At 41.0% G+C, this 72,089-nt stretch overlaps 1 long non-coding RNA gene across 5 annotated transcripts; it reads right to left on the bottom strand.

The window, feature by feature from the left end:
- Positions 1–9,484: 9,484 nt before the first annotated feature.
- LOC119540954 lies at positions 9,485–41,090 on the bottom strand. 5 transcript variants are annotated; one of them, XR_005218134.1, is made up of 5 exons: positions 41,006–41,090; positions 36,211–36,283; positions 28,294–28,912; positions 27,952–28,043; positions 9,485–11,762 (listed from the first exon to the last, which is right to left on the bottom strand). It is a non-coding gene; the product is annotated as an uncharacterized LOC119540954 (long non-coding RNA). The 5 variants fall into 5 exon arrangements; XR_005218135.1 differs by lacking the exon at positions 9,485–11,762 and adding an exon at positions 16,778–17,924; XR_005218137.1 differs by lacking the exon at positions 9,485–11,762 and adding an exon at positions 26,942–27,768 and having other exon boundaries at positions 28,357–28,912.
- Positions 41,091–72,089: the final 30,999 nt, after the last annotated feature.

Consider the following 72,089-nt stretch of genomic DNA (forward strand, 5'->3'; position numbering starts at 1 on the left):
CAACATACATAACACACCCAACAACCACAACATGCAATAGCCCACCAGAGTTTCCTACATCTGCAAGAATGAGCAACTTGTGACAGGACTAAGGAAGTTTACAGGCCACTAAGGGTGGAAAAAACAATCTTTTCTTTCATCTATTTTTGTCAAGGTAGCAGAAGCTATAAACATCTTTGCTTTCCTGAGTTGATAATTTTATCCCTGGTGACCTGTCTTTAGCCCCAGAGAAGGAAGTCATTTAATTCGAGCTATGGAGATGGACAGGCACTTGCAGCCTCTCACATTCTCCTTGTTAGCACGCAGCCCCCTCTGTTGCCTGTCTTCTCCCACCTGCTTCTGGCCTTCATCTTGCCAATCAGCAGCAAGAGAAAACGGAAGAATTAGCTGTTGGAGCCCTGGCCCGACACAATGGACTGACCCAGGGGTCTGGGAGCAGTTTATTTGTTTGACATCGTTTCCTCAGTGCTGACCAGGCCCTTCCTTCTGAAACCACTCTGAGGCCACCAACATACTCGGAAACTGAGTGTACACAGCTGGGAGGATGCCAGATTCGCCCTTCATCCTCACGACGTGTTGCCTAGCAACAGGCCAAAGGTGGTGTAGGTGCTTTATGTCCTGGCAGGGGAACCTCACAGCCTCACCAAGAGGCTGACATTGCTGCAGGGAGGAAGATAGAGAAGAAAGCACTAAGCACGTGAAAGGTCAGGACACGGACCTCCTCCAGGAGCCAGGAAACCAGCGAAGGAGTAATACGTGGAAACCCCGGGTGTCCTTGGGGTTACAAACACACACACTTGTTCAGGTCTACACAGGGAAGAGTTTGCTCTTTGTAACCGCATCCTGTGCCGCTTGAAAACCTGAGGTATGATGTACAATGTCACCTTTCAGTCAAAGTAGTGTTCAGTGTTTTCTATTTTCAAGAACTGATTTCCCAGGGGATCATTTCCCTTTCTACAGCAAGTCAAATATCATGCGAGGGGCAGGCACAGTTACTTGCCTTGAGAGAAATGGTTGTTTACCTTTGCATCTTTGGCATCAAATATAGAGATTTCTCTAAAGAAGCATTCCCCTAATGCTCTTTGATCGTGGGTGAGCCCAGTAAGTGGGAACGTAACCTGTTGCCCACCTGATGGAGGCCTACTCCTGAGTGACAGGCAGAGGCTGAGAGTGCTGGTGCAAAGTTATCACAATATAGCGTGACACATCCTAGACAGAGCTAAGCCAAGGTATGTAGGGAGCACAGAGGGTGAGTACCTAACCTGGATGCAGAGGATCACATCAGCATTCCTGGAGGAAGGGGCATGGGCTAAGTCCCATCACATACAGATGGACTCAGATAACTCCAGTCTAAATGAAACAACTTCATTTGCTCCACATCCTCTTTTAGCTGTGGACCCCATTTCTCTGATCTTCTGAACATTTCAAGAAAGCATGCTTCACCCATGGGTCCATACCATGATACATACCTATGGTACATTTTACCCTCCCTCACCTCCTATTTACTTTCCCACTTCCTTCTACCTGTCTTTTGTGCTAAGCAATCTCCTGACTCCACTCTGGCAAAAGTCACTGCTAACTCTGTGGTGTTAAATCCAATGGACACTGTTTTGGCTTCATCCAACTCAACTTTTCAAGAGCATGTGACACGGTTGGCACTTCCCCTTTTTGAAGCACTCCTCTCTAGGATTCAGAGTGTCTTAGTTTCCTAGCTGCTAAAACAAGTACCATACAATGGGTTGGCTTCACAAGACTTTATTGGTTCACAGTTTCAGAGCTGGAAGGCTTACTTCCTCTCAGGGTCGGTATCTTCTAGCTGGCTGGCAATCTTTGGGGTTTCCTGGCTTTTCTGTCATATGGCAATGCACATGGCAGCTGCTTCTCCTTTGTCTTCCATGTTCTGTTGACTTCTAGCTTCTGGCTGCTCCCCATGGATTCTAACTCTGTGTCTGAATTCCTTTGCTTATAAGGACCTCAGCCATATTGGATTAAGGCCCACCCTCATTCAGTCTGGGCACATCTTAACTAATAATATCTTTAAAGACCCTATTTACAAGTGGGTTCACACCCATAAGACCAGAGTTGGAACCTGAAAATGCCTTTTGTGGGGGACACAATTCCATCCCAACACAGGACCAGTCCCCTTTACTAGTTTTCCCTCTATCTCACTGCTGCTTCTCTCTCTGTCTCTGCGTTTGGTGGTTTCTCTTGTGCCTGAACCCTACATTGAAGAGTTCTCCAGAACTCTACCTTGGGCCCTTTCTTTCCCTCTTTAGATGATTCTACCCATTCTTATGACTTTTAATACCATCCAAATGTTAACAACTCCAGAATTTATTCATCCTTGTCCTCAGCTTTCCTCTGATCTCAGCTGGTTTATACAAATTCTTACCTGACATCATCTATTAGTTATCCATTGGGAAACTCAAATTTATATGGCCAAAATGGAACTCTTGAATCTTCCTCTTCACCCTGCGTCCACTACCATATCTGGACCACCTCCAGTTGCCCACATTGGAGTGACTGAACTAGAGCCATGACACCAGGCCCTCCAAAAAAGTCTGCCTGCAGAGGAAGTGAGGGGCCCTGGAACCCAACCTGCACTTCCCCTAACAGACTATATGTTCTGGAATGGGGCTGCATCTGCCTGGAGGCAGGAGGGCTTGTTTCCCCATAAGACATCAAGGCGTCTGTTCACCAACCTGGACACCCAAGAAAATGTGTCTGCCCAGAGCAAGCATCATTTTTAATCCCCACAATGGTCCTGTTTAGGTGAGCTATAGTCCTCCTATCACTGATTACCAACGGGGGAAACCCAGGATCATTTTTGGTACCTGCAACTTTCACTAGCAAGTCCTATTGATTCCACCTCATCTCCACGGCCACTGCCCTAGTCCAAGCCAGCATCCTGTCATGCAGTCTACCACACAGACCTCCATCAGATCCCCCCCCCCTTTTATACGTGTCCCCTCTGATCTATTCTTTACAAAAGTAGCCAAATATCTTGTTGAAAACAAAATCAGATGTTATAAAACAGCTCCCTTCTGCCCTACATAAAACCTTGTAAAATTCCCCACTGCCCTTAGAATTGAATTCAGTTACCATGACCTACAAGGCCCTGCATGGCTGGACCCTCCTCACCTTTCCAAACTCTTCCCCTCGTGCTCCTCACCTGCACCCTTGCTCATCGGGCACCAGCAACAACAGCCTTTTGTCAGTTCCCAGAACGGGCCAAGCCTCTCTCTCACTTCAGGGTTTTAGTACTTGCTTTCTCCTCTGACTGGAATGCTCTCCCCTTGCCCTCCACAGGGCTAGTCCTTTTCACTCTTGAAGCTTCAACTTAAATATCATCTCTCTGAAATGGGTCATTCCTTTAATGCTCCATTCTACCACCTTGTTTATTTATTTCATAGAACTAAAGACAGTCTCTAGTTAGTACATTCATTTGTTTATTTTCTGCTTTCTACTCTAGACTGTAAGTTCTCAAGAGCAGATCCCTTGCCCAACTTGTGTTCCTTCTTATCTTCTGGGCTCCACACTTTCTGGATCATAACAGGCACTTAGCATGCATTTGTTGAATGAACAAATGAATTAATCTGAATTTTGAAAGATAATGAAGTTATCCAAGTGAGACACTTCAGAGGCAGTTTCCAAGTGAAAGAAGCAAGTGTAAAGAGAAAGAGAAAGAGCTCACAGCTGTTTGAGGAAGATCACTGGTCTGTAGGAGAAGGTAAGTAAGTGGGATTGGAATGTAAATTGGAGGAGGAGAGTGACCTAAAATAGGCTAGGCAGGGCTGTTGTGTCTCAGTCTAAGCTGGAGAGAGAATTAAATTCTGGAAGAGATCTAAGACAACGGTCTTCCCAAAGAACAGAGCTAAGTGGCTTTTGAAAGCCATACATAACTGAGACCTTCTGATCATACTATTAAATGGTCTTTGATACGATTTCAAAACAGGAAATTTCATGATAATAATTGCATAGTTGGAGCATTCAAGTCACTTATTTTGATGTGAAACTTCCAAGTGAATATTTCTCTTGGATTTAAATATTGGTTGAGAGAACCTTTGCAAAGTTAATGTCAGGTCCGTTATTGGATTCTGGAGTCCATTTGCCTGTCTTGCTACTTACCAGCTTTGCATCTTGAGCAAGGCAATTAGCCTCTCTGAGTTGTGGTCACCTTGTTTGTAGGTGGACAGGGAGGAGTTAATGAGGGTACCTCAGAGATGCTATGAGTAGCCAGATCTCTACATATATCTAAGTTATCCAAACAAGATGAATATTCTGTAGAGTATGCACCATTGTGCCATTGTGTATAAAAAAAGGAGGCAGGGATAAATATAAGTATTTTCTTATATTGGTATAGAATTCCTCTGGAAACTAATGACAGTAATTCCTCCATGGTGGGGATCTGGATGGCTGCACACAGGCTGGTGAAAGAATTTTCATGGTGTGTCTTTTCTTTTGTACTTCCCACTCTTCCCCCTTCTCTTCCTCCATCCATCACAGTCTTTCCCATTGCCAGTGACAGCTATTTTTAAATGTATCTCTCTTCTCCATGACTCCCCTCCTATATCTCAGAACTGTGCTTTCTAATTCACAGAAAATATAGAGATCATCTTCAGAGAAGTTCCTCAGTTTTATGAGCATATTCTTACCTGCTTTGACACTAGATTTAAGTTCCATTTCTCCCATTTCAGGGGCTGAGGTCCCTTTCTTTCTCTCCTTCTCTCTCTCTCCCCAGCCACCCCTCATCTCAATCTCTATCGTTACCTCTATCATCTCTACTCTGTCTCTGTCTCCCTTCTCTATCTCCCTTTGCACTTTGTTGGCAGGACTGAATTGTCCTCATTTGCTTCCTATCCTCAAAAATGTCTCTCCAAACCCTGGACCTCTTCAGCTGCCATTTTCCTCTTTTCCCTCTTTAAGACAAATTTCTTAAAGAGTGTTCTATATTTTCACTCTCTAACTTCAATATTAACCATTCATACCCCATCCCATGGCTCCAGGTCCTCCACGCCCATGAATTAGTGTTCTCCAAGCTCAGAAAAGACTTCCTTTGTTAATTACCCCCAATGACTATGTTTCTATCTTATCTTATTTGACCTCTCTCTGATGTATTGTCACTGTCGTCTACTTCTTCCTTTCCAAATATTTTTCTTTGATGGCTTCCGCAACATCATCTTCCTCGTGTTTTCATCTAGGTAGGTATAACATTTTCATTCTCCTTTATAAGCTGCTTTTCCACTGCCCTCTTTTAAAAGTTGATATTCCTCAGTCTCTCTGATTTAACTTGTGTCTTTCTCTCTCTGAAGTGAGTCCACATTCAGATTCAGTCCCACACTCCACAAAGTAATTCCTGCTACTTCTTCCCTCAAATCTTCTGCTGTGATTCCATGAAACTATTTTGTTCTAGGGCAAATCGTGGTTTCTGTCATTCTTCTCTATTACCATCCTCTCTGGAAATATACTTCCTAGATGGTTTTCACCTGGTTAACTCCCAGTGAATCCTCAAGACTCTAGACATTATTCCCTCTGGGAAGTAATAGGAACTCTTCTTCCTTTCCCTGATCCTCCTTGTCTGAGTAGCTTGTCCTAATTTTTCTCATAGAAATCTATGTATACCTCTATTATGTGAGTGTCTGTGGACATGAGTATCTTCTCTGTTAGACTGTGCCATTTTGGTCCTTTGAATCCTCAGGGCCTAAGGAAGTGTCTACAACATAATATCTGCTTAAGCAATAAATATTGGTCTATGGAATGTTGAATAAATGAGATAATTTTCTTCTGTAACTTTAGTTTTAATATTAATTATGCTGGGAATTGCGATTGCCTTGCAATATCTGCTATTCTCCTTTCTTTTGTAACAGAAACTTGAATGTGTCCAGCTGAAAATTAACATTTTCCAAGCTTCCTGTGTGTCCATGTTTTAGTTTTCCAGGGCTGCTATGACAAATACCACAGACGCATTGACTTAAAAAACATGAATTCATTGTCTCACAGTTTTGAAGGTTAGAAGTCCAACATCAAGGTGTCAGCCGAGTCACGCTTTCTCCAAAATCTGTAGTGGCCTGGTGGTGGCTTCCCAGCAATCTGTAACTGAATCTCTGCCTCCATTACATGGCCATCTTGCTCCTTCTGTCTCCTCCTCACTTCTCCTGCCAGGTCCAAATTTCCTTTGCTTATAAGGACCACAGCCATATTGGATGAAGGCCCACCCTTCTTCAGTTTGTCCTTGTCTTAATAGGATCCTCAAAGCTTATTTACAAATGAGTTCACATCCACAGGGCCAGGGATTAGGATTTGAAAATGTCTTTGTGGAGATCATGATTCAATCCATAGCACCATGTGAAGTCCAGGGTAATAGGACAAAGGCAGATATACTGTGTAGTACCTCCAAGAGGCTCTTGAGGAGGGAAGGGCACCCCTTCTCTCTTTGTTGTTTTCTCAAATGTGAACTAAATGGCTGGAGCTCCATCAGCCCTCTTGTGACACTGAGAACAGATAGCAGAACAGCAAGAGATGAGTAGGGTCCCTGATACCCTTACAGGCAAACACAACAGCCCTGTACCAGTATCTCTGGACTTCCTTATGTAAGATAATAGATCCTTGAATTGTTTAATTTACTCTAGAAGGATTTCTGTTACTAATAGCTGAACTTAATCCTAAATTACACACATTCTAAAATTAAAAATATTTAACATAAGTTAGCACACCTGAGTACTGGAGAGGTTGACCCTTTGGTTTTCTAATTCGCTTACTCCATAGGGAAGATGAAGGGTAACAGTTTAAATTTAGGGAAAACACAGAAGCCAGAAGATCGGTAACACGTTTGATGCCCATGGCTTAATGGCTTTGTCCAGTGCAGTGGGTTCCTGCGGAGCAAGAGTGGGAGCTAAAGCAGTAATGGGAGATTGGACCCAACATGGCAGCCAATTTTAAAAGGGGAAAGTGACTGGATCAAATCTTCACCATATTTTCCAAAAACATAAGGGGAAAGGGATGGGTTAAATAGGCTGGTTAATTCAGTCCAAGTAGTTCTCTTCTTTAAAATAAGTTTTAAATTGGAGTTTATGCAAGTAGATAATTCCAAGACCAAATAGAAATTCAGTCATACAATGGGACATTTCACACCACAGGAGCAGGTCACTAGGGTCCAAGGAGTATATTTTTTATAATTATGGGAGCTAAAAATAATGTCAAGAGAAAGCACCCTGGATCAAAATCTCATGGGCCATAGCAGTCCAGGTGGGAACTAAAGTTTTTATGTCTTGGAAAGGCATGCAATTGATTTATCCTTGAGAACATTCAAAATATTCAGTGGCCATAATCTTAAAATAGATTTTGAAATAATTTGAATACCTGAATGTATGTGAAAGAGTCCAGACTTATGCTTTCACCCTGGAAACTTTGATAAGCTGAAGTTTTTTCCCATATAGGCATGCAATTGATTTAACTATAAGCTTGACCCATGGAATTCCCTTGTAAACTGACAGCATGAGAAAACCCACTCCTGCTGTGGAGCGCTCCTCCTGAAAATAAAGCAGACACTTCTTGCCCTTTCTCACAGTCCTCTTGGCTGCAGAGAAACAAGAATGCTCTTTGTCAAGGCATACCCAAGAGGAGCATTTTGGAGCTCAATTTTCTCATGGTACATTAAAAAAAAAAAAAAGAATGAAGATAATTCAATTTGAAATATGTCCAAGTGCTTCTAGTAACATCCTTGTGCTATGGCATGTTTCTGAAGTGAATAAGATAGTACAGAATCAAATATGGAGAAACTGAATGTTTAATGTCCTGAAAATGGCCATTGATAGACTGCTTCTAGGGCTTGCCATGGCATTTCTTTTAACCCTCCTTTTCTGATATAAAATGTTTGATAATTTGGTCTCCTGCGTTAAAGGTGTTTTAATCTTTAATTAAAGATTAATTCTGTTAACCATCTCTGTTTAGATGGTTCCCAGAAATGGTTATTATATCCATCACCTCAACATACTTCGGCATATAAAGTAGCTGTTTCTTCAATAGTCCTGCTTCTTAACTTCCTTCCAGACACAGAAAATGAGTCCAAGGAGAGTCTCAGCTGGAGAAAGGGGACCTGGCCAAGGCTTCATCATCTGCATTGGACTCTATTAAGTAAGGCTGCTCGGTGTCCTGAGGTTGCCCCATCCGCATCCAGGAGCCTTGGTACAAGGTGGTGCCTGCTCAGAACTTAGCTTAGTAACTTACCACTAGTTCTTGGCCTTGGACCAATGTGTAACTGTAGTTGGGGTCAACACATAGTAGGCACTTGGTTACGATGAAATATTGAAGGGTGTGCAAAGTTGTAAGTACTCTCTCTATTATTAGATGATCTGGGTAAAATCCTTTATAAGTTCACTTTTCACTTTGCAGTTGGACAATCAACCCATATATTCACCAGTTAAGGTCTCCACAACCATTACTGATTCAGTGCTAATGAGTGAAAACTATTTTTACATAAGCTCATGAAGTGTTTTAAAATTTGCTTCATGTGATTTCCATCTTGCTCACTTATCATGAAGGATATGGGAACAGACTCTGGAGCCAGGCTGCCTAGGACTGGGTCCTAGAAATACACTTACTAGTCGTGAGATCTTGGAAGGTTCTTTTACCTCTCTGTAATTGTTTCCTCATATGTAATAAGTAGATATAATAATGCTGGCATATAACGATATACAGCAAGCACTCTACTCAATACGCTTGATTATGTATAGTGGAAGGCATCAAAATGCAGTACGAAAATTCAACTGCCATATACATGGGAAAAAAATCCAACATAACCATTAATGTCTGTGAATGAGGCTTGGGTTTTGGAGTCAGTCTGATTCAGTCTTGCACAACCATATAGGACTCTCTGATGTCTTTAACTGGATGGCAGCAAACAGCCTGGTAATTCATTTGGCCTGCCACAGTGACTTTCCAGATGTGATTAGAATGTAGCGAGATGTATTAATAAAGAAAAAAACTCCTGTGCCAAAATGTACACATCAAAAGGATGGTTGACCTTCAAAGCTGCCACCTTGAGATTTTCTATACACTTATGCTAATTCAGCTGTCGTTCCTGAAAATGTTATTGGTTCTTCTGTTTGGGAAAGGCCCTCAGAGACAGATTATAGGCGACGGCAAAAATTAATCTAATTCATTCTACTCCTCCATCACATCTGACAGTGATTTGTGACTCTTTCCCCAAATCATATTTACCCTTAAAAAGAATTTTGAGCACCAATAGAAGTCCAAAGCATGAATAACTGGCCCTGAAATCAATGAATGAATGTATTCCTCATTCAGCCAGTCAGCCAGTCATATTTATTTCAATGCAATACTAAAGGTGCTTTCATAATAACATCCCCACCAGCTTAAGTGAATTATTTCCTCAAGTGACTGTTTTGATGGGAACATGTATAAATTCTAACATATATTTAATTAAATAAAAACTATTCAAGTTAGTTTACCAATATACCTCAGACTTGAGAAGTCCCACTGCTGAGAATGCCACAAGAAAATCATAAGAATTTTGATAGATGTGAGGATTTAATGTCAATGAAATAGACAACATTTGCATTTATTATTACTTAGTATTATTTTAAAGATACCTTTAATGGTCCATTTTTACGTATCAACTTGGCTAGGCCATAGCCCCCAGTTAATCAATCAAACAGTAATCTAGGTGTTGCTGTGAAGGGATTTTGTAGATATGATTAAAATCTCTAATCAGTTTATATTAAGTAAGGAAGATTATCCTAGATAATTTGGGTAGGCCTGATTCAATCAGTTGACAGATATTAGGAACACAGTTGAGGCTTCCCTGAAGAAGAAAATTCAGTCTGTGTATGGCAGCGTTAGCTTGTGTCCAAGAATTCCAGTCTGTCCTTCCCGATGGCCTGCCCTGTGGTTTTCGGACATGTCTCACCATCCCCCACAAGTGCATAAACCGGTTCCTTGCAATAAATCTCTAAATAGAGAGAGACACAGATCCTAATGGTCTGTTTCTCTGGTAGAACCCTGACTGATACAATACCTGTAAGAGTAGCACATCTCTTGAACCCAACATTTGCTTATTCAGAAATCATTTGCCGAGCATCTGTACTACCTCCTGCAGTAAAGTACAGGGGCTAAGTATGTGGGCCTTGGAGTTAGGCTGCCTGGGGTCACAGCCTGGCTCCCCTCTGATCGGCAAGTAACGTATGTTCTTCATGCCTCAGTTTTCTCATCTTTAGGAGGGGGAATAATAATAGTAGTACCACTTCATAGAATAACTACACTTTTAAATACTTAAAGCAGTTAATACTAGTTAATACTTACAACCAGGGATGTGCTAGAGCCAGATCATGCTGGCTCAGGGTTTTTTGTTTGTGCGTGTTTTAAGAGCTCCTTTACCAGCACATCTCTGCCTAAAACAGCGTCTGATACCAAGTTATCTCTCTGTAAATCACAGCTGTTATAACAGGTAAAATGCAATAGGAAAAAAGAGTGGATAAAATTCATTCCTTACCCTGAAAAACAGTGATTCCTGCTCATCCATTTGGGGCCTTTGTGCAAAAGAGAAAAAGGCACTTTTCCTTCAAGACACTTCATAGACATACGCAGGATATCATCATAGTAAAGATAAATACATAGTAAGAATGGACATGCCTAGAGTTAAGCAATGCAGAACCTAAACAGTTAACTACACATGTCCCTTCAAGAAACGCTACCCATAGTCACTCTTTCATTTTCCATCCTTGCTTTAAAATTAATTTTTCCCACTCAGTAAGCTTATATGGTGTTGTCTTATTTCATTGTATCCTCAAATAGAATTTAACTCATGAAGAAACTGAAAACTTATTGAAAATATGGTTATTTCTTAAATAAAATGAAACATTTTCTATTCCAGAATAATTTGAAAGATCTTTTTGGTGGAGAAAAGCACCTCAGCAAGAGGATCAGAAAGATAGATTAACAGTGGCTGGAAAACAGCAGAGCTGAAGGGATGGGACAGGCGCACGTATTCATGAAGCATCTTGACCAGAGCTGGAGACTGCACGAGGACAGCAGCAGCTGCAGCCGCGACAACAGGGACTTCCACAGTGAGGGGCTTCGAGAACGCCGGGAGAACGAACCCTCCCCGGCTAAGGCCCCCCACTTGGCGTCACGGTGCCCAGCAGTCTGCCCTCCAGCCGCTGAGCCAGTTTGGCTGCACGTTTTCATAGGCCCACGGTGGCCGCCCTGGAGGGGTACCGCGACCACAGCCGCCCCTGGGATCCGCCCAGCGCACTCCCAGGGTCTGCTGCTTCCCAAGACTAAATTTAAGATGTGAAATAAAACCTCCAGGGCTACTTTAACAAGGGCCCAAAACACTGGGAGCCAAAGGCCTGGCTGTGATGGCGGAAGCATCCTGGATTCCCACGAGAAACCCTCTGGTACTAGTTCCTGGAGGTCACAGCAGACTGCAAACGGGAGGCCCCGGGAGATTAAAAATACTGTGACTGCTGGAGATTCCCCTGGCCATATTTAGTTCAGCATCTCACAGTAATAGGCAAGAGCTGGAAAGAGGCAAAGGGAGATGGAGGCCGAGAAAGAAGCAAGGGGAGCGGCTGCCGGCCTCGGGACCCAGGACGCACTCCTCCCGCCCCCGGCCCTCAGGGCTCTCCAGAGCGCTTGTTTTCTCCCCAAGCAGCCTGGGCTACTCCTCCGCCATCCCTGGACATCTGCTCGCTTGTCTATTTTCTGCCACAGGCAGAGGACAGGAAGGAAGAGTTTGTTTCCTGTAAATAGAGGGAGAGAAAATGACAGCTATTATTGTTTCGACAGCGGAAGCCCTCCCCGAAGCTCGCACCCGGGTTCGTTCCTCAGGGACAGCGCGTCTGAGAAGCCGGCTCTCTGCAGAAGTTCCTCCCAAGGGGTCCCGGGAGAGCTGAAAGCCTTGATGGCTCTGCATTAGACGTCTAATGGCATAAAGATGTAATTCACTCTTCATATTGGGCTGTGGAAATGGAAGGCCTCCTGTGTTTTGATGAATGTTTTGATGCAAGCTTTTGCCACTGCCTTTGAGCAATGCTGGACCCTGATCCTAAACCCACTCACCAGTTTATGCAAACACATACCCCAAAGCTGAAAACTCCTTGATGATGCAAATTATTTATATTTACATTTTAAATCTCTTCTCCTGTTCCCTGCTCTCCCAAACTTCATTTCTTCAGATGATTTCTTAGCTATTTAAACACATGGATACATACATGCTCAATGAAAAGCTATAACATTACCATACCAACTACCTACTGGGTAGCCTGTCTCTTAGTTTCACCATTTGTGTCCACATGTTGTGGGGATATTTGGCCTGGATCCTCAGAAATAAATTTGTTATTTTTAGATGTTTTAAATTTATCTTTGACCTGATCTGCCTTTGAAATATAAAAAGGGAGGGGGTAAGGAGCCAAACCACTACTGTTGGGTTGGGAGCCTGTGCCAGTTTGAATGTATTGTGTCCCCCAAATGCCATTATCTTTGATGTAGTCTTGTGGGGCAGATGTTTTGGTGCTGATTAGATTTGCTTGGAATGTGCCCCACCCAGCTGTGGGTGACGACTCTGATGAGATATTCTCATGGAGGCATGGCCCCACCCATTCAGGGTGGGCCTTGATCAGTGGAGCCATATAAATGAACTGACTCAAAGAGAAGGAACTCAGTGCAGCTGTGAGTGATGTTTTGAAGAGGAGCAAGCTTGCTAGAGAGGAACGTCCTGGGAGAAAGCCATTTTGAAACCAGAACTTTGGAGCAGACACCAGCCACGTGCCTTCCCAGCTAACAGAGGTTTTCCGGACACCATTTGCCATCCTCCAGTGAAGGTACTTAATTACTGATGTGTTACCTTGGATACTTTATGGCCTTAAGACTGTAACTGTGTAGCCAAATAAACCCCCCTTTTATAAAAGCCAATCCATCTCTGGCGTTTTGCATTCTGCAGCATTAGCAAAATAGAACAGAGCCAGATGAAAATCTACTGCTCTGTCCACTTATTGATGAGAACAAGATTTGTTACTCAAAGGGAGTGATTATTGCCTATTGGTATGAGAAATAAACTTAATTTTGACAGTTGAAGAAGGATTCGTGTCTTTGTCAACTATATCGTGAAGGGTCATTTGGATTTCTTTACTGAAGTTGCAACAGTAAGAGAACATCCTAAGCAAAATTCAGTTAATGAGATATTTTATTCCTTGTTATCTTGCTATCACACCCTTCAGACTGTCCTCTTTCATTGGCTGCTTCTTTTTAGTATTCTTTGCTGGCCTCTTCTCTGCTCCACCTCCAGATGATATTACATCCCAAATCTCAGTCCTGGTCCCTCTTCATTTCTCCATTTAGGCCTACAACTTTAAATAACTTCTATATACTGATGATTTACAAATTTATGACACTAGTCCTTACCTGTCACCTTAATTCCAGATTCTTACAAGCCGCAGCCTCCCTGACACATCTACTTGGCTGTCTAGTATATCTCCCAAACTTCACATGTCCCAAACAGAACTCCCCATCTCTAAATCTGCTCCCTCTCTCCTTCCCCACTTCCATATCTCAATAACTGCTACCACTATTCACCTAGCTGCTCAATCAGGAAATTGTCTCAGATTCTTCTTTTTCCCTTGTGCTCTACATCCAATCCGCCGGCAATTTCTTTCAGCTCTACTTCCCACATACACCCTCTATTTGTCTTTAGTTCTCCAACCTCCATTGCTACAGTCCTAGTCCATGCCACTGTCCTTTTCCACCTGAACTTCTGCAATATCCCCCATCTGTTAGCTCTTGCACACCTAAAATCCTTCTACACTCAGCAACCAGAGTGATCTTTGGAAGATGTCATTGGAGCACATCATTTCTTCATTTAAAGTCTTCTAGTGCTTCCTATTACATTTAGAAGAAAATGCAAACACCTTACCTTGACCTGCATAATCCTGCCCCTGGTTATCTCTCTTACTTCATGTAATCCCCTTCACTCATGCCACTCTGGCCATCTTCCTCTTCTCTAAAGCCATCCCTTCTACCTGCCCTAGAGCTCCACTTGGATGTTCTTGCCATGGAATTTCATACCCATGGCTCCTTCTTGACTGTCAGGGCTAAGCTCAGAGGACAGCTTCTCAGAGAAGTCTAATGATCACTTGATTCTATTTCTGGCATTGAACTTATATACCTGGTGACTTCTTGTTCATTTACTTGTTTATTATTTCTCTCCCTCAATTACATTAAAAGCTCATTTGAGTATAAGCCTTGTCAGTCAGGTCCAATGATGTAACCCTTCAAGCCTAAATGAGCAGCTGGCATGTGGTGATGCGCAACACTGGTTGGATGAATCAGGGAATCGATAAACATATACCCAGGGACCCTGACCGCTTCTGGAATATCAAGAAGGTCTTTCCTGAAGAAGCATTGCTTGAGCCAAATCATGAATGAGTGGTAATTAACTGGAAAAATTTGAGGAGAAGGAGAAGGAAAGAGGGGGAGCAAAGCATTCTAGACAGAAGAAATAATAGTTTCCAGAACCTAGAGGTGGGAGGAACATAGCTCATTTGTTATACCATAAGAAGGCACCAGGTTTGGATGCAGAGGAAGGAGAATAGTGTGAGCTGAGACTTAGGGAAGTATGCAGGACTCCTAGACAAGTTTAGGATTCCAGGCTTCACTCTGAGGACTTTGGAAAACCATGTTTTATTTTTAAGCAGCAGATGGCATCATCAGATTTGCTTTCTAAAAATATCCCTTTGACTGTATGTATAGACGAGCCTGGGGTGCAGGCAGTGTGGTCACTGCCCTTAGGAGGTGCTGCAGTGGTCTACAGGAAAGATCCTGGTAGTGTGGTCAAATGAGTGCTGGAAGAGATGGAGAAGTTGGGAAAGATGCCAGAGATATTTGGGAGGCAAAATAAATAATGATGCTTAATGAGATAGAGGTGGAGTGATGGAGAGATGGAGATGTGAAGTCTGAAATGCAGAGTTTTGACTTTCATGCCTTTTTAGATGGATGGTGGCACCACTCATGGAGAAAGGGAACATGAAAGAAAATGAGTGAAAAAAAATACCAAAAATTTGGTTTTGTGTATGTTGAGTATGAATGCCTTTAAGATACCCAAGTGGAGATGTGGAAGTAGATAGTAGGATTCAGGAGTAGGCAGCTCAAAGAAAAAGTATGTGAGACAGGCAATATAAATTGGGGAACACTGGCATACAGCCTATGGACATTTTGATGACAAGGACCACTTTGTATTATTTATACTTGCCAAAGAGTCTAATACAAATGTGAGCTACCATGACCAAAACAAATAGCAAATATATGTGAGGGCAAATCATAGATACAGGTTTTGTTAAAATTCAGTTTTACTGAGATATATTCACATACCATACAATCATCCACAGTGTACAATCAACAATACAGATTATTTTAAAGAAACAAAGTTTTTATTTAAAACATAGTCATTTCAGAAATTAGAAATAGGTTGCCAGGGCATGGGACAGAGGGAATGGGGAGTAATGCAAAATGAGTATAGAGTTTCTGTTTGGGGAGTTGGGAAAGTTTTAGCAATGGAAAATGGTGAGGGTACTGCAACATAGTGAGTGATTAATCCCACTGAATTCTATACTTGGGAGTGATTGAGATGGGAAAGTTTATGTTGTATATATGTTTACACAGTAGTAGTAGTAGTGATAATAATAATAAAGAGCAACTAAGGAGATGATGACAATTAAATGCACACATGACCCTGGACAGGAGCTAGCAAGGGAGAAGAGAAAGCTCAAAAGGACACTATTGGGACAGATGAAAAACTGGAATATAGACTGTGAGCTTAATACCAATGCTAAATTTCTTGAACTTGATATATGCACTTAAGGTGGATACATAAGTGAATATCCTTGTTCTTAGGAAAGGTGGATGGCAGTATTAAGTGTTCACGGAGCATGATGCATACAACCTACATTCAAGTGTCCAGGAGATGGATTGTTAAATAGATAGACAAACAGGCAGATGGATAGATAGTTGATGGACAGAACCATATGGCAAATGTGGGAAAATGTTAAAATTGGTGGATCTGGTATCTGGGATTAGAGGTGTGTTGGAATTCTCTGTATGGAGTTGGTGTTAGTTTTGTAACTGTCCTGTAATTTGAAAGGATTTAAAAATTAAAAAGTTTAGAACTAAAATTAAATTAAAAACCCTTATAGTCAGTGTGCCTGTTTGAATGTATTATATCTCCCCAAACACCATTATCTTTGATGTAATCTTGTGTGGTCAGATGTATTAGTGTTGATTAGATTGTAATTCTTTGATTGTTTCCATGGAGATGCACCCCACCCAACAGTAGGTAAAAATTCTGATTAGATAATTTCCATGGAGGTGTGGCCCTGCCCATTCAGTGTGAGGCCTTGATTAGTTTATTAGGGCACTATATAAGCTCAGATGGAAGAAGCGAGCTTACTACAGCCAAGAGGGACACTTTGAAGAACACACAGGAGCTGGGAGAGGAGCTGCAGATGAGAGATGGTTTGAAGATGGCCACTGAAAGTAGACTCTTGCTCTGGAGAAGCTAAGAGAGGACAAATACCCCAAGAGCAACTGAGAATGACATTTTGAGGAGGAGCTGTGGCCTAAAGAGGAATGCCCTGGGAGAAAGCCATTTTGAAACCAGAACTTGGAGCAGACGCCAGCCACATGCCTTCCCAGCTAACAGAGGTTTTCAGGATGCCATTGGCCATCCTCCAGTGAAGGTACCCAATTGTTGATGCCTTACCTTGGACACTTTATGGCCTTAAGACTGTAACTGTGTAACCAAATAAACTCCCTTTATAAAAGCCAATCCATTTCTGGTATTTTGCAATCTGGCAGCATTGGCAAACTGGAACAGACAGCATGTCAAAAAATGATTCCACTAAAAAATAATAGCCATAAACAATAGTGAATGATAGGAAAATCATATATTTTAAGTTTGCTATGGATATTCACAGCATGTTTTTCTGCCAAAATTACAAATCAACTAAAAATTGCTACACTAAAACTCCCAAAGACTACTTTGCTTATGGACAAGTCTACTGGGTTTCCAAAACTTGGTTAGTGATGGGACAAATATATTCTAAATGAAGAGTTTTGCTGTAATCCTATCTTAACTGTTCTCTGGGTTAGAGAATCGTAGTGAAAGGGGTAGATTTTCCTAAATTCCAAAGCAGTGTGCAAAGTGGTTGCTGCCAACCTTGCAATTCAGACTCATCCTTCATCTTACTGAGAACATGGCAACTGGGCATGAGGAGGGGTGCATGAGCCTGTTGTGTTTCAGTTTCAGTGGTTTTAAGTGAAACAGAAATGTGAGTGTGAAAGTATGCCGGGGCTGTAAGTGTTAGGGTGTCCATTTCATGCAAATGAACCATGTGTGCTGATGGAACTCGGTGTGGGAATGTGCAAGTGTGGGCTGAGTGTATGGGGGGGTGAGTTTTGTGCGAGTGTGTGTATATGCACAAGAACTATAACCTAGTAACCAATTCGTTGATCTCTATTCCACTTCCTGATTCTTGCTTTCCGTGGTTGCTTGGGTAGCTTTTATGCTGTCCCATGACTCCATTCACTATGAGTAATGGATCCTTTCTGGGCTCACACTCCCACTTTTAATGAATACCAATACTAATTAACTGACAGTAACATGTAGCTGCTCTTGGCTGTATGCATCCCTTGCTGAGGTCATTACGGCTGTTGGTAATGTAATTTATTACTCTGTAATGCACACTCTGGGACTCTCAGTGTGAAGACCATTTTTGCAAATGCCAAAGTAGTTCAAGGCAGGCCTTTCTTGGTAAGGTAATATGTTCTGTAGCTCCTGGGCCTTGGCATAATGAGGCATCAAAGTCACAATGGTTCCATTGGAATGCTGTAAAGATTTCCAACCGCAGTACCATCTGTTGGGAGGGACAATAGACTGCTGTTTGAAAAAGTACTACTGCTTATATCCTAAATTCAGAACGACCCCCCTAAATTATCAGAACAGAGCATTGTTGTTGTTTTTGTTGTTGTTGTTGTTATTATTTGCCTTAGAGTTGTTCTGAGCGTTATCAAGGGTGTCTGTTTGCAGGCTGGCAGGTACCCAAGCCCTTGCATGCCCTGTAGTGAGGTAAATCGGGCAGCCTGCTTTAGGATCCAACTCTGTACTACCCATGAACTCTACCAAATTAGCTCTACAAGATGAAGCCGTCTTGTTTGTCTAGAGGATCAAAGTAGCTGGACCCAGTCCCAGTCTTCTATAGATAACCAGGTCACAGGATATGTTTGCACCCTGTCCTGCTCCCAGTACACCATACTGCAGATTCCTCTGTATTTTCCAGTTTGTAGCCATAAAGGGAACTTGGGTTCACATACTTCCTTCTACTATCTGCACTAATCTGGTGACCTGAGATCATTTATGTCCCCTCCACTCTTGTTACAGTGCTTCTGGAACTGCATAACATTTTTTTCTCATGCACAGGGCTACTGTTTCCAACCAAGTCCTTTTATCCTTCTATAATAACTTTTGTAATAGTAACAGCACCTCCTTGTAACACTTAAAATGCTTATCTCACAAGGGTAACATGACAAGGGAAAGTATGTCAATATGATATTTAAATGACATCTGAATAGTCACAAATCACAAGACTATCTGGAGCCAAAGTAATAAATAACAATGACAGTTTAATAATGTATTGACATAATAAATAAAGAATGGAAGAAAATAACTTAAGTTAGAAAGGATTTCAGCTTTTCAAGGGCGGGTGTCCTTGGATGACATGCCATGCTTGACTTCATTCTTTTTTTCTGCTGCTCAATTCACATGTATTTAAGATCACCCTCTAGTGACATCCATTTATGCAAATATATAGTAAATGTGCAGTGAAGTATTGAGATCAACTTTTTAAAATATATCAGAACTTATATATCCAAATTATTGTTTTCCTCAATCCTGGAAGCACATGGTTATTCCAACGCTGCTGAATTCTTGTGAAAGCTTTGTAGAACTGCTCTTTTAGAAGCACCTTTGGATCTAGTTTATTAAAACTGAAAACAAAAAACAGGCTCATTACTTTGTAGTTATGTCTCAAATTTGTCACAAACTGTTTAATCAACTTGGATGCTCATCATTTTCAGAGAGTTGGTTCCAAATGACTTTGGCTTTTCCTCTTTCCAAAAATCAAGCCAGCCCTCTTCGGAGGAACAGTTATTATCATATTTTTAAACTTTATTCGATATGTGTCATAACAAAAGTAAAACACGCTGACTACAACAGGTCAAACAAAGAGATGTATGAGGAGAAAATAATTATCTCCATCCTTCTACTCTCACCTTCATGAACTAATAAAATATGTTACATCTGTACTAAAATACAATAAGCAGCTATGTGTATCAATGGGAGGGATGTCCAAGATATATTTTAAATAAAAAAGAAAGAGAAGGATATATACAGTATGATCCAGTTTTTATTTTTAATTTTGTCTACTCATGTATATATCTATAATATGGATTTTCCATATTTTTTTAGATGCTTGACTATAGATGGTCAATCAAGATATTGGCAATTTGCTACCTCTACAAGCAATGAATGCTCCAAGAGACTTCTTTAATTATGAACTTTTATGTTTAAGTGCCTTTGTTAGATTTCCTAAGGTGATACTGCTGAGTCAAAATATGCCCCATTTTTTCACTGCTCCTGGGAAGAGGAAGAAATACTTAGAATTGGTAAAGCATTACTGAAATTCAATTAAAGGAAAAATTAAGAGCCCAGTCTGCATTTCCTTATGCCCATAGCCAAAGAATACTAACCAGAGTATTGTTTGATATTTGGTGAGAATTTCAGCTCACACGACAAATCCATTATAGTCATGGTCAGCTAAGATTGTCATACTTAAACTCTTTTTTCCAGTGTCTAAAGCCAAGTTTCCAAATGAAAATGGCAGTGGTACAGGCAGAAAAAAACAGTACAAATCTATATTATCGGATATAACCAAATTAAAAGTACCCAGTAGGTCAGATGTGAGTTTGAGGATCTTGTTTTATGACCACAGATACAAAATAATCCAAGTCTAAAATGTAATTAAACCAGTGTGAACTGTGCAACAACTTCACTCATTTCTAACATTTTCTAGAGTCACTCAATAGTAACCACCAAAACACTGTCTGTTTTTCAGGTTGAGTCATTCTTCTAGTCCTATCACCTTCCTAATGTCATCACGGTGACTTGTCAGTGCATAAAGTTACACACTGATGAAAAATGCTGCCTGCCAGTTCCTAAAGAGTACCTCGTACAAAGACCGTCAGAATATTGCATCCACCAATAGATGTGGAATGTTTTCTTCAATCCGCCTATTTTTATTATAATTTAGTATCTCCAACCATTTAGGAGATAGGGCATACTGATCACACTTTATAAAATAATGGGTCCAAGGTCATTACTGAAGAAAAGTTCTGTGTATCCCTAAAAGTATAAGTTTCATTCCATTCAATAAACATTTATCGTGTGCCTCTTCTCTGCCAGGAATAGTCCTAGGCATTAGGGATGTAGAGATGGACAAAATGGTTACCAGCCCTAAAGAGGTAAGGGTCCCATAGGGGAAACAAACCAGTGACCACTTTAACAGCACAGTGTGACAGGAGCCATGGAAGAGATGTGTGTAAGCTGTGCTAGAAATCCAAACATTGGTCACGAGGGTACTCAGGATGGTCTAAAATACTTGCAGAGTCACCACATTGACCAAGGAAGCACACAGAGCTGAATACAGTTTGCTAAATAGTAGTGAAAGCTTATGATTAAGTCAAGTGGCAAGAGACTGGCCAATCTGAACTAACAACAAGTTGAAAATCTACAAGGTTATATTTAAGTTCTTCATTTTGAGTAAGCGAAAGACATACTTGCGTGTATGCCATCATTATAATGCTCATTTGGGGACATGAACAACACAAACTTTCTAACCCATGAAATCAATTAAACAAATGAAATTCTTCTTTGATTCCCATTATATCCACATCCATGGAGTAGAAAGCCATGGTATAATGAGGTTTGACTATATTTCTGCAATCTTAATGAATCAAAGTTATTAAAAACATAAATTTTACCTTTTGATTTAGCTTTTGTTGACATGGATAGAGTTTCATATTACACAGCACTTACAGTTTAAGTCAGCTTCAAAGATGAGCTATAAAATAAAAGAATCCCAGGGAATATATTTTTTTAAGTTCATGATGTGTTAGTTTTAAGAACATCTGCATAATCCACTTAAAAGGAAATAGTAAAAGATGTGGGTGTAAAGAAACACTTCATAAAACATTTCCATCGATGTTTACGTTTAATCTAAAAACATAATAGTCTATAAAAGCAAAATTTTAACCCTTGAACTTTCTTTTGAAAAAATCTGTTTTTCTCAGGGACTTTTCCCCCCATAGAAAGAGAGTTAGTTGCTAGTTTAGCAACTGTTTGTACAACATGAAGAGTTCTTAAGTAGTTTACTTGAGAGAAATATTTTACTCAGTGTTTTCCTGCAAAGGAGTAGAGAAAACAGTCTTAATTTTTTTTCCTAGGGTCATTTTGCAAAGACCCCAGTATATCAGCACCTAGCAATCATCTACATACCAGTAAATGATCATTGATTCCTTCTTCTTTCCCTCTTTTCTACCATTTTTCCCTTCCTCCCTCCCTCCCTCCCTTCCTTCCTTCCTCCTTCCTACCCTGCAATTGACAAACAATAATTACATCCTTATCATGGTGATACTCACATATTTTACAAGAGCAGGCCTAAAAATTAAGCCACAACCATTCCATCAAAGGGTTTTATAAAACAATACAGTATCAGATTGCAAATATGGCTGGTTGTGTTTACTAAAGTTGAACAGTACTGATTCAGCATTTTTAAATAACTTCATCAATAGGATGAATGATAGACTAGAAGCCCAGTTATGATATGTACGGACCAAACCTGTTTTCCTCTGTCTTTGAGGTAGGTTCTAAATTACAAGTGATCATTGAAGATGAGGCTGAATGGAAACTGATTAAAATCAAAAAGTATAATACATGCTAATTTAGAAATGGAAAAACACATTGTACAAATAAAATTGAGAATGATTTCTTATGTGAAAGAATGACAGAAAAGTATCTTTTAGCTTTGGACTCCGGTGGATGTACAAAATGACTTATAGCAGTGTAGAATACTCATTTTTCAAAGCCAGCATGAGAGACTGTAGGGGCCCAAAGGTAATTTTATTTGACATTTGCTCATAGTATTCCCAAAGTAACTAATTAGTTGGAATACACTAAATGAGAGAAACATTGAAGCACTTACTTATAGAAGATTCACAGAAGTGTCTGTATTTGTGATATTAAGTTTATTAAGTCTCTTGGAAAAGACTGTCAAGTGGTCCCTGAGTATATTCATGACATGACCCCAAACCACCTTTCTCTACCTCCATTGAGGATAGACTCAAGGGACATACATGTGGAGGAAAACACAAAGGATGGAGGAGACAGACAGGAAATGAAACCTACCTCTCTAGTTTGAGATCAGACTAGATTCTCATCTTTCTGAGATGTTTGCAGTGTGGTCATTCCTAAATGCAGGGAGCAGCAAAATCCAAAATGCTGACTTTAATGAGCTATTAATAAGTAAGGAACTTCTCAGGAACTCTCTGCAAAAACATAGCTATCTTTCGTTCCTCTTTTGACTAGAGTATATGTGAGTATATGAATTATTTGCATATAGCATAAGGGCCTCTAAAGTATATGAGGGAGAACTTTTAAGTTTTATTTATTCATTTGTTTTATAACATGCCTTGGTTCAGAAAGGATTTAACATGGCTTACAAGGGTTCCAGGAAGATGGCAGTGGCAGGAGCAGAATATTTAAATGTTCTTGAATCCCCTCATAAAAAAACAAATCCTAGAGGAACTGGGATGGCAAACTCAAGAAACCCCACGGGCAATACGTTCAACAACCTAGGTGAGAAGATATCCCCAACAAGCTCCAAAATATGAGTTGCCAAACCCTCCACAGCTGTAAGACCCATGTGGAATCATCCGCAGTGCAGGAGAGCACAGAGTGAAGTCAGCAGGACACCTGGCAGCCCCTAGAAGAGGCAAATCCAGCAGGATCTCCTTGGAAACACTGGCCTTCTGAGGCTTAGGGTGGATGGTTTCACCAAAACTCTTTTTGATGACAAAACCCCATATTGAGGAGAAATTGCTGGAGTAAAATCCATACTGAGCAGGCAGGGACACAGAAATAAAAGAGAATTCCAGGTAAGTGTCATGAAAACAACCAAAGAAGAAATGTGAGAGCCATCAAATTAGAAAAAAAAAAAAAAAAAGCCAGAACCATGCCTCCTTTAAAAAATACTAGAAAACTCATTGTATGGTTTAACCATACAACGGAATATTATCAGCAATAAAAATAAACTAAATAGTGATGCATGTTACAACATGGATATACCTTGGAAACCTTGTGTTAAGTGAAAGAAACTAGTGTCAATGCACCCGTATTTTATGATTCCATTTACACGAAATGTCTAGAATAGGGAATTCTGTAGAGATAGGGAATAGACTAGCAAATGCCCAGGGCTGGGCAGGGAGGGGTTGAAGGAAAACGGGGAGGGACTCTTGATTGTGACGATGGTTTAACAGCTCTGTGTTTTTGCAAAAACTATTGAATTGTACATTTTAAAGGGATGAATTATATGATAAATAAATTATACCTCAAAGCTTTTATTAAAAATATATTTTAAGAAGAACTTGATAAAAAGAAGGACTGTTAAAATTCAAAAAGAAATGAAGGGATAAAAAAGACTCCTGAAAAGTTGATAGATATGGAAGACAGGTATGTAGGAGCCCCCAAAGAAGAAAATCAGAGTAATGGAACAGGAAAAATCTATAATGCTAAAATCTATAATTTGAGAAAGCTTTTCTGAAAAGAAATCAAAACTTGAAACTATACATTGAATTGCCAACATTGATATTTATTTTTGGATTTGAAGAAAAATGGTGCATCTGGACTCATAAGAAAAAAAATAAATGCAGATTATCATTGGAAGAAAATGGAATACATATTTAAGATATTCAAGGATATAAAATGTTAGCCAGAGAGGTGGATATATTTTAAAAATAAAATAAAATAACCTATAGGGGAGGAAGAGAATAGGTGGTAGAGACAGAATTAAGCTAGATTTCTTTGATTATATTTTGTGTTATAGACTGACTTTAGAAACTTGTAACTACTTAACATAATTGCAGAACATTTTAAAAAGAAGAATCCCTAATAATCAAAAGAAAAATGAAATAAATGAAACCAAAGACATAGCCACACAGAGGGGAAGGGAATTATTTGAAGTGACTTTAAAACCACATAATGAAAGGACAAAAAGAACTGTAAAAAATTTTTAAATGGTCTTCAGGAGTATGTTATTGTAAGAATGTTATATGAATATTTTGGATAACGCAAATGGGTAATTATATTAGTGAGGTTGAAAACCAGCCTTTGGTGTAGGATAAATGAGATACAATAGGCAGATCAATCAGTTTAAGTAAAATCCCTGTGGCTTTAAATTTGAGTCTGAATTTTCATAATGAACTCATGATGTATTTATCTTAAAATACACATATTTCCTAATTCTACCCACTTGAAAATGCCCACATAAAAAGTGGCTAAACCAGTATCAGTGAGAACCCCCAGTGCATTAACTGTGTTTTCTAAATACCATTTCCTACTGAAAGGAACCAGAACTACTTGGAGAAATGGATGAGTCCAAGTCTGGGCATAAAAAATGACAAAACAAGCCTGGAACATCTTGTCATTCTAGAAACAAGGTAGATAACAAAGAGTTATATCAAAAGAATGCAAAATTCAACTTGAGTTTAAGTTCTAGCCAAGGATGGGACAATTTGAGCATCAGTAAAAATAATATCTGTAATTATTGAAACATATCAAATGTTTAAATACATGACTATATGATATATTAAAAGAACACTCATTGTCAACTTTGCAGGATGCTAACTACCAATTGGAGATTGAATCATGTCCCCCGCAAAAGGCATGTTCAGGTTCCAACCCCTGGTCCTGTGGGTGTGAGCTCATTTGTAAATAGGACCTTTGAAGAAGTTATTAGTTAAGGTCGGCCCAACTGAATGAGGGTGGGCCTAAATCCAATACTTCTGAAGTCCTTATAAGCAAAGGAAACTGGATATGGAAGGAGAAGCTGTGGGAGCAGCCAGAAGTTGGAAGTCAATGGGATAGAGAAGAGAAAGGAGAAGACGCTGCCATGTGCATTGTCAGGTGATGGAACAGTCAAGAAAACCCAAAGACTGCAGCCAGCCAGAAGATACCAACCATGGGAGGAAGCAAGTCTTCCAACATTTGAAACCATGAGCCAATAAATTCCTGTTGTTAAGCCAAACTTTGTATGGTATGTGTTTTAGGAGCTAGGAAACCAAGACAATAATCAAGTCATTATTTGGACAATTACTGAGCAAAAGGAAAGAATCAAGCAATTATTACCCTGCTTTTCCCATATGAATTATTCATCAGTTAGCCAAATAGTTGATTAGAGGCTGTTTCTCTTTGTGTGTGTGCATATATATATATATATATATATATTCTTTTAACATATTATATATAGTCTATATGTATCAGCTAAGAAAAGAAAAAGGAATGATACAATCAGACTATAACCATGTATTATAATAAATTAATCAGGGGCTGCTAGCATAGGTTTGGAGAGGGGGAGGTAGGAATAGAGAGAGACTGAGTGAAAGAGGAAGACAGAACTAAATATGTGTGGTGGTTTTAAACTGTATGTTCTCCAAAAACATGGTTTTAAATTTAATCCATTCCTGTGGGTGTGGAACCATGGTAAGTAGGATCTTTTTATGAGGCTACTTCAGTTAAATGTGATGCACCTTATTTAGGATGGGTCTTAATAATCCTCTTTCTGGAGTCTTTATAAACAGAATGAATATATACATATATATATAGAGAGAGAGAGAAAGTCAAGGAAACAAGAAGCTGAAATCAATGAAACCCAGAAAAGAAGGGAGAGACCAGTAGACACTGCCATGTGCCTTGCTTGCCATGTGGCTCCTCGGGAGCCAGTGTTCAAGAAGAAAGCATCGCCTTGATGATGACTTGGATGTTTTCCCGGACTGTAACTGTAAGCAAATAAATCTCCATTGCTTAAACTGAACCATTTCATAGTAATTTGCTTTAAGCAGCCTAGGAGACTAAAACAATAAGTAACATGGATGCATCTATGAAGTAATTTTTCCAAAAAATGAAACTCCAAAATAAACAAGTCTCTAGATTTCATTACCAATTTACTAAGAATATAGAGAAAATAGAGACATGCTGAACACTTCATGGATGCAATCAGCAAAATCCAGGCTGTGGGATAAGCTACAGGACGAATGACCCAGTGTTCAACTGAAAATTGCAAGGGAAAGAGAGAGAGAGAGAGGAGTAAGTAAGTAAATAAATAAATAGAAGAGGAATCCAGAGATCAAAGAAAACTTAAAAGTCCTATCAAGCAATCTCAGTGTATAGACTTTATAAGTCTTGACTCAAACAAACTGAAAAAAGAATTATAAGACAATTTGCAAAATGTGAACAGTTGTCCCGGCCCGTGGGACGATCAACCGAGGCTCTGACTCCTGCGAGGGAAGAATGGTATGGGACAAGAGACACGAAGAACGACAGCAAGACAGGAGTTCTGATCAAGCTGCAAAACTTTATTGAAAAGGCAGGGTATATATGCCCTGGAGGGAGAGGGGGTGGCTAACAGGGACAGGTAGCGGTCTGGGATTGGTGATTGCTGTTGCTAGGGTGGATGGCCAATGGGCGGCTACTGTTTAGGCGCGAACTAGCTACTGCTTAGGCGGGAACTACTGTTACTTCCTTGAAGAAGGCTAATTATAGCTTAGGCTGTTCTTGCATCAGCCCTGGCGGCCATGTTGCATGTTACTGGTATCGCTGAAGGTGAATATTATATATGCTACCTTAATTGTCCCCAACAAACAGTGATTAGATATTTGTGGATAAGAAATTATTATTTTTTAGGTATGATAACATTTTGGTTATATTTTGAGTCTATTTGAGAGAAGCATTTTTAATATTTACAAATCCTATAATGACTAGAATTTGTTTTACAGTGATGGGGAGTGGGTGGTGAAAAATGGGGAGAAATGGATGATCCAGCGTTGGCCCTGTGTTGATAGCTGTTGAAGCTGGGTGATCGGTCCACAAGGGCTCATTATACTATTCTCTCCACAGTTGGATACGTTTTAAGTTTTGTTTAAATAAAAAAGTTAAAGATAAATATAACCGTAAAATACTAGAAAAATAAAGAAAAATTTAAAAAATGTTTACAAGGAAATATAAAATGAAGAGAGAGCATGATAAAAGTTAGGCAAACAAATGAGGAAAAGTTCAATTAGGAACAAGACGAAAAATGCATATCATGCATCCTACACACACAGGCTACTGGTTGTCAGAAATATGCCCTGAACTTTCTAGCAGTTAATGTCAAAAAGTGACATCTTTGAGAACAAGCTTCATAATGCCCATTAATTAATGCTAATTGTGCAGGAAAAGCCACTCTTAATAGTAAGACCTTAGTAGAATTTCTCTGGAAGAAGTTTCTTGAAGAAGGGCTTCTTATATGTGCAATTAATTCTTTCATTCCTTCATGCATTCTTTCAGCAAATATCTTCTGAGCACAGATCATATGCCAAGCTCTGTTTTAGGAGCTAGAGGTACAACGTAAAACAAGAAAAAAAAGGTTTCTTGCATTCATGGTGCTTACAGTTCAGTGGGTTGTGTGTGTTTCTCACAACCAACATCCAATCTGTCAGCAAAATGTATTTGCTGTAAAGTACATCCAGATTCCAACCTCTTCTTACCACCCCACTACTACTGCAATTACCGCTCACCTGGATTATTTTACAGCCTCTTCCCATCTGGTCTCTCTGCTTCTATCCTTCATCTCCCACAATGGGTAACCCCAGTGGCAGCAGAAAGGACTCTAAAAAAAATATAAGGCAGATAAAAGCATTCCTTTACTCGAACCTCAACGGCTTCCTCACTCACAATAAAATTCAAAGTCCTTACCTGCATCTTGAGTATCTGGTCCTATTCTACATCTCTGACCTCGTTTCTTACCACTCTTCCCCAGTTTACCAATGCTTTTTCTATGTAGCACTCATGTGAGTTAGAGAAGGCCTTCTGTTACCAAATAACCCCCAGATTTCAGTAGCTTAACAAAATAAGCTTACTTCTTTCTCAAGCAAGAGTCCGACAAGGGTGTTCCTGATCAGGTATCATTTCAAGGCACACACCTCTTCACAGTGATTCAGGAGCAGGCTCCATCTGTCAGGGGCTCCTCCATCAACTCAGGCCTCAAGTCCACAGCTACTATTTGCTGCACTCATCATCAGAAGGGTGTAATGAGAACAATAGAGGATAATCCTGGAGTTCATTTTATGGGCCAAACCTAGGAGTAATGCCCATCACCTCTACCCTTACTCTCATGGCTGCAGTCACATGGCTGCATTCAACTGCAGGGGAAGCTGGGAAATGTAGTTCAGTTCTGTGCCCAGGGGACAAAACAGCATGGTGAACATTTAGTCCATCTTTACCACGCTCTGCCACTTATGGACACCACATATCTGCTTCACTCATCCTCTCATATGTAGAATACCTCACTCCTTCCCCATGAGAGGAATCCTATTCCCATAGGTCAGTGCATCCAGCTCCAGGTCCAGGATTTCCAGGTGATGTACAGTCCCCTCTTCTCCATGTGACTCTGTGACCCATGATCTAAAAGATGAGTTCTCTGCCCTTGTATCCAATATTCAATAGTGGACAGGAAAAGGATAGTCACAGGAAAAAGTCCTGTTAAGAAAAGGGAAAAATAAGAGATACTTAGCAGTCACTGGTGGGAACAATTCTTAAATCTTGCCAGAATTAGGGAGTTTTGCATTCTTGTGGAGTGATTCTGCTCTCCAGAAAGAACTCTTTATCCATCGTTCTCTGTAATCCCTGGCTCCTCCTCCAGATAAATCCCTCCTTGCTCATTATCGTCTTTAACCACATCTGAGGTTGGTGAGCATGACCGCCTCGGGGGAGGGTAGAGCTTTTAGAGCCTACTTCCTGTTGGTGCAAGTATGAGGCCCAAAGGATGTTTTAAGCCCTAAAGTCAAGAGTTTGTTTGTTTGTTTAGTCTGGGATCATGGTTTATTTTGCTACTTAATTTTCTCAGAAATTTAATAGGCTTTTGATCCATTTGTTTTGAATCAGTTTCATGTGCCAATAATCAAATACAAAGTTCTTTCTTAGGCATCGTTCTCAAGCTTGATTCATTTCAGTGCCTTCTTGTCCCCGTGTCTCTATCTTTCAATATATTGGCAGCTATTCAAGTTCACCTGAAACAATAGGCAGGAAAGCTACACCTCAATTTGATCTTTCTTCTAGGCCTAATTCATTCTGTTTAACTGAGAAATTATACTGGGCTTTTATCACTCAGTCTTTTTTACTCCTATACCTTACTGTTAGCTATTGAGCAGCAATTGATTTTTCCAGCCTTTCAATGCACCGAATTTTGCAACTATTTTTTTTCCTTTGTCATTTCTCCTTGTAAACAGGCCAAGTTCCAACCTCATTTGTTAAATGTAATACTTTGCCAAAATAGCCAATAGTAGTTAACACACTCCAACACTGATTAACTCCAGAAACTTCCATCAGAGCTACTAGTTCAGTAGGCACATATTCTGTCTTCTAAGTTACTGCAGGCAGTAGTTGCAACAAATGTTTTACCAACATATAACACAGGTCATTGTATTACCTGCCTCCAACATTGTTTGTATCATCACCTGGCATACCATTTGACTGCTAAGAGAATACCATATATTCTAGGTTCTTTGTAATAGCAGCCCTCAATTTCTCATGCCAATTAAGGTAGATTAACTGCTATAAAAAACAGCTCCAAAATGTAAACGACCTAAAAAATAAAAATGTTTCTAACTCCTACAACAGTCTAATATATGTGTTTTTGGTTAGTTAGTTCTCCACGTGGTGATACAGGGGTCCAGGCTCTTTCTGTCTCAAAGCTCCACCATCATCCAGAACCCCACAGTTGTCTGATGGATTCCCTGCATCCATACATGTGATGTGCAGAGAAAGAACAATGGAGGAGGCTTGTACAGGAGAGTTTTTATGGCCAGGCGTAAAAGATGTGTACATCACTTTTATCTGCCTACTAAGGGCCTGCTAAACAATTTACTATTGAGACTTAACATTCATTTGTGGTAAAGCTAAAGAAATTCAAAGAAATGATATACACAAAATTCTGAAAGGAAGTTACCTGTGGGGATGGGGATGGGGATGGAAGTGGGTAGGATCTAGAAGGAATGCTGCTAATTAAGGTACAAATGTGGGCCTCCCTGGAGGTTAGTTAAATTTGTCTCCAAAGCTGGGTCATGGAGATACATATGCTTGTATTGCTGTTGATCTTTATACCCTTCGAATATGCTAGAAATATTTTACTATCAGTGTGTTCAATATTTACTAAGAAAATTAAATTGACCAGCACTATGAGGCAGCACATAATAAATGCCCAATATAGCCCATAGACAAAGAAGAGGGTGAATTACCCTGGCATAGGGTGTGAGCTTTTAAGGTGAGTAGTATAGCAATATCTAACAATTGTATCCTTATATGTAACGGGCATTATCTAAAGTATTATATATGCATTAATTAACTTAGTCCGCAGAAAAACCCTTTGAGGTAAGCACTGTTATTTTCCTCATTTTACAGGTGAGAAAACCAAGGTACAAGTCTCGGTAATTTGTCTGAGGTCATGCAGTGAGTTGGTGGCAGGGCTGAAATTTGAATCCAGGCAGCCTGGCTCTCGAGTCCAGGCCTTTAATTCTCAATGTCCTGTTCTCTCCGGATTTGCTTAGGTGTACAGTGGTGATGGAGTAAGAAAGTTGGGAGTCATATTATTCACAAGCAAGAGAGGGATGGTTGGTTGTGATTAGTCTGGAAGGCTAAATGGGGGCCCGATTCAGAAATGCCTTGAATGCCGTGCAAAAGGTACCCACATTTGTACCTTAATCAGCAGCTGGTCAAAGAACATTTTTGAGCAAAAAAGTAACAGGCTGAAAGCCATGTTGAGAAATAATCCTAGTAACTGGACTGGAAAGGTGAGAGAGGGACTAAATGAAGGCCAGATCAACTTGGAGACTTTGAGGAGAATAGGTAAGTTTAAGAGAGATGACTTTGAACCAGGATCTGGAATCCTCAAATGTTATTTTTGACCTCAATTCTGAGTGGTTCCCAAGGAAAACTGTACACCCAGGACCAGGTCTGGCTACAGCATGTCCTTAATTCTATGGAGTCTTGGGCCCAGCTAATGAATCTCCTGCTTGAAGCTGGATAGACGGATTGTGGGGAAACCTCTGTCTGCCCTACTAGAGGCAGCCCCTAGGTCAAAGATTGCCACAAAGCCCCTAATTCATAACCCTTCAGAGGCTGCTGTTCTCATGGTGAGGAAAATGTCACTGGGGACAGAAAGCTTAGAGAGATGATAGCAAGCAGCTGTGTGAGCAAGAGGGTCCATGGTACCTCCTGAAATGGGCTTAATGTGTGTCCTTCAGCTAAGATCCCACTTCTGGTGACCAGGCCATAATACCCACCATAGACAGGGATTGAAATGGGAAGAGCTTCCAGCTGTTCCTGGCACTCAGGGAATACTACTGCAATAGTCAAAACACTGGGATGATGAAAGTACCAATGAGGGTGGTGGGCATGGGAGCAGAAAAGAAGGACTTGACATGAGGTCACAATGCTTAATTATGAGTGATGGGGTGAAGGACAAAAATCACTGGAAAGGAGAGTTCTGAACCAAAATAATGGCAATAAATCTACTGAGAGAACTATGGAACAGAAAGGAGTTCGCTTTGGATAGATTATAGGGTAAGCATTGTGTTCTAGTTTGCTAAAGCTGCCAGAATGCAAAACACCAGAAATGGATTGGCTTTTATAGAGGGGGTTTATTTGGTTACCCAGTTACAGTCTTAAGGCCATAAAGTGTCCAAGGTGACACATCAGCAATCAGGTACCTTCACTGGAGAATGGCCAATGGTGTCTGGAAAACCTCTATTAGCTGGGAAGGCACATGGCTGGCGTCCACTCCAAAGTTCTGGTTTCAAAATGGCTTTCTCCCAGGACATTCCTCTCTAGGCTGCAGTTCCTCAAAAATGTCACTCTTAGTTTCACTTGGGGTATTTGTCCTCTCTTAGCTTCTCTGGAGCAAGAGTCTGCTTTCAATGGCTGTCTTCAAACTGTCTCTCAGCTGCAGCTCCTGTGCTTTCTTCGAAGTGTCCCTCTTGGCTGTAGCAGCTTGCTCCTTCTGTCTGATCTTATATAGTGCCCCAGTAATTTTAATTCAGACCCACCCTGAATGGGCAGACCAACACCTCCATGGAAATTATCCAATCAGAGTCATCACCCAGTTGGGTCGGGTGCAAAGAATTACAATCTAATTAACACTGATAGGTCTGCCCACACAAGATTACATCAAAGATAATGGTGTTTGGGGGAACATAATACATTCAAACTGGCATACATTGCTAGTCCCATTTTAGGAAAAAAAAAAAACTGAAACTCAAAAAGAATAAAAAAATTTTAAAAATTCTGCAAGATTCCATTGCTATAAGGGGCAAAACCAGGAATCAGCACTCAGATCTTTTGACTCCAAATCCTGTCTCTTGCTATCAACCCATGCAGTTCCTGAAATGTCAACAGGGATAGAGGCACAGCGGCAATGAGCAAGAGCTCTTTGGCTGAGCCTTCTGAGTTCTAATCTCTGTCCCACACTAATACTGCATCCTTGGGGAAGTTATTTAATACTGCATGACATCGGTATATATAATAAGGATATTATAAAGAAAACTTACAGGGTTTTGTGACGATTCAGTATCTCTGTAAAATATTTGGAACATTGCCTGGCATGTAGTAACTGCTATACAAGTGTTAACTTTATCCATTAGTAAAGTTTAGAAGCCAAGGGAGGTTTTCACAAAATGAGAGCTGTGTCAGTTTGGATGTATTATGTCCCCCAAAATACCATGTTCTTTGATGTAATCTTGTGGGGGCAGACATTTTAGTGTCGAATAGGTTGGAATCCTTTGATTGAGTGTCTCCATGGAGATGTAACTCAATCAACTGTGGGCAAGAACTTTGATTGGATAATTTCCATGGAGCTGTTACCCCACCCATTCAGGGTGGGTCTTGATTTAATCACTGGAGTCCTATAAAACTGTTCACAGACAAAAGGAGGTGCTACAGCCAAGAGAGACATTTTGGAAACAGCCATTAAAAGCAGACTTTTGCTGACACTTTGCTCGGGAGACGCTAAGAGAGGACAAAACACTCAAAAAGCAACATTTTGAAGAATGCACAGGAGCTGAGAGAGGCACTAGAACACAACCCAGATCAGCAGGCACCAGCTACGTGCCTTCCTAGCTAACAGAGGTCTTCCAGATGCCATTGGCCTTCCTTCGGTGAAGGTATACTTGTTTTAATGCCTTAATTTGGACATTTTCATGGCCTTCAGACTGTATCTTTGTAACCAAATAAACCCCTTTTATAAAAGCCAATCCATTTCTGGTATTTCGCGTAACAGCAGCATTAGCAAACTGGAACAAGAGCTAACCTTTGGTCCCAGGTGCTGAGGACAGTTAAGGAGAAAGAGGACTAAGAAACAGTTTTGCTGCCATCATGGCTTTGTTCAGTTATGGATAAAGTCGATCTACTTTATGGAGACTTATCATGACTTAGAATAATTAAATACTCTCTGATGGTAAATTACTCAGTGTGTCTTTGAGCTCTCAGGAAGCACTGGTTACCTCTGTTGGGGCAGTACATTGTGTAAGTTTTGGTGATTACATTTTTGTATTATCCATTCTATCAAAGATAGGGGCCTAGAAATTGTTGGTATTCAAGTGTCACCACTAATAATGTTTCTCATTCTTATCTGCGATCAAACAGTAAGATTTTACTGTTGCTTAAACATCACATACATGACAATTTAGGGACGAAAAGTGGATTCCAAATATGCATAACCACATGTGTTACTTTCACAATCAGAAAAATAAAGGAATGAAATTTTTTAAAGAAAAAAAGATAAGTATTTCACTTGGAAAGTAATACTAGTAAAAAAAAATGATAGAAAGCTACTCCAAGAGTAACAATATCAAGCATGGAAGAATGAAATTGATTATCCACAGAGGTAAACTACCCAGCAATATAGTTTGTAAATGCATCATTAAAAAAATTTGCAAAACACCTGAATCTAAGAAACTAGAGCATTTTCCATGCTTATGTAATCAAAGTGCCTCTTAGTGACTCTTAAGACTGCAAAGGAAAAGAAAGCTACACGTAGCTTAGTTTGAAACCTGTCTGAAACAGGAGGTGATCTGCAAGGAGTCTAGTAAAAGGTAGATAAAGAGAAAGAGAATGAGTCAGTACAGCCAAGGATACTGACTATTCAGTAGAAACAGAAACTCAACACCAACACACAGACACACAGACACACAGACACACACACACACACACACACAAATGAAGCTGGGTGTATCACATATAAAGTTTGGAGACATTGGTTATAAGATCATGATTTCCTATTCATTAAACAATTTTCTAACACTAATTCATCTGTTTGTATGGGATTGACTATAGAAAAGAGGATATATGATCAGCTGATGGGTATTCTTTTCTCTGGAAATTACATTTCTTAGTAACAAAAATTGGCACTTGGAATATTAATCAGTGGCATGAGTCACTCCCCTAGAACTTACTTAACATTGGTGAGACCTAATTGAATCAGAACCTCTGAAGTTAAGTATTGCTGCAGCAATATAGCTGGGCTCTCTCTTTGATGTCAATGTTTAGATCAATACTTCTTTCTTTCACTGAGCCACGAACCTCTCTGAGAGTCTGATTAAAACTAAGCATCTTAGCTCAGAAAATTGTACCTGGACACACGTTTCTGCTTATAATATCTGTGCCTGTGGCTCTCCTGCACCTCATCCATGACCCTGGGTCTGTGAGACCTGGGCTAAACACTCCCTTTTCAGCTCTAAAAACACACCTGCATTTGTTTTCATCAGTCAGTATATTTTTTTCTTAGTAAAATAAAGAAACAGCCCGATGAATATTTTGTCTGTATTATTCAGTAGACATGTCATATATTTTATATTTTATTCTTTTCTACCAAGAAGCGATTGAACACTTATTCCTATCTAACTCCTAAGCTCATTTAGCTAGAAACCTTATCTATGCCCAGTTACAGAGCATTCATACTTCTCAACTTTTCTGGGACGTTAATTCCTTTATAAGTAAGATTTACAGAGAGTAGTCAAATAAACCTAAGAAAAGAATAATCCCCCCTCTTTTTCTGAGACATCTCAATTTAGCAAAGTTCACAAAATTTGAACAAAATTTCAAATTCCTGCTACATTAGACTTCAATGAAAGCTAATGGTAGGCTCTCAATATGCAAGTTTCCCTGCATGTTATGTGTTTTTATTTAGAGGGGATTTGGGTTTTCTTGTTTTTTTTTTTTTTTGTAAGGGATGTACATGTAATCTACATATATTGCTTTTCATGAGATGTATAACAGCAAACATTGTAGTTTCCTTAATGAAAATAAAAGCTTCTATTTTTTGAGTACTTATATTCCAAGCCTTATGCCAAACACTTTATACACATTACAATGATAAATACTCACAATAGTCCTGTGAAAGCTATTATTGTCCTCATTTTGCTAATGAGCAAATTTAGGTATAGAGGAGTTTTAAAAGTTCAGAAATTTGTTCCAAAACACATGGATAGAGAATGGCCAACTCAGGCTTCAATCTTAGATCTGACTCCAACACGTCTTCTCCTTGGTTCTAAATGATGTTCATTCTACCTCTGGCTTCGTTTTTCTAATATCTATATGAATCTCCTGGTTTTAACCACAAGTTTTACTTGGGGAGTCTCTGCAAAATTAACAGGTGTTCTTTTAGCTAGATCCTAACTCTCACTGGTTATTTAATTGAATTGCTAATCACCCAGCTTAACCAGTGCCCTTAAGTCCTTCTTCATTCATTTAAGCATGAAGTCAATGAACATTTATTGAACACCTACCATGTGCCAAATGCTGCAACTTGCTGGAGGAATTGAAAAGAAAGACTTTCCTTCCATGCCCATGGTTCATCATCTGTGGAAAAACATATCTTGAGAAGTAAAATACTGTCTTTCAAAGCCATGCAGGAATGCCATTACATGGAGTCTCAATTAGACCCTTATTATAGAGGAAAGAAGTCTGTTCTGGAGGCACCAGTTTGAGATCAGGTTGGAGAAAATGGTGCACCTAGTAAACAAAATGATAGCAATAGCTGGAATGATGCTCTAGTGAGGTAAATTATCCCTTCCCTAATCCTCAAAGAAACTAAGGCAATAAAACAAAAATCTGTACCTCAATAGATACAACCCAAGAGATAAATAATTGGGGTGATTTTTCAGGATGATCAGGTGTAACAGTTATTTTTCATTGACTCATTCAGGTATTTCCATCCCCAGATAATTATGTTGACCTGACCAACTCATATAATTGCCTCAGTTATCTGCTTTGCTTTAGCAGAGGAGATTTAGAATGAGAAGAACATTCTGGACTGAAATTTTAAGTAAAACCTGAAGAGAAAAGTCTTAGACCTGGGTTACCTCAGCCTGAACTAGGAACAAGAGATCAGTAAGTCTCAGCCATTCTCCACTTACACTGGGGACAGCATGAGGAAGCCAGCACTGCCTGGCACACAGCAGACAGGCTAACTGTCTTGGTAAGAGTTATCTATTCCTTAAAATCTTTAAAAATCAAGTAGTTAAAATAGTTTAGATTTAGGGAGGATATTTCTTGGAAGCAGACAAAGGACTTGAAACCAGGATTAGACATTCCTTAAGCAGCACAGGACTAGCGCTTTCTCCCAGTTCACCCCCTTTAACAGGACTTCTCAAAACAGAGCCCATTATGCTCTCAGCCATTCCTTGGGCCTTAAGCTGCTCTTCCCTCATGAAAAATGCCACTGACACCCGGTGGTTCCCAGCCATTCCATGTCCTGTGATCTCAAGAAATGAATCTCATGTTTCTAAATCAATCTCCAAAAAGGGATTTTAGGCCTAAATGGTATTAAAAACCCAGAGAAAGGGAAAAAGAAAGGATAGTGACATTTTAGCAATTCGTAATATTTTCATCTCCAGCTGTATCATAAAATCACATCTCTTAGTTATTCAGGATGATGCAGGACACGTGGTGAGCCATTTCATGAATGCTCAGGGCTTTTGGCATTGGCATTAAAAAAGTCAAAGTGGTGAGGAAAATGACTCACGTGGGATACTTCAGTGACTTAGAGGTAAGTGCAACAGCTCACATCTGCTTAGTCCCAACTCATATAATGCTTTACAGAATTGTTTCATATTAACTCATCAGGAGAATATATCTTCTAACACTGTTATGGATTGAATTGTGTCCCCCAACAAGACATGTTCAAGTCCTAACCTCTGGTCCTGTGAATGTGAACTTATTTGTAAATAGGATCTCTGAAGGTGTTATTAGTAGAGATGAGGCTAAACTGAATTAGGGTGGGTCCTAAATCAATATGACTGTTGTCCTTGTAAGGTGAGGAAATTTGAACACAGTAAGAGAGAGACAGAGAGATAGAGTCACAGAGAGATAGAGATGGCCCTGTGATGGAGGCAGAGATTGAGTTTTGCCATGAGCCAAGGAACACAATGGATTGCTGGCCACCCACCAGAAGCCTCCATACTTCAGAGGAAGCAGGGCCCTGCCAACACCTTGAGTTGGACTTCTAGCCTACTTCTAGCCTCCAGAGCTGTGAGACAATACATTTCTGTTGTTTAAGTCAACTAGACTGTGGTACTTTGTTACAGAAACCCTGGGAAACTATGACACTATCATTATTCAGAAGTATCAAGCTAATTCATATCCCACAAGAATAAATCCCAATGTAGCCCTCAAATTTGATACACAAATACACTATGCATTGAAACGCAAACTTTTCTTTTTTTGCATGCATGGTAGAACACAGAAGCTATTTTGTTTCACAAGTATAACATGATGGTTTTTATGGGGGAAGTGAAGAATAATTTATCCAGTGGGGGAGGAATGTAATTAGCCTGAATACAGAGTATTCAAATTTCTCTAGCACAACAGCCCAGTTATTGAAAAAAAAAAAAAAAAGAGATTCTATTTTAGATTACACCAAAAATTAAAATTAAAATAGTGTCCCCTGGTAGAACCTTGTATTCTCATGATTTCTTTTCTCTCTCTAAGGAGAAAATATTATCTAACAAGATATTAAGGGACATTGTTGAGCATCCACTGTGTGCTAGTCACTGTGCTAGATGTTCTCAGTCTTTAGGATACCTCTGAGCCAGTCTGCAAAGCCAAGCTCCTTCCACACCTACCAACCACCTGCCCCATGGCCCCTGCTCAGTTCTAGGAGTCAAGCCCCAGCAGTGCAAATTATTTTCAGAAGAACGAACCTAGGAGTGGTCCCAGAAGGTGTGGGAATAAGCCTGGGGCCCCCTGGGCAGGAGGTTCTAGGGTCCCCAGTTACCTGTGCTGTTACCCAGAAGGCAGAGTCAGTGCAGGGAGCACAGGTTCCAGGAGAGTGCACCCCCAGGTCCCATGCACCTCCTTACCTAGACCCAGAGCAGGCCAGCATTTTAGAGGCCAGAACACGGCTCTCTGAAATGTGGGGCCCAGTACCCCTTTCCTGCATGGGTCTAAGGCTAATACTGCCAACCCCTGTCCAACTCCAAAGTTTATGCTCCTAACCATTAGGCTAAATAACACCATAGAACACAGTTGGTATTCAACAATTGCTGGTTGAATGGAGTGTCTGCGTGAGAGACACAGTACTTTTTCTTTCCTCTTGACTTCAGTAGAAAAAGACATGTATCCTGTTAATAAAACACCCAACAATGCTGAGCTAAAGGAGCAAGAGGTTTGAATGAGCACAGGGTCCTGATGAAACACCACCACTCATGTCAGGTTTCCGGAGATGGTCTGTCAGATACTGCATGACAGTCTCAGAGTTCTAAGAAATTTCCTCCTTGCTGCATCAACTCAAAAAGAGCACTGTTCACCCCATGTAACTTAAATAGAAAAATGATGGCAAGCAAGGGATTTTCTCTTTGGGAATTTTCCTCTCTTTCAGTTAATCTCTTTGTGGGAAAAAATCCAGCTTGGGAAAAACCAAGCCCCCACGCATGCATTTATGGAGTTTTCATGCCTATGAGATTTGTTTGGACTTTCTGTGAGGAGCACTTTGTGGCTTTGCTGTCAGTAAAGATGCTCACTTCACAGTGCCCAGGCTTCAGCGTGCTGTATTCTCCACCATGGTTCCGACTCAACATTCAATCCATTCAAACCCTTCTAAAACAAGCCCAAAGATACTACTAGGGTAACAACATGCACGCAAGGTAAATAAGCCCAGATTCTGTTGCTTATCCTGTTGTTTCCTCTTAGGGGTTGATGAGGAAGAAAATAAAGGAACTGAAAGTTACTATAATTAGAAATCAGCATCAAACATTGTCCTCTGATAGTCTCAGCAGGGTCTCGTGGCAATGGATTAAGTTTGGATTGTGTTCAAAACAATAATCCATAAGAGTAAGAGAGGTGGGGATATAGAATCTTTTATATTTGTACAATAAAAGTGTTTTTTTTTTTTAATAAAATTTTTCCTTTATGATTACGAAAAATGGCATATGCCATTAGGGAATAATTGAAAATGTGGAAATATACAATGAAAAAAATCAACCATCATCCTGCTACCTGAGACAATGCCTATTGGCATTTTACTGTATTTTGCATGCTAAGATCATTACCAGCCACTGCAATTATAGCTTCCCTTGTCACCTAACATTTAAATAATCATTCTCCCATATTATCAGAAATCTTTGGAAGCATTGGTTTTAGTAGCTTGCTGATAGCCCATTATGTAGGCTTGTTTAGAATTAACAGTTTACCTAAACAATTACTCTATTGTTCTCATTTTGCTTGGGGGCCTTTTTTTTTTCTCACATTGTTTGCTTTTGCTTTGATGAATGCTATTGTATTCATTTGTCTTATTTTTGTCTTTAATCTAATATGCACATAATACAAAAGTATAAAATGTATTTCAGGGAGTTAGGATAACTGGGTCAAAGGTGAAGACTATTATCAAGTTTCTGCTAAATTGCTTTCTAAAACTGAGGACCCACTTTAAATACAATAGTGTCATTCCACTTTCCCCCACCAGCATGGAACACTATCATCTGTTTAATAAATATGGTATCGCATTATTGTAATTTGTATTTAAATGGAAAGTGACTTAAATAAATGAAATCACACCACATTTTCCACTGAAATATATTAAAAGATCATTTTATCTGATGGTTAGTAACATTTCCTAACCATCCATCAATAAGAAACACATGATAAATACCTCTGACTTTACTTTGTTCTTAACACTTTATTTTACTTATTGCTATTTTAAAAATCAGAGTTGGAAATGTCATTGGCCTGGGCTACAGAAAGGAAAGACTTATGGCTGCATATCCTAAGTTTAAAATTGAGTTAGAATGATCCCATTTTACCGCTGGAAACTATTTTTAACCCCCCAAATTCAATTCCTTAAGAATCACATGATTGCTTCTTGTCTTAGAAGCTTATCTCCACTTTTTGCATTCATGACATTTCATTTTTATTACATCTCTAGTTCTCCAAAGAACTCAAGTTTAATTTTTTTAGGCTTTTATGAGGATTATACATAACTCTTCAAGCTAACTGTCCTTAAAAACAAACAAACCAAAAAAAAGAAAAGAAGTATAAGGATTACCAGCTAGACTGGAGACACACTCACTAGAAAAGCATCCTTACCCCAGATTCAGCAGGATGTGGAATTTTTGCCATTGACTTTTTTCCATTCATGGTCCCACTTGTGAAAAGTATAAGCAAAATGAGCTGTTTGGTGGTCTGTGCCTGTCCAGTCATTGCTGGGAAACTGTCAGGATTACAATGTTCCTTTGTTGGCTGACTTGGCAGTGATGCCAGGGGCTGAATGGGCCACAGAGACTAAACCAATCACGACCACGGCTGGGTCCTCCTGCAGCACCAGCAGCCGGCCCCACGTCACAGCCTGGCCACCCTGAGACGACAGCAGGGATCTGGAGATGTTCTGATTCCTCCCCCAGAATGCTGCACTGAGTTGGCTAACAGGAAATCATGCCTTCCTAAGAAGTCCATCAAATTCAGTAGGAGCACCAATCTCACTCGAGATCTACAGAAAGAATGCAAGTAAACAAGATAGAAAGTAAATCACAAAATACCGTGGTGTAATGATGTACTAATCTATTTTGCCAGTCTCACTGGCTGAACAGCTGAGGTGCTGGAGGATAAAAGATTAAAAAAATCAGAAAACAGAAAAAGAAGGTACCCTATGAGGTGCACATGGGGAAGAGCAGGAGGTAGGCAGCCCGAAAGTCTGATCCAACCAATTTACGTCATAATGAATCTTTGTTTGTTTTTGTCCTATCAAACCCCCCAGGGCCTCCATTTTCAGATTTAAATCCAGCCCCTAATGACAGAGAGAGGGAAACTTAAGATTATAAAGCAGGTAGGACAAAAAGATCATGAAACAAAAAAAAAAAATGAGTTGTTTTCTCTTCTGACAGCTTTCTGCTAACCCAGATTCCTGGTTTCATTTAAGAAGCCCACTGCCTTTGAAAACACACAGGGTCTTTTCAATAGCAAAAGATCAAATGATGTTAATCAGGCAGAGGGGCCTAATCCTTTAATGCAGCTGTCTCTTTATATTATAAACAGTCCAGCTATACAAGCTGGAACAATTTTTATCTTGGCTTGTTTTTTCTTCTTCTGCTGCACTCTCGCTCTTTAAATCTCAGGTTTTGACAATCAGTACAGAATTTGCTTTCTTCCACCTCCTTTCCAACTGGCATCAAAGAACAATCTAGTGTGCCTTAGAATGAAGGAAGACAAGAAGATGGAGCAATACACCCACCTCTTCCTTCTCTTCTCCAAGTTCCTCACAGTTTTGGTTGATTACCTTAGACCACATTCTAGTGGGAAAACCTCATCCACAGGGCACTGCATGTAGATCCGCTTCTTGCTCACCACCTGTTCTCCTCCTCAGCTCTTGGCTCTGCCTGATGGATTCAGTTCCCCTTAACACAGATATAGATACATTTACAGCTGCCACCAGCAGTTTTTGTGGAGCCCATCTTTTCTTCAAGGACATGATACTCGTAGTTTGAATTTGTTGGCATGTTCAACCTGAAGAAGAAAAGACTGGGGTGAGGGAGTAGGACATATGACACTTGTCTTCAGATTTTTGACCTGCCATCCTGTAGAGGTGGAATTGGACTTCTACAGATAAATAGGGCCATGGATGAAGTGATTCTTAAACGGAGGCATGGTGGTAATTAGGGTCCCTTGGGAATTTCTTCAGTTTACAATCCTTTTCTGTTATTGATGGGAGTGGGACCTATTTCTTAGTGGCATTAGGATGGAAAAATTTGAGAGATCTATTGAATTGGGCTATAAATACCCAAGATCACCTAAACAGAATATAATTTCTTCGTCTTTTTATTCCTAATGCCCAACATGTTGGGCTGGGCAAATGGCAACAAGACTAGGATTTTGTTGATGAATTTAAAAAAAAACAAAACAATAAACTACAAGGGCACAAACTTCATCTTAATGTTAGGAATGATCTAATAAGAAATACTGTTCAAGATGGCTGTCATCATGGACAGGAGCTCTCCATCTTTGGGGAAGTTCAAGCATAAGCTGGGGATGCTAGCACTTAAGTTGGAGACTTGACCACATCTATGAGACTAACAGAGTAGTTGTCAATTTGACTCCAGACCAAGAGAAAATTCCAGTACATTCTATTTCATGACCATGAAGAGATTAGTTACTTGAAGGGTATGAAAAAATACACACTATTATCAGTTTAAATCAGGGAGCTAAATCCTTATTCCTTACATTCTGGCTCTTCTGTGTTAAGTTTGCACCACAATTAATTACAGCCTAAGTTTTAAACTTCTATTTATAATACTGTGGATTTTGTTACCAAGAACAATACTTGTACCTTGGAAAGACTTTGAGAACACGATCTTTTTGTCTAGAGCACTACACGAGTGCCCATACATAGTAGCACAGAGCTGTGCCTCACAGGTCCGAAAACCCCCTTTTCACCTACAGAGACATCAAAGGTCTCTAATCTCACCTTTTTGTCACAATAATTTGGAACTCAAATTTTCAAATAAGCTTATGGGTGGCCCACAAAAGAATTCCAACATTTCTTGACATATTAGAAACCTTTAAAGACTTTCTTTTCTCCTCCTCCTCGCTCTCCTTCTTTTCCTTCTCCTTCTCCTTCCTCTTCCTTTTAATTCGGAGTCAAGTTTTTCATCCAAGGGAATGTGTACTTTGATAATCCCTTTTTTAATATCCATGCATTTTACATTCATTTGTACTGAACATCTGTGGCCCATTAAATGAAAGGAATAAAATGCTAAGTCTCAGTGGCACCCCCAGGCCCAGCCGTCAGTTTTGCTGCGATGATCCTTTGGTCAAGAGCGCCACCTCTCCTCGGCAAACCAAGGTGGTTTCTCTGTGGACCAGTCAGTGGCACCACTCGCCCGCGGAAGGCTGTGCCACCCATCACGAGCATTTTCTCATTGCTCGGTATCCAATTACCTTCTCTACACAGGAAAAGTGCAGTACCTGAGATTACACATCATGCCTGTTTTAACAGTTATGTGCACAGGAGGCAGGGGTCTCTGGGCTATGAAAGTAAAACCTGAGTTTTCTATGTCAATATATCTTTTTACCCTCTACGAATTTTTGAATTCACTTTTAAAAGAGAGTAATGAAAATTCTTAATCAACTTTTCAGTCTGGACCATTCTTAAAATTTGGGATTGTCTACTGATTCAAACATATCTCCAAACCCTGTTTTGGTTAAGAATTACTATTTAGCATTTTAGGGATCTTACAGGCCCTCCAGGCCCCTCTGTTACAGGTGAAGAACCAGGAGCTTAGAGTGGGCCCGTGATCCCATATAACCTCCTGTTGACACCCAAGTCCATTGGCTGCTCCCTTCAGGCCCTTTCTTGTGGGCCATTCTCTCCCCACCTTGATTCCTACAATGTTAGAGGTACTGGGAAGACTGGGACTGCGTGAAAACTAATCGTGGTATCTTAGGCTGCATATGAATAAAATTTTTATTTTTATACCTTTAGTATATTTGACTTGTACTAATCATGTACAATCCCCTCTGTGCATAACACATAAAACTCACACATACTGATTTCTAAATAGAAATATCAATCATTGCATGTGTCTCTGAAATCATTCATGTAAAATCTTTGAAAACACATTTTAGATTATTTTTTTTTTCTTTGTAGGGAGCTTTTCAGTTATTTAAAAAATATATACACCTTTATGTATTATTCGACATCCATACGTATTTTCTAAATAACATGCTTGACTTTAAAAAAAAAAAAAACACTGTGGTAGCATATATACAACACAGAATTTACCATTTTAAATCATTTTTGAGTCCACAATTTAGTGACAACCATCACCACCATCTTTTACCAAAACCTTTCCATCACCCCAAACAAAATCTCTGTACCTGTTAAGTAATAAATGCCCATTCTCTCTTCCTCCCCTCCACCAGCACCCAGTAATCTCTAATAATCTACTTTCTGTCTCTATGAATTTGCTTAAACTAGATATTTCATATATGTGGAATCATATTTGTTCTTGTGTATTGACTTATTTCATTCAGAATGTCTTCAAGGTTCATACATATTATATCATGTATTAGAACTTCATTTCTTTTTATGGCTAAGTAATATTCCATTGTTTGTATACACCACGTTTTCATGTAAAATCTCTGAAAACACATTTTAGATGATTCATCTGTTGATGGACACACATTGTTTCCAAACATGCTTGACTTCTGTTGAGACTTTTGAAGCCATTTTACTCTGAGTGCCAACAGAGGAAATTTTATCTCCAATTATATTATTTTCTATTAAACAGTGTGGCTATGCAGGAGAAAGTCAATGGGCTAAGGGTGAGAACATTTGGGTTCAAATCCAGTGTCTGCCACTTACTAGCTCTGTGACTTAAGGCAAGCCACCCAACCTCTCTTGGTGGAAGTCTGGGGGAGGGGAGAAGCAGTGATAAGAAATTCTATGCTGCCTTTCTATTGAAGCGTTGTTAGGATTAAATCCAACAATGTACTAGAAAGTTCTTTGAAAATTATAAATCAAATTCAAATTTAAACTAGCATTGCAATGGCTCTGGCCATTGTAGGGCAGTGTGTACAAAGGTTAAGAGCTGGGCTCTTTGATCTGCCAATTTGGATGGAATCCCAGCTTCACCACTGACTAGTTGTGTGGTCTCTGGTGGGTTTTTAAACCAGTCTAAACTTGTTATCCTGAGGGAATACTAACATAGTACATATCTTCTGGGGTTGTATAAAGATTCAATACAATGATGCCTGCAAAACATCAATGGGATGTCCAGCCCACAGCAAATAAATGTTAGTTTGTCTCAGTATTATGAGATTCTCAGCTCTTGCATTCCACGTGGGGCTGTGGGGTAAATAATCTGGGAGAGTTGGGCCTCTTAGCCTTCAAATCATTTCACTGATATGGAGCTTTAACAGAGACATCACCTCAAAGAACATAGAAGAAATTAATGGGCCATGAAATAAGATGGTCAACAATAGGGATTCATACATTGGTGGGCTAAAACCAAGAGCATCTGCTTTCTGTTCTGCCCTCCCTACTCTTGTCTACAGAAGTATGTCTCTTCCAGAAAAATTCTGCTCCAAGATAAGCAAGTCAGGATGTCTTCTTGACTCCATACCTAGTAAGTGTCCCCAGTAATCTCAGACCCTTTATAAACTTCATGGACTTAAATATAAAATCATGTATTTTTTTATTTGTATTATCCATAATTTGGTTCATTTATTCTATTCCCCTTTTCAATTGTGAACTTCACAAGGGTGTGCCTCTTTCCATATTTTCCCACTATACCAAATATCCAAATTACATGAGTGATTCAAAGATAATTAATGCTCTGTGTTTGATAAACTTGAAGCCAGAATTTGGCTCTGTTGTCTACTTGTTGAATATACTTGGGAAAGTTGATTCAATTATCTGAAGCTCCATTTCTTTACCCATAAAATTAAAGCAAACTTACAGGCTTCCTGTGAGGCTTGGAAGTGATACCTGGAAAGCTTCTAATTCTTAATGAGCCCTCTAAACAAGCTCACTTTCAATATTTCTCTCCGTTAAGTTTTCAGTTGTGATTGCCATGACCACGATGGCCAGCTTCTCTCTATCTACCATAGGGCATTGGCCCGTATTCCCCAGAATGAAAGGAAAACACAGGCAAGAGGAAAGATAGAGAAAGCCAGGAAGTGAGGTGAGAGCAGAAGCCTCCTCTAAGCCACAATCAGCAAACACGGTGCTTTAACTGCATTAGATGGTCCAGAAGTGAAGGTCCAGCAGGTTTTCCCACAGGCGCAGCAAAGGATAACACTAATGAGAGGGTGCCACTTAGTGGCCCTCTCCTAATACTACAGGTGGCTGCTAGGGAAGCGGCGGGCAAATAGTGACCAAGAGAGCCTCCAATTTATTCACTTCTTACCTTTATTGAGTAGATGGGAGGACACGTGAATGTTTGCAGGTGCACTGCTTGTTCCCACCCATCCATCAGGCTGTGCACAATGTTCAGCAGCATTTTACTGCTTTGCTTGTAACTCCTTCGTTAATAGTTATGAGATTCCTAGCTCTTGCTTTCCATATGGTGCTGTGGGGTAAATAATCTGGGATTGTATGTCAATTTGCATATAAATTAGCTCATTAGTAACTAAGCAGCGATTAACTAATATTTTAACCAATCACAAAGTCACAAAGGATGATGAGATTCTTCTTGACATTTGCAAGTTGAACTGTGGTCTTGATCTTCATTCAGAATTCTCTTTCCCCATCTGAAAAGAGGGAAGAAAATACTCATCATTAATTACAAGAGACTAAGGAAGAATATTTTAGTTGACAGTGCATTCTGCCGTTGATTATTGACAATTGTTATCTTTAAACACAGGGAGGAGTCCCAGCATGGTCTGCAGAAATTATGTGGGAAAGAATAAACGAACAGATTCAATTAACCTTATATTATTCAATCCCTTTATATTTGAATCTGTGGTGAGAAACTGACTCTATCAATGGGGGAGAAATCCAACAGCCAAGTATAAAATAGCGTATCCTTCAATGGTGAGGGAGTCCTGTTTTAAAGGTTAGAATTGTAAAATCAGAAGGCACTTGAAAGATTAAATGATCCAGCCCCTTCTTTTTATAGACGACAAAGAATTCCACGTTTATCTAGCTTACATGTTTTCGATTTTGTGCTTTAACCTTGATTGCCATGTTTGGTTTCCTTGCAGAACAATCTGACTTTATTAACAAGTCAGTCTTCTACAATGTGTCATTTATCGGGAGAGAGTGGGCCAGGGAGAGAGAAACAGCTGAAGGCACACTCAAGACCATTGCTGTTTGTGTTTTAAAGGCAGGTTAAACGCTCAGATGAAGAGAGAATGGGACGAAGCAGAGAGCTAAGAGCAGAACAGACATAGCTGACGCTCAAGCTCTGGCAAGAGGGGGGCCTGGCCTTAGAGATGAAAAAAGGCCACCTCTGGCTTCGGAAGAGCTTCCTTCTCAACTGCCTGCCAGACCAGCCTTTTCCAGGCATGGGAAAGAGAGGAGCAGGGAAATCCCAATCCTTGGACCAACAGCAGCTGTCCTGGTAGAAGCTGGGAAACATCTCCCAAGTAGACAGTCTTTGGTCATTTAATTAGCTTTCTGGGCTTCTGATTTGTGCCACTCTGCAAACATCCTGATCACTCAACACTCCTTGCTTTTGGGCAAGGAGATGCTGGCCCTGAAAGAGATATCCTTTCTATATTCCACAGCACCCTTCTCTCAACATTACCCCACCACCACCACCATTTTATTGTTACCATATCTAGGGGATACCATGTCAGGGTCCAGGTTTGGGAGATAAAAGATGGATCAGACATAGTGTTTACCCCCAAGAATCTTTCTGAAAAATATTCTATAAACTCAGAAATGCATTTCCAAAAGGTTAGAGAATTCTGTCATTTCCTTGTTTGCTATTTGGATTTTTTTAAAATATAATTTTATTGAAATATATTGACATACTATACTGCCATTTGGTTTTAACACCTGCTACGGTCAAGTTCCACTTTGATATGAACAGGGGCAGCTGACAGAAAGGAAACTTGACCAAACTTACAAGCTAAAAATCTTGCCTTTCCTTTTAAGGTTAGGATAAACCAAAGACACATGAAAAATCTAACATATCCACAGAGAAAGTCTGAAATGCACTTTACGTAGAAGAATGTTTCTAGCTTACATTCCCTTCCACACTCTAAAATATGATTTCTAGGCAATGCAGCCACCTTGGATTTATGCAAGATTTACACGGCAATACCATAGCAGACACAGCTTCTTGCTGCCTGAGGGGGTCTCCCCACTCAGAAGAACAGGGGGGTTGCCAGGCTCTCCGCATTGCAATCCTGGGAAGTCCTCAGAGGTGGCGTGGGTGCTGGAGAATACAAAAGCCTCGGCATTTGCAGAGTTTGAATCTTGACACAGCAACTTAAAAAGTGTCCCACTATGGGCAAGTTATTTGACCTTCCAGAGCCTGTTTCCTCACCCGCAGAAAGGCAACAATGATATTCCGAAGGGTTATATGAATTTGAATAATATGGTAGAGCTCCAGCAAGGTGTCTGGCACAAATTAGATCTTCTTTAAAGAAGGTTGTTGTCATTGCCATCTAAATACTCCTTGTACTCTCTCTCTGACATCCTCTTTCCCACTCTTACCACCACCTGCCTCCCAACAGGATGACCCAACTGTCCTGTGCTTTTAGTGAGGCAAAGCACTGCTGCTTTAATAACTGTACTTTTATCTACTTTTCCCCTGGTGTCAAGGTCTGTGGCCACCACTTGTGATATTCATGACTTGCTGCCTTTATTGTTTGCCACTCCCCTCTCTTGTTTTCTTCCCGTTCCATCTTCCTTCCTCTTATGGGTTGACTTGTGTCCCTGGAAAAGACGTGTTCAAGTCTTAACCTCATCTTGTTAATGTGACCTTATTTGGAAATGGAGTCATTTCAGATGGAATTGGTTAAAGTAAGGTCAAACTGGAGTAGGGTGGGCCCTAGTTCAATACAACTGGTATCCTTGAAAGAAGGAGAGAATTGGACACCAACAGAGAGGAGGAGGCCACGTGTGATGGTTAGGTTCACAACTTGGCCATGTGATGGTGCCCAGGTGTCTGGTCAAGCAAGCACTGGCCTGTTACTGCAAGGACAGTAACCAGGGACTGGGGCTGGTTTATTAAATCATCAGTCAATTGGCTGCAGCTGTGACTGATTACATCAACGAGGGGTATGTCTTCCATAATGAGAGAATTTAATCAGCTGGATTTAATCCAATCAGTTGAAGACTTTTAAGTGAAACAGCGGAGCTTCGCTTCTTCTTTGGCTAGCCAGCAAAGCATTTCCTGAGGAGTTCGTTGGAGTAACCAGTTCGCTGCCTGGGGAGTTCATCAGATTTGCCAGTTGCTGCCTGCCCTACGGAATCTGGACTCGTGCATCCCCACAGTTGCGTGAGACACTTTTATAAAATCTTTTATTTAGATATCTCTTGTTGATTTTGCTTCCCTAGAGAACCCTAACTAATAAACCATTTGATGACCAAGGCAGAGATGGAGGCCCAAGGAGTTCCAACAAACTACCAGCAGCCAGGCACAGAGCAGATTCTTCCCTAGAGAACTCAGAGGGAGCCCGGCCCTGCCCACACCTCAATTTGGACTTTCTGCTTCCAGATCAGTGAGACAATAGATTCGTTGTTTTAAGCCATCTAATTTGTGGTGCTTTGTTTTGGCAGTCCTAGAAAACAGAGATACTTCTGCTATACTTCTTGGCTTGCAGGCTGAAGTCATTTGCCTTTCATGACTAGTATAAGACACCGACATAGCATTCTTCCTTCTGGATATCAAACCAAGAGACCACTAAGTGAAAAGGGTCATCTTGGTCCAGATCCAATTAGTATTTTGGGTTGCTGACTTTAATGCCAAATGCTTCAGATCTGTTTTTCTTCTCTGTGAGACACATTTTCAAGTTTTTTCCCCCTTGTAAGCCTCTGGGTTCCATGCCATTTCAAACACATAAGATTACTGGAATTCTGGCCTTTGGGATAACAGAGGTGATGCTGCAAAACTTACAGGTCTACTCTTTAGCAAGAAACAACAGTAGAAATTCCTTTACTTAGAAATAAACAAAAATTTTCCAAATGATTAGAAGCTGAATGCTAACAGACTTTTTAAATTTCTCTTTATATTATTAATATAACTTATTCTAACTGTAACAACTTTGCTACTGCATTTCTTTATTTACAAAGAAAACACCACTGGTGAGTATGTGCCATAGTTTCATCTCTTTTCCTGTCTTTGGGAGGGTCTATGCTGCCAAGTCTAAGGTGCTGATGGTTCACCTGGTAGCAGCTCCCAAAGGCAGTGGCAGCGGTCAAGGTTCTCTGTGAAATTCCTCCAGAACCCCTGCTATATTTCTTATGGCTCATGCTAATGAACAGAGTTCAACGGTAACTTTGGTCATGCAAGAGGGATAAAAAGTACAAGTCTATCCCATATGAGTAGGAAGGGGGCTATCAGATAGATAACAATTCTTGTACAATTATGAAAATCTTTAGTCACTGAAGAGATTCATCTGTTGAGTAGGTTCGAGGCCTTCCCAGGCAAACTAGTATAAGGGATTATTTACTTCTCAGATAATAATTAAAATATAAAACAGTAATGTGGTCTTTATATACACAAACCCCCTCCTCTCTATAACTCAGATGCATCCAAAGGTGACTCTAAGACATTTACTGATGGCGACTGGCTTGGGGCCTGGAGGCCAAACTATCTCTGCTTTGCTTATGTTTGCCTGGGAAGAATGCACCTTTTCTCTGGCAATGTCTTCACAGTTATCCTCAGCACCACAGGCTTGGTTTGCTCTCCCTTAGCTCTTCAGTTCATGGTTGGTTTGAGGGGGAAGTGGTAGGCACCCTTTGACTTTTCAGGCACTGTGATACTGAGCCACAAGCAAGACAGTAGTAGAAGAGAACAAAACCCAAGTTCTTTCCCTTGAACAAACATTCCTTTCTTTAATGTCCCTTTGCTCCCAGACTTAATATCCTCACATTTATCTCCTTTGAGCTGAATTGCTCTACTTTAACCCAGTTACATAAACAATCAAAGCCATCCTCTAGTTCTCCTCATCTTACCAATGTCTCTGCCAGGGACAAGCTTGAGAGCCTTGCTACACTATTTAAAAAGAGGCAGAACGATGTGAAATGTGTTTGTTTATTTTCTTTCCTCAGTCATGTTAATATAAATGTAATATCAATCTTCTGATTACAACTGAGTGGCAATATGAGGGATGTAATCCTAAGCAATTTTTGAACACATAGAGCAGGGTTTCTTAATTTTTGGCACTATTGACATTTTATGCCAGAGAGTTCTTTGTTATTGCAAGCTGCCCTGTGCTTTGCCCGCTTTTTACCCATTAGAGGCCAGTAGCTTGTCTTCCCCAGTTGTGATAACCAAAACTGCATTGCCAAATATCCCATTGCAAGCAAAATCCCCCTAGGTGGAGACTCACTGATACAGACCTACTATTAGGCATTTTATCTATGAAGCTATAGCAGGCAGACATAGTATGTCTTCCTTGAGAATCTTAAGGGAAAAATAAAAAAATGAACTTGGATTTTGATCAGCCTTGATCTCCACTCCTAGTCATTTAATGAAGCATACTTACGAATGTTTTCTGTGCAAATTTTCTCAGATGGATCTATTGCTACCCATTCTCCTTCCCAATTTTTTACATGAATAACAGTTAAAAAATCTAGGTCATACATAAAATCTCCTATAATTCCCACAACAACCATAAAAAAAATGCGTATTAAAAGTCAGTTGGTTGCAGAAGCAGTGGGGTGTCATGGAAAATGGATTTAGAGGCAGTCGGGCTAGAGCTTCAATCCCAGCACCTGCTATGAAAATGTCAGCCAGTTTTTCAGCTTCTATGCCCCTCAGTTTCCTCATTTGAAAGGTGGGGTTTTTAAAACCTTGGAGTGATATTGGGAGGACTAAAATGAGATGAGATAAGTAACAATAGACCTCATTACCAGAGACTCAATCAATTATAATTCTACTTTTATAACACCAAGCCCAGAGATTTGTCCAATGAATCCCAACTGTGTACTGAAGCAGCTTACTCAGTAGTAGCAGGATTCCCTCCTCTTTCAGTCACAGACTCTTTAGAAGAGCTGATAAACAGTAAAAATCCTCAAAAAGCAAGGATCTCCCTCCTTGGTTTTTGAGGCTTTCGCAATGATTCCCTTATAGGTCTTTCATTTACTCAAGCAATAAGTATTTACTGAGTCATTAGCTGGGGCGTCACATATGGCCCATAAATATGTTTTCTTTTGCCAAACAGTGCTTTCAATAAATATATTTTTTATTTGAATGGCTTTGGGAGGTGTGTACTCTCCAGTTCCCCACCGTGTCCCTGTTTCCCCAACACACACATTCACACTGCTGGGTTCCACTAAGCCATTTCTCAGATTTACTTTACCTTCCTGGCCTCTGATTTATGGGCTGCTTACTAGGTTCAAGAGATACAATAGTGGACAAAATATGTATCCCTGTACTCATGAAGCTTATAGACTAGTAAGGATGGGAAACAGATTTTAATCAAATAATCTCATAAATATATACTAATGAGGTCTAATAAGTACAGAGAACTATCAGCATGTCTATGTAACAGGGACTATTACCCAAGAAGGTCAGAGAAGGCTGCCCTGAGCAATTAACAATTTAGTCCATCATCGTAAGGATAAATAGCTAATTAGGCCGAGAGCCACAGGGGAAAGTATTCCAAGCAGAGGTTAACAGGGCCCTCAATACATGTTGCATGGATGGATTTTGAGTCTTCAGATTGAAGTAGAGATTGGAGTTAAGCCAGGGGGACTCTAATGAATGCAACACACACACACACACACACACACACACACACACACACACACACACACACACCAGCCTTCTCATACATTGATCTTTTAGCATCTGGGCCCAGCTGTTCCCAGTTTGGGTTCAACAACCAGAGGGCTGTGTGCACCCTTCATATGGTCTTCCATGACACATCAAGGAGCCAGGAAGCTTCTGGATTTTCTGATCCCACAAACAAGTTCCTAAATCTGGTGTGGGGAAATAAAATTGTATATTTGGAAAATCCCGAGAAATCAGTAACGCAACTACTTGAGCTAATAAACAAATGCAGCAAAGTAGCAGGATACAAGATTAATACACAAAAGTCAGTGATGTTCCTATAAACTAGAAATGACCTAACTGAAGAGACACTCAAGAAACAATTCCATTCACAATAGCAAACAAAAAAAATCAAGTACTTATAAACTTAACTAAGGATGTAAAAAACCTCTACACAGAAAATTACATAACTTTACTAAAAAAAATAAAAGGGAACCTAAAGAGGTGGAAAGATATTCCAGTTTCATGGATAGGAAGGCTAAATGTCTTTAAGATGTCAATTCTACCCAAACTGATCTACAGATTCCAATCAAAATTCCAACAACATAATTTGTGGACTTGGAAAAGCTAGTTATTGAAGTGGGGTCCCTTTCTCTTAATCCCAAAACATCTGCAAAGCAACAGTGTTGTGTAAACAGCATTAGGCCATGAGGAGGGGGGCGTGAGACTGGGCTTGTACCAGTTAAAGGAAGCAAAACTTTACTGTTTAGGGGCGGCAAAGCTGCGGTTGCATGCATCAGCCAAGCGTAACCCTTTTAACAATAAATGCTCCAGGTCCAAGTGAAACTTTTTGTAACCCTTTAATAATCAATAGCTGCTCCAGTCCCAAGTGAAACTCTTTGTGAAATTGTTTTTGTGAAATTGTTTTTTATGATCAATAACTGCTCCAGCTCCAAGTGAAACTCTTTGTGAAATTGTTTTTTTGTGATCAAGAGCTAACTGCCAACTCTGCTTCTGTTAGAATAGCTTGCTTGCTTGCATTTCTAGGATACGGTTTCTGTCTATATAAGGCACCAGTGCACACAGGTCGCTGCTGCTGCTTGCTGAAGTCCCTGCGCAGAGTGAGAGACGGCAGCCGCCAGCTAGCTGGCTAATAAAGGCTCTTTAAATTCTGTTTGGCTGTCTTGTACTTTAACTCGCGGGCACTGTAACAGTTATCAAATTTATTTGGAAAGGAAAGGGGCCTCAAATTGCTAAAAGCATTCTAAAAAAGAAGACTGAAGTTGGAGGACTTATACTTCCTGACTTTAAAGCCTACTATAAAGCTGCAGTAGTCAAAACAGCGTGGTACTAGAACAAAGATAGACATATTGATAAATGGAATCAAATCAAGAGTTTGGAAATAGACCCTAGATCTATGGTTGACTGACTTTTGACAAGGCTTCCATGCCAGTTTGGATGTATTATGTCCCCCAAAACACCATATTCTTTGATGCAGTCTTGTGGGAGTAGACATATTATTATTGATAGGGTTGGAATCCTTTGATTGAGTGTTTCCATGGAGATGTGACTCAATTAACTGTGGGTGAATCATTTGATTGAATTATTACAATGGAGATATGGATCCTGCCCATTCAGGGTGGGTCTTGATTTAATCACTGGAGTCATATAAAGAGCTCAGTCAGAAGAAGTTCACTGTTGCAGCTTAGAGAAACATTTTGGAGATGGCCAGTGAAATCTGACACTGGCACTTTGGAAATGCTAGCCCAGAGTTTGCTCTGGAAAAGCTAAGAGAGGACATAATGCCCCAAGAGCAACCATTTGAAGAATGCACAGGAGCTGAAAGAGGAGCTGGAACACAACCTAGGATCAGCAGATGCCAGCCAAGTGCCTTCTGAGCTAACAGGTTTTCCAGACACCATTGGCCTTCCTTCAGTGAAGGTATACTCATGTTGAAGCCTTAATTTGGACATTTTCATGGACTTTAGACTGTAAATTTGTAATCAAATAAACCCCTTTTATAAAAGCCAATCCAGTTCTGGTATTTTGCATAACAGCAGCATTAGCAAACTGGAACAGTCCCCAAATCCACTGAACTGGAACAGAACAGTCTCTTCAATAAATGGGGCTAGGAGAACCAGCTATCCATATCTAAAAGAATGAAAGAGGACCTCTACCTTACACCCTACACAAAAATTAACTCAAAGTTGATCAAATATCTCAATATAAGAGTACCATAAAATTCCTAGAAGATAATGGAGGGAAACATCTTCAAGAGCTAGTATTAGGAAGTTGCTTCTTAGACCTTACACCCAGAGCACAAGCAACAGAAGAAAAAGTAAATAAATGGAACTCCTCAAAATCAAAAGCTTCTGTACCTCAAAGGAATTTTCCAAAAGGTGAAGAGACAGCCAATTCAATGGGAAAGAATATTTGGAAACCATATGTGCTGGTTTGGATGTATTATGTCCCCCCAAACACCATTATCTTTGATGAAGTCTTGTGCGGGCAGGAAATGTATTGGTGTTGACTGGGTTGGAGACTTTTGATTGGTTATTTCCACGGAGATGTGATCAATCAACTGTGGGTGAGATCTTTTGTTGGATAATTTCCATGGAGGTGTGGCCTCGTCCATTCATCATGGGCCTTGATTAGTTTACTGGAGCACTATATAAGCTCAGACAGAAGGAGCAAGCTTGCTACATCCAAGAGGGACACTTTGAAGAATGCACAGGAGCTGAGAGAGGAGCTGCAGATGAGAGACAGTTTGAAGATGGCTGTTGAAAGCAGACTCTTGCTCCAGAGAAGCTAACAGAGGACAAATGCCCCAAGAACAACTAAGAGTGACAATTTTGAGGAGTTGAAGCCTAGAGAGGAACATCCTGGGGAGAAAGCCACTTTGAAAACAGAACTTGGAGCAGATGCCAGCCATGTGCCTTCCCAACTAACAGAGGTTTTCTGGATGCCGTTGGCTATCCTCCAGTGAAGGTACCCGATCGTTGATGCATTACCTTGGACACTTTATGGCCTTAAGACTGTAACTGTGTAACCAAATAAACTCCCTTTATAAAAGCCAATCCATTTCTGGTGTTTTGCATTCCAGCAGCATTAGCAAACCAGAACACCATATATCCGATAAGAGGCTGATATCCTGCATATATAAAGAAATCCTACAACTCAACAACAATAGTAAAAAAACACAATTACAAAATGGGCAAAAAATGAAAAGACATTTTTTCTGAAGAGGAAATACAAATAGCTAAAAAAACACATGAAAAAAAAATGTTCATCTTCACTAGCTATTAGGGAAATGCAAATTAAAACTACAATGTGGTATCATCTCACACCAATAAAAATGGCTGCCATTAAACAAACAGGAAACTACAAATGCTGGAGAGGATGTGGAGAAATTGGAACTCTTACTCATTGCTGATGGAAATGTATAATGGTACAGCCACTGTGGAAGACAGTTTGGTGGTTCCTCAGAAAACCAGATATTGAGTTACCCTACTGTGATGGCTAGGTTCATGTGTCAATTTGGCCAGGTGATGGTACCCAACTGTCTGGTCAAGCAAGCACTGGCCTAACCATTGCTGTGAACATGTTTGTAGCTGGTTAATAAACCAACAGGCTGGTTTATTAAATCATCAGTCAGTTGGCTGCAGCTGTGACTGATGACTCAACAAAGGGCGTGTCTTCCACAATGAGAAGACATTGGCTGATTTAATCCAATCAATCAGTTGAAGACTTTTAAGCAAAACAGATAGAGGACCTTCACTTCTTTGGCTGCCCAGTGAAGCGTTTCCTGAGGAGTTTGTCAAAGTTGCCAGTTTGTTTCCTGAGGAGTTAATCAAAAATCTTCATTGGAGTTGCCAGTTTGCTGACTGCCCTATGGAATTTGGACTCATGCATATCCACAGTTGTGTGAGTCACTTTTATAAATCATATTCATAGATATCTCTCATTGATTCTTTTTCCCTAGGGAACTATAATCCAGCAACTTCACTTTGGCATATGCCTAGAAGATCTGAAAACAGTGACACAAACAGACTTTTGCTCACCAATGTTCATAGCAGCATTGTTCACAATTGCTAAGAGATGGAAACAATCAAAATGTCCTTCAACAGATGAGTGGATAAACAAAATGTGGTATAGACGTATGATGGAATACTCTCCAGCAGTAAGAAGGAATGAGGTCCTGAAACATATGACAACATGGATGACCCTTTAAGACATAATGCTGAGTGAAATAAGCCAGATATATAAGGAGAGATATTGCACGTTACCACTAATGTGAACTCCCCGAACAACATAAAATCAGTGTCTTATAATGCAAAATGTAGGGGACCTAGAGATAGACAGAAGCTAGTGAAGGGGGAATGAAAACTTAATATGTACAGACATGATAATGAGGGTGAACTTAAAGGTATGGGAATGGACAGGGGTGTTGATGGTTCATTAATGATTATAAGTATCAGTGCCACATTGAAGGCAAACATGATTGAAAGTGGTTGTTTAAAGGCATGTAACCCACAGAGTAGCACCACAAATATAAATAAGTGGTTGCATGATATACTTCTAAGGTATTTAATAGGAATACCTTACCAGCACTACACTAATACCAGGGATGAATATTTAGCTTCTGATAAGAGCTCTGGAATGTTTTGATAGTTGTTTAAAATTGTTATGTTAATTATTTAAAATTGGGAGTGATGATGATTGTACAACTAAGTGAAGATTATGTGAGATACTGATTGTTTATCTTGGGCAGAATATATGCTATGTGAAATTGGGAACTCCTTACTTAATAAGTCAAGCCCTGGATCTTGAGGCATGCTCTTGTAGAACACACGGCTGTAAATGAGAGGCTAAGCCTTCCTGTGATTATGTCTGGGAGGCACCTCCAGAGAACCTCATTTGTTGCTTGGGTGTGGCTTTTCTCTCTCTAAGCCCAACTTGACAAATAAATTCATTAACCTTCCCCCTGCATGAGACATGACTCCAACGGGAGTGAATCTCCCTGGTGATGTGGGACACATCTCTAGGGAGTGAGATTTGCCCTGGCATCAAAGGATTGAGGGTGACTTCTTGACCAAAAAAGGGGAGGGTAAAGGTAGCAAGATGGGGTTGCAGTGGCTGGAGGATTTCACTTGGAGTCAAGAGGCTATCCTGGAGGCTACTCTTATGCAAGCTCCAGCTAGAAATTCCAAATGGCCACAGTACAATAAGCCATAGCCAACATTAGTCCTGAAATACCTGGGTCCCTAGATGTATTAGTCAGGGTTCTCTAGGGAAACAGAATCAACAGGAGATATCTGCAAATATGAGATTTTATAAAAGTGTCTTGTGCAAGTGTGGGGATGCATGAGTCCAACTTCTGTAGGGCAGGATGCACTAGTTCAAAATCCATAGGGCAGGCAGCTAGCTGGCAATTCAAATGAACATCTTTGTTGAACTCCCTAGGAGAGGCTCACCAATTGAAGAAGTGAAAGTTTTCTCTCTTCTCCCTTAAAAATCTTCAACTGATTGAGTTAAACCCAGCTGATTGATTTCTCTCATTACAGAAGACACTACCTTTGTTGATGTAATCAGCCACAGATGTAGTCAGTTGACTAATGACTTAATAAACCAGTTTTCTGGCTTATTAATCAGCCACAAATGTCCTTCCAGTAATGCTTGCTTGACCAGACACAGGCACCATCATCTGACCAAGTTGACACATGAACCTAACCATCACAGTCCACCCCTTGTCAACTTGGCAGCTATATGCATCACCATAAACCATACTTGCTCTCTAAATAGAACACAATAACAGATATATGTTTTGCCTAACAATACTCAGCTGTCCTGCATACAAACAGAAATGCACTAAATCTCTACAGAATAGTGTGCAAGTCCTTGGGTAACATTCACTCTTAAACTTGATATCCTATAACATAAATACTATGAAATGAACAATAAAACTTATGTCATCTAAGGGGACAAGATAGAGAAGAAAACAAAGATATTTCCTTTATATGTAAATACAGACATACTCATAACAAAACAAGGAGGAAATATTCATGCCATCACAGTCCTCTTTTCTGTAACTGGTCATGTGGTCATAGTTCATATTTATCACTACTTTCTTCCACTACCCATTCCATGCTCCCTTTGCCCTCAGCAAACACTTCAACTGGCCATGGTTCTTGCCTAGTGGAGTGATCCAAACCTTCATTCCTGAAGTTTCTGGGCCATTGGTAGTCCTGGCTGGAATGAGTTGTTGCAGTTTCCCATTGATTTTAGTCACAGGGTGTGGTAGTACTAAAAGATGCCTTAGGGGATCTCCTGTATTCCAGGAAAACTTCTTTAACTCCATTGTGTAGTTCAGTCTTATTTCCCATTGATACTCAGGATCAATCACCCTAGCCAATAGAGTAATCCCCTTCCTTGCCTGATGATTCAGAGGCATGAGAAGCCCAAAGTGGCCAGGTGGCAGTTTTAACTCCCAGCTCAATGGAATCATTGTTGTGTCTCCTGATGGGAGCACTCCTCTTTTTGGAACTAAGACTTGTAGACCAGCAGAGCTTAAGGCTGCAGGGACAAGAAGCAAAAATTTTCCTAGTGGATCACTAGGGGTGATACTGAGTGGTGCCACTCCCATTTCCATGCCTTGATTCCTGGACCTGTGAACCCTGGCTATGGAAGAAACAGCACCATAGAGTGGACACTGATTCAGAGCATACAGAGCCTCCTGGAGAACACTGCCACAGCCCTGCAAGTTGGTACTGTAATTGGGTCTTCAAAAGGCCATTCCACAGTTCTGTCAACCCAGCTACATCTGGATGAAGGTAAGACCACAGAATTCCATGAGCATTTGCCTATTCCCACAATTCATTTGCTGTGAAGTGCATTCCTTGATCAGAAGCAATGCTGTGTGGAATACTGTGTTGGTGGATAAGGCATTCTGTAAGTCTACAGATGGTAGTTTTGGCAGAAGCATTACACACAGGGAAAGCAAACCCATATCCAGAGTATGTGTCTATTCCAGTTAGAATAAATCACTGTCACTTCCATGATGGAAGTTGTCCAATGTAATCAATCTGCCACCAGGTAGCAGGCTGATCACCTTGGGGAATAGTACCATATCAGGGAATAAGTGTGGGTCTTTGCTGCATATTGGGCATTCAGCAGTGGCTGTGGCCAGGTCAGTCTTGGTGAGTGGAAGTCCATGTTGCTGAGCCCATGAATAACCCCCATCACTACCACCATGAACATTTTGTTCATGAGCTGTTTGGGCAATGACAGGAGTGGCTCGGGATTGAGGCTGACTGGTATCACTGAACAGATCATCTTATCCATTTGATTATTAAAGCCTTCCTCTGCTGAAGTCACCCTCTGGTGAGCATTCACATGGGACACAAATATATTTATGTTTTTTGCCCACTCAGAAAGGTCTATCCACATACCTGTTCCCCAGACTTCTTTGTCATCAATGTTCCAATCACGTTCCTTCCAAGTCCCTGACCATCCAGCCAAACATTCAGCAACAGCCCATCAATCAGTATACAAATGCATCTTTTGTCAGTTCTCCTTCCAAGCAAAATGAAATACCAGGTGCACTGCTAAAAGTTCCACCCACTCGGAGGAGTTCCCCTCACCACTGTCCTTCAGGGACATTCCAAAAAGGGGCTGCAGTACTACAGCTGTCCACTGCCATCTATAAACCAGGTCCAAGTTTTCTCTTCCTTAGTCAACTGATTGTAAGGCACTCCCCAAGAGGCCATAGCTCTGGGCAGGGAAAGAGAAGGTAATGTGGCAGGATTGGGTGCCATGGGCATTTGGGCCACTTCCTCATGTAAATTTCTTGTGCTTTCAATACCTGCTTGAGTCCTATCTCATATACACTATTTCCGTTTTATGATGGAGTGCTGCTGTGCATACCCAACTTTATGGCTTGGTGGGTCATACAAAACCCAGCTCATGATAGGCAACTCAGTTCTTGTATTAGTTAGGGTTCTCCTTGGAAACAGAATCAATGAGAGATGTCTCTTATTATCAAATTGTAAAAGTGACTCATGCAACTGTGGGAGTGCATGAGTCCAAATTCTGCAGAGCTGTCAACAAGCTGTCAACTCCAAGGAAGATGTCCGATGAACTCCTCGGGAAACGAACCGACAACTTTGATGAACTCCTCAGGAAACGAACCGGCAACTTTGACAAACTCCTCAGGAAACGAACCGGCAACTTTGACGAACTCCTCAGGAAACGAACTGGCAACTTCGACGAGCTCCCCAGGAAAAGCTTCACTGAGCAGCTGAAGAAGAAGTGAAGGTTTCTCTAACCGTCCGGCTTATAAGCCTCCAACTGATCACCCGGACCAAATCCAGCCAATTGCATTCTCTCACTGTGGAAGCATGCCCCTTGATGAGTCATCAGTCAGCTGCAGTCAATTGACTGATGATCCGACAAACCAGCCCGTTGGTTTATCAACCAGCCTCAAATAGCTTCACAGCAATCGTCAGGCCAGTGCCCGCTTGACCAGACAGCTAGGCCACCTAGCCAAGTTGACACATGAACCCAACCATCACAGGCCACCCCTTGTCAACTTGGCAGTTGTACACATCACCTAAAACCATATCTTCAAAATGAACGTTACAGCTTATGCCATATGATAAGGGGATAAGACAAAGAAGAAAGCAAAAATATTTTCTTCACAGACAAATACAAACATAATCATAACAAAACAAGGAGGAAATATTCATATCATCATAGTCCTCATTTCTGTAACTGGTCATGTGGCCGTAGTTCATATTTATCACGACCTTCTTCCACTACCCATTCCATGTTCCCTTTACCCTCAGCAAGCACTTCAGCTGGCCCTGGTTCTTTGCCTGGTGGGGTGACCCAAACCTTCATTCCTGAAGTTTCTTGGCCATTGGTAGTCCTGCCTGGATTGGGTTGTTGCAGTTTTCCATTGACTTGAATCATGGGGCATGGTAGTACTAAGAGACGCCCCAGGGGATCTCCTGTATGCCAGGAAAACTCTTCTTTACTTCCATTGTGTAGTTGCAGTGCTATTTCCCCTTGATAGTCAGGATCAATCACCCCAGCCAGTACAGAAATTCCCTTACTTGCCTGTTGATTCAGAGGCATAAGAAGCCCAAAGTGGCCAGGTGGCAGTCTTAACTTCCAGTTCAATGGGATTATTGTTGTGTTTCCTGGTGGAAGCACTCCTCCTTTTGGAACCAAGACTTGTAGACCAGCAGAGCTTAAACTTGCAGGGACAGGAAGCAAAAATTTCCCTAGTGGATCACTAGGAGTAATAGTGAGTGGTGCTACTCCTGTTTCCACCCCTTGATTCCTGGACCCATGAATCCTGGCTATGGGAGAAACAGCACCATAGAGTGGATGCTGATTCAGAGCATACACAGCCTCCTGGAGAACACTGCCCCAGCCCTGCAAGGTATTGCCACCTAGTTGGCGCCGTAATTGAGTCTTCAATAGGCCATTCCACCGTTCTATCAACCCAGCTGCTTCTGGATGATGGGGAACATGGTAAGACCACAGAATTCCATGAGCATGTGCCCATCCCCTCACTTCATTTGCTGTGAAGTGGGTTCCTTGGTCCGAAGCAATGCTGTGTGGAATACCATGACGGTGGATGAGGCATTCTGTAAGTCCACGTATTGTAGTTTTGGCGGAAGCATGTCGTGCAGGGAAGGCAAACCCATATCCAGAGTATGTGTCTATTCCAGTAAGAACAAATCGCTGCCCTTTCTATGATGGAAGTGGTCCGATGTAATCAACCTGCCACCAGGTAGCAGGCTGATCACCCCGAGGAATGGTGCCATATCAGGGACTGAGTGTGGGTCTCTGCTGCTGGCAGATTGGACACTCAGCAGTGGCTGTGGCCAGGTCAGCCTTGGTGAGTGGAAGTCCATGTTGCTGAGCCCATGCATAACCTCCGTCCCTACCACCATGACCACTTTGTTCATGAGCCCATTGGGCAATGACAGGAGTTGCTGGGGAAAGAGGCTGATTGGTATCCACCAAACGGGTCATTTTATCCACTTGGTTATTAAAACCTTCTTCTGCTGAAGTCACCCTCTGGTGAGCATTCACATGGGACACAAATATCTTCATGTTGTTTGCCCACTCAGAAAGGTCTATCCACATTCCCCTTCCCCAGACTTCTTTGTCACCATTCTTCCAATCATGTTCCTTCCAAGTCCCTGACCATCCAGCCAAACCATTAGCAACAGCCCAGGAATCAGTATACAGACACACCTCTGGCCAGTTCTCCTTCCAAGCAAAGTGAACAACCAGGTGCACTGCTCGAAGTTCTGCCCACTGGGAGGACTGCCCCTCACCACTGTCCTTCAGGGACATCTCAGAAAGGGGCTGCAGAGCTGCAGCTGTCCACTTTCGGATGTGCCTGCATATCATGCAGAACCATATGTAAACCAGGCCCAAGTCTTCTATTCCTCAGTCAACTGACTGTAAGGAACTCCCCAAGATGCCATAGCTATGGGCTGGGAAAGAGAAGGTAAGGTGAAAGGAGTGGGGGCCATGGGCATTTGGGCCACTTCCTCATGTCACTTACTTATACCTTCAGGACCTGCTCGAGCTCTATCTCGTATATACCATTTCCATTTTATGATGGAGTGCTGCTGTGCATGCCCAACTTTATGACTTGGTGGGTCAGATAACATCCAGCTCATGATAGGTAACTCAGGTCTCATGGTAACTTGGTGGCCCATGGTTAAGCGTTCTGTCTCTACTAAGGCCCAGTAGCAGGCCAAAGGCCAACAGTTGTTTCTCAAATGGAGAGTAGTTATCTGCAGAGGATGGTAAAGCTTTACTCCAAAATCCTAAGGGCCTGCGTTGTGATTCTCCTATAGGAGCCTGCCAAAGGCTCCAAACAGCATCTTTATTTGCCACTGACACTTCCAGCACCATTGGATCAGCTGGATCATATGGTCCAAGCAGCAGAGCAGCTTGCACAGCAGCCTGGACCTGTTGCAGAGCCTCATCTTGCTCCGGTCCCCACTCAAAACTAGAAGCTTTTCTAGTCACTCGGTAAATGGGCCGGAGTAGCACACCTAAATGAGGAATATGTTGTCTCCAAAACCCAAAGAGGCCAACTAAGCGTTGTGCCTCTTTTTTGGTTGTAGGAGGGGCCAGATGCAGCAGCTTATCCTTCACCTTAGAAGGAATATCTCAACAGGCCCCACACCACTGGACACCTAGAAATTTTACTGAGGTGGAAGGCCCCTGTATTTTTGTTGGATTTGTCTCCCATCCTCTGCCACGCAAATACCTTACCAACAAATCTAGAGTAGTTGCTACTTCTTGCTCACTAGGTCCAGTCAACATGATATCATCAATATAATGGACCAGTGTGATGTCTTGTGGGAGGGAGAAATGATCAAGATCCCTGCGGACAATATTATGACATAGGGCTGGAGAGTTGATATAACCCTGAGGTAGCACAGTGAATGTAAACTGCTGGCCTTGCCAGCTAAATGCAAACTGTTTCTGGTGGTCCTTGCTGACAGCAATTGAGAAAAAAGCATTTGCCAGATCAATAGCTGCATACCAGGTACCAGGGGATGTGTTGATTTGCTCAAGCAATGATACCACATCTGGGACAGCAGCTGCAATTGGAGTCACCACCTGGTTAAGCTTATGATAATCCACAGTCATCCTCCAAGACCCATCTGTTTTCTGCACAGGCCAAATAGGAGAGTTGAATGGGGATGTGGTGGGAATCACCACCCCTGCACCCTTCAAGTCCTTAAGACTGGCATTAATCTCTGCAATCCCTCCAGGAATCCAGTATTGCTTCTGGTTCACTACTTTGCTAGGCAGGGGCAGCTCTAGTGGCTTCCGCTTGGCCTTTCCCACCATAATAGCCCTCACTCCAGGAGTCAAGGAACCAATGTGAGGATTCTGCCAGTTGCTGAGTATGTCTATTCCAATTATGCATTCCGGCACTGGGGAAATAACCACAGAATGGGTCCGGGGACCCACTGGACCCACTGTGAGATGGACCTGGGCTAAAACTCCATCAATCATCTGACCTCCATAAGCCCCAACTCTGACTGGTGGACCAGAGTGACGTTTTGGGTCTCCAGGAATTAATGTCACTTCTGACCCAGTGTCTAATAATCCACAAAATATCTGATCATTTCCTTTTCCCCAATGTACAGTCACCCTGGTAAAAGGCCGTAGGTCCCCCTGGGGAAGGCTGGGAGGAAGATTAACAGTATAAATTTTTGGCAGTGTGACAGGGTCCTTCTCCAAGGGTACCCGGCCTTCCCTTCATTCAAGAGGCTCTGGATCTGTAAACTGTCTCAAGTCTGGGAATTGATTAAGGGGCCGTGACTCTCTGTTTTTGTAATTCAAGGGAGATTTTTGTTCACGTGGCCTAGAATTCTTCTGCTTATATAGTTCAAACAAGAATTTAGTCGATTGCCCATCAATTTTACTACTTGGTACTCCATGATCCACTAGCCAACGCCATAAGTCTCTGCGAGTCATATTATTTTGATTGCTGCTTTGAACCTGTTTTCCATTATGGTAGCCCTGTCCACCTTGTCTGTGGCGGTTAACTGCAGCCACTTGGCTTCTGCTGACTCGGGACCTAATTATCCCCACTGTGTTTAAGGATTCCAGTTCAGTGACAGCAGTTCCTACAGTAATATCTGATCTACAGAGAAGGGCAACTACAGAGCTCTTCAGGGATGATGGAGCTAGTTTCACAAATTTATTCCTTACAGTCCTGGTAAAAGGTGTGTCCTCTGGACATTCCAGGGCTGTGTGAGCAGGTTTTCCATGATAAATCTACTCTAACATTCCAATCTCTCTAAGCCTTTGAATCCCCTCCTCCACATTATACCAGGGCAGTTCTGGCATTTCAACTTCTGGTAATGCCGGCCACCTTTTGATCCATGTTTCAGCCAGCCACCCAAACAAACTGTTAACACCCTTTCTAACCCCTCGAGCTACAACATTGAATGCAGAATCTCTGCTTAGTGGGCCCATATCAGTAAATTCAGCCTGATCCAACCTTATGTTCCTTCCACCATTATCCCACACTCTCAATATCCATTCCCACACATATTCCCCTGGTTTCTGTCTGAATAAGTTGGAAAACTCATACAGTTCTTTTGGAATATAGCGTACTTCCTCATGGGTCACACTTTGTACCTCACCCTTTGGGGCTTGTTGGGACTTGAGCCTAGTTATAGGTCTTGAAGCAAAAACTGGTGGTGGGGGTGGGTCATGAAAAGAGTTAGAATTATCTCTCAAGCCATTCACCTCAGGACACTCTGTTGCATTTTCATCTCTTAAAACAGGATTAATCTCTCCAGACAAAAGAGTGAGGGCTGCTTCCTCAGGGGAGGTGATTACAAGATTAGCAGGCATTGAAGGGTTAATCTCCTTAGGTGGGAGTTGCGTGGCAGGCTCCTTAGGGCAGACTGGAGGCAGAGAAGCTGTTTCCCCAGGACAGCCCTCTACAGGTAAATCTAACAATGACCCAGCAGAATCCAGGGTTCCAATGTCCTCACTGTCATTATTATCAATCCATATGTCCCCATCCCAAGTTTCCGGGTTCCATTCTTTTCCAATCAATGCCTTTACTTTAACAGCAGACACCCTGAGAGGTTGAGATTTTAGTTTACGCTGTAAATGTGCTACTCACACAATGAGGGACTGCGTCTGATTTTCAGAAACTTCCAGTCTGTAGGCGCAGGAAATAAGATTTTCTTTCAGGGCACAGATGGAACCCTTTACATCTGTCATACGGCATTCAAGTTTTGAATTTGAAGCCTTTAGCTCATCCCTTTCTCTTACAACTGTATCCAAAGTATCTAAGAGCAGCCAGCCAACATCATTATACCTCTTAATACTGCAAAACTCCGTGAAAGTGTCGAAAACGCTGTCACCCAGAGCCTCGCTTCGTACTAGAGCACAATTAGGAGAATCAAATGGTGCTATTTTGCGTATTTCCTTTGCCAACTCCTGCCATGGACTCTTAGTACCCTCTTGATTATTGGAAATAGAGTCATTAGTGCCTCTGAATCTAATCAGAGTAGAAAACAAATTGTAAAAGCCCATTTTAAGATTCCGTTTCTCAAGAACCACTCTCGGTACCAAGTTGTATTAGTTAGGGTTCTCCTTGGAAACAGAATCAATGAGAGATGTCTCTTATTATCAAATTGTAAAAGTGACTCACGCAACTGATGGAGCGCACGAGTCCAAATTCTGCAGCGCCGTCAATAAGCTGTCAACTCCAAGGAAGACGTCCGACGAACTCCTTGGGAAACGAACCGACAACTTTGACGAACTCCTCAGGAAACGAACCGGCAACTTTGATGAACTCCTCAGGAAATGAACTGACAACTTTGACGAACTCCTCAGGAAACGAACCGGCAACTTCAATGAGCTCCCCAGGAAAAGCTTCACTGAGCAGCTGAAGAAGAAGTGAAGGTTTCTCTAACCGTCCAGCTTATAAGCCTCCAACTGATCACCCGGACCAAATCCAGCCAATTGCATTCTCTCACTGTGGAAGCACGCCCCTTGATGAGTCATCAGTCAGCTGCAGTCAATTGACTGATGATCTGACAAACCAGCCCGTTGGTTTATTAACCAGCCTCAAATAGCCTCACAGCAATCGTCAGGCCAGTGCCCGCTTGACCAGACAGCTAGGCCACCTAGCCAAGTTGACACATGAACCCAACCATCACAGTTCTCATGGTAATTTGTTGGCCCATGGTTAAGTATTGTGTCTCTACTAAGGCCCAATAGCAGTCAAAAAGCTGTTTCTCAAAAGGAGAGTAGTTATTTGCAAAAGATGTTCAGGCTTTACTCCAAAATCATAAGTGCCTGAATTTTGATTCCCCTATAGGTGCCTGCCAAAGGCTTCAAACAGCATCTCTATTTGCCAATGACACTTCCAGCACCATTGGATCAGATTGATAAAAAGGTCCAAGTGGCAGAGCAGCTTGCACAGCAGCCTGGACCTGTCATAGAGTCTCCTTTTCTTCTGGTCCCCACTCAAAACTAGAAGCTTTTCTGGTAACTCAGTAAATTGGCCAGAGTAGCACACATAAAAGAGAGATATGTTGTTTCCAAAATCCAAGGAGGTCAAGTAGGCGTGTCTCTTTTTTGGTTGTAGGAGGAGTCAGATGCAACAGCTTATCTTTCACCTTAGAAGGGACATCTTGACATGCCCCACACCACTGGACACCTAGAAAGTTTACAGAGGTGGATGACCCCCATATTTTTGTTGGATTTATCTCCCATTCTCTGACAGGCAAATGCCTAATCAATAAGTCTAGAATAGTTTCTACTTCTTGCTCTCTAGGTCCAATCAACATATCATCAATATAATGGACCAGTGTGATGTCTTGTGGGAGGGAGAAATGATCAAGGTCCCTGTGGACAAGATTATGACATAGAATAGGCTTGGAGAGTTGATATATCCCTGAAGTAGGACAGTGAAGGTATACTGCTGGCCTTGCCAGCTGAAAGTAAACTGTTTCTGGTGGTCATTACTAACAGCTATTGAGAAAAAAAATTTTTGCCTGATCAACAGCTTCATACCAGGTTCCAGCTGATATGTTGATTTGTTTAAGCAATGATACCACGTCTGGAACAGCAGCTGCAACGGGAGTTACCACCTGGTAAAGTTTATGATATTCCACTCTCATCCTCCAAGACTAGTCCTTAAAAGTGTCATTAATCTCTGCAATCCCTCCAGGAATCTGGTATTGCTTCTGGTTTATGATTTTGCTAGGCAGGGGAGGTTCCAGTGGCTTCCACTTGGCCTTTCCTACCATAATAGCCCTCACTCAATGAGTCGGAATCCATGTGGGGATTCTGTCAGTTGCTGAATATGGTCGATTCCAATTATGCATTCTGGAACTGGGGAAATAACTATAGAATGGGTATGGGGACACACTGGACCCAGTGTGAGAAAGACCTGAGAAAACCCCATTGATCACCTGACCTCCATAAACCTGTACTGTGACTAGTGGCCCAGAGTGATGTTCTGGGTCTCCTGGAATTAATGTCCCTTCTGAGGCAGTGTATAATAGCCCCTGAAATGTCTGATCATTTCCTTTTCCCTAATGCACAGTTACCCTGGTAAAAGGCTTTAGGTCCCCTTGGGGAAAGCTGGAAGGAAGATTAACAGTATAAATTTTTGGCAGTGTAACAGGGTCCTTCCCCAAGGGTACCTGGCCTTCCCCTCATTCACAGGCATCTGGATCTATAAACTATCTCAAGTCTGGGAATTGATTAAGGGGCTGTGACTCTGTTTTTATAATTCAAGTTAGACTTTTTTTCACTTGACCTAGAATTCTGCTTATACAGATCAAATAAGGATTTAGTAGACTGCCCATATATTTTACTTCTAGGTACCTCATGATCTACTAGCCAATGCCATAAGTCTCTGTGAGTCAGATTATTTTGACTACTGCTTTTAGCTTGCTGTCCATTATGGTAGCCATGCCCACCTTGTCTTTGGCAATTAACTGCTGGCACATGGCTTCTGTCAACTCAGGATCTGATTATCTTCATTGTGTTTAAGGATTCCAGCTCATTCACAGCAGTTCCCACAGTAATATCTGACCTACAGAGAAGGGCCACTACAGAGCTCTTCAGGGATGATGAAGCTAGTCTCACAAATTTATCCCTTACAGTCCTGGTAAAAGGCATGTTCTCTGGAAATTCCTGGGATAGTTGAGCAGGTCTTCCATGATAAGTCCACTCTAACATTCCAATCTCTCTAAGCCTTTGGATCCCCTCTTCTACATTATATCAGGGCAGTTCTGGCATTCCTACTTCAGGTGATATCAGCCACCTTTTGATCCATGTTTCAGCCAACCACTCAAACAAACTGTTAATGCCCTTTCTATCCCCTTGAGCTACAACATTGATGCAGAATCACTGCTTTGTGGGACCATATCAATAAATTTAGACTGATCCAACTTTATAGTCCTTCCACCATTATCCCACACCCTTATAATCCATTCATACACATATTCCCCTGATGTCTATATAAATTGGAAAATTCATGCAGTTCTTTTAGGGTACATCTTCATGGGGCACACTTTTTCCCTCATCTGTTGGGACTTTAGTCTAGTTATAGACCTGGAAGAAAAGAACTGTGATTGGGGTATGTTCTGGTTTGGTAATGCTGCCATTATTCAAAATACCAGAAATTCATTGGCTTTTATAAATGGGTTTATTTGGTTACACAGTTACAGTCTTAAGGCCATAAAGTGCCCAATATAAGGCATCAACAATTGGGTACCTTCACTGGAGGATGGCCAATGTTGTCCAGAAAACCTCTGTTACTTGGGAAGGCACATGGCTTGTGTCTGCTCTGGAGTTCTGGTTTCAAAAGGGCTTTCTCCCAGGATGTTCCTCTCTAGGCTACAGCAGTTCTTCCAAATGTCACTCTTAGGTGCTCTCAGGTTGTCTTTCAAAATGGCATTCTCCAAAATGTCTCTTTGTCAGCTTCTCAGGGAAAACTCTGGCCTAGTACTTCCAAAGCATCAGCAAAACTCTGCTTTCAATGACCATCTTCAAAATGTCTCTGTAAGTTGCAGCAGCAGGGTCCTTCTGTTTGGGCTCTTATATAGGACTCTAGTAAACTATTCAAGGCCCACACTGAATGGGTGGGGCCATGCCTCCAGGGAAATTACCTCATCAGAGTTATCACCTACAGTTGGGGGGGGTCACATCTCCATGGAAACAACCTAATCCAAAGGCTCCAACTTAATCAACACTAATATGTCTGCCCACACAAGATTGCATCAAAAAACATGGCATTTGGGGGGATATAATACATCCAAACTAGCACAGCATTCCATTACAGTTTCATCTGGTGAAACAGAACTAATCTCTCCAGACAGAGGAGTGAGGGCTGTTTCCCCAGGGGAGGTGATTACAGGTTTAGCAGAGAGGTTGGATGGCAGGCTCCTCAGGGCAGACTGGAGGTCAGGAAGCTGTTTCCTCAAGGCAGGATGGCCATCAGGTAGCTGTCTCCTCAGGGAAGGCTGGAGATAGGGGGGCTGTTTCCTCCGGGCAGACCATTACAGATTTATTTAGCAAAGACTCAGCAGAATCCAGAATTCCATTGTCCCCACTGCCATCCTTATCAACCCATATGTCCCCATCTCAATGTTCAGGATCCCATACTTTTCCAATCAAGGCCTTTACTTTAATAGCAGATATCCTGCCAGGTTTTTGTTTTCCCTTGTAAATCTGCTACTTGCACAATGAGACTCCAGTTCTGGTTTTCATAGATCTCAAGTCTGCGGCCACAGGAAATAAGATTTTCTTTCAGGGCATACATAGAAACCTTTACATCTTTGGCATTTAAGTTGCAATTTTGAAGCTGTCAGCTTGTCCCTTTCTCTTATAACTGTACCCAGCATATCTAAGAACAACCAGCCAACATCATTATACCTTTTAACTCCAAAAAACTGTTAAGGTGTGTCACCAGAGCCTTGACTAGTACTAGAGTTATGATTAGGAGAATCAAATGGTGATATTTTGCATATCCCATTACCAACTCACACCATGGGCTGTCAGTGCCTTCTTGATTACTGGAAATAGAGTCATTCATGCCTTTGAATCTAATCGGAGTAGAAAACCAATTGCAAAAGCCCATTTTAAGATTCTGTTGAACCACTCCTGGTTCCAGGCTGTATTAGTCAGGGTTTTCTAGGGAAACAGAATCAACAGGAGATATATGTAAATATGAGATTTTATAAAAGTGT

This window comes from Choloepus didactylus, chromosome 7 (assembly GCF_015220235.1).
Source record: "Choloepus didactylus isolate mChoDid1 chromosome 7, mChoDid1.pri, whole genome shotgun sequence".
Classification (NCBI taxonomy): domain Eukaryota; kingdom Metazoa; phylum Chordata; class Mammalia; order Pilosa; family Megalonychidae; genus Choloepus; species Choloepus didactylus.